Source organism: Chenopodium album, chromosome 7, assembly GCF_948465745.1.
Source record: "Chenopodium album chromosome 7, dcCheAlbu1.1, whole genome shotgun sequence".
Taxonomy (NCBI): Eukaryota; Viridiplantae; Streptophyta; class Magnoliopsida; order Caryophyllales; family Amaranthaceae; genus Chenopodium; species Chenopodium album.
The window spans coordinates 44,747,043-44,819,131 of NC_137840.1; the positions used below are offsets into that span (position 1 = coordinate 44,747,043).

Genomic DNA, 72,089 nt, shown 5'->3' on the forward strand with positions numbered 1-72,089 from the left:
TTGTGATCTGATTTGATACTACGACTAGCTGCTAGAAAGTGGAAAAAATTTCAGAAGTTCTATTGCATTTTGAAGTGAAGAGGGTGCTTAACATTCCCCTGAGTTCGAGGTTACCTTCTAACTCTTTGTGCTGGGATCAGGGGGGATTATTCTGTCAAACATGGTCTATTCTTAAAGTTAGAAGATATTTCTACAAGTCAAAAAATGAAAATCTCAAGGTTAGAAAAGATCTTGGACTTCAATACTTCATGCTTCTCAGCTTCAGATGTAGTCAAGGTAAGTCTTCATTGATTTCAAAAGGCGAGTGCTCTTTGCACCCTGTGTACAGAACAAAGTCAGGCCAAAAAAACCTAGGCCACTAGTAAATTATAATAAAAATTAAAAGTACTTGGTTCTTTCTTATGATACTCTCGCACATTTTTATGTTACCAACATACTCCAACAGAAACTGAGCTAGCCTACTAGTGCAAGCTAATGTATAATGTATAATAAACAGAGAGGAATGGGGTTATAACATAGTCCGTTAACTTGATAATGCTAGCAGAAAGAATTAACAGTTTATTGTCACTTTAAGTGGATAGAAAAGTGACAATAAACTCAATAAAATTGTTAAAGGATATATTTATCACACTTTACATAACTCACTTCTCAAATGAATCAAGTTATGAAATTGTTCACATCGCAATATAACAATCAACCAAAATAATTAATCAATACTCAACAGCAAATTAAAAACGAATCTCATAAAAATTCCCTATTAGTTTCAGATAAAAAAAAAACCAATTAAAAGTCAATGAAAAAGAAAAAGCTTTATGCATTCTTACACCTTCTAACAGGAAAACCAAGAAGCTTGTAACGGAGAGACTCACATTGAGCAATAGCGCAAAGTACCCTATTGTTAACCTTCTCAGCGTAAAATTCAATGGTGTTTTCTAGAAATTTGATTCTCTTCTGCAGAATCGAGGTCAGCTCCCCTTAATCCTTCTTCTCTTCTCACGTAATACAATCAATCAAAATAACAAAATCAGAAACAAAGAATTGAAAAGATCGAATCCAAAACACAAAAAAGGGGTAAATTACGAAGAACATTCTGGGTACAAGTAGCCCTAACTCCGTCACCAGTGTAGCTATCTTCAGTGAGTTCTCTACTGAAAACTTTATTCAGTTCAGCGTAAATGACACCATCAGCACCGAACTTCCAGTTCTTGCTCATCTGAGTAGCCATTGTAGCAGAGATCTCCAAGGAGAGAAGAAGTGTATGAGAAAGAGAGGCAAAAATCACAGAATACTTAAGTCCAAATTACTTTCAAGGTACGATATATCCACAACCAGATGACACACTTGGTTTAGCTCGATCTAGATGATCACCTAACCATCGGTTACAACTTACAAACCAATTACTCCATTCCTCAATTACAAGAGTATATAAAATTCTTCTCGTCAAACAAACTTTGATGTTGTCACAAGTTTATAGCCATGAAATTCACATAAAAGCAAAAATGCCATGTTTGACAACAGCAAAAACTAACAGCACAACAATGATTATATAGTTCTATAATTCTATTAACTCCGGAAAATAGAAACATTGTAAAAGATATCAATTTTTTATTTCTTTCAATTTAGTAGTTGACCACAAATTGTTATAAGAAATTGTTTTCTGGCATCCAATAGATGTTATTTATGAAAGTTGACATTCATTAAGACATAACTCGATGTGATTAAATTAAATTCTATTAATTTATAAGAATCAGACCATGCCGTAATCTCTAAATTGATCCAAAACCCCACAATCTGGAAAAATCGATGCTCTATTTCCCTAAAACCAAAATTTCAAAATTTTATTATACCTAAAATTCAAATCAAATTATTGTAATTCAAGAATACTGAATGAATTATATCTGCAAATTAATTAAATAATCCGAATGAATTAACAAATATATCAGAATTAGATTGACAATTTCACCTGAATCAAAGTATTGTAGAATAAGAAAAGATAGAAAGCCTACTTGGATGATGCAGTGGTAGGGCAACAGTGCGGTGGTGCGGAGGTGCAGTAGTGCGGCGGTAGGAGCGGTGGTCGAGTGGTGAAGCAGTATCGTTATTCCAGAGCAATATCACCAAGAAGCTTCTGTTAACCTTATTAAGTTCTCTGGAGCTTAGATGTGCCTTGGAGGGAGTTTATCAGCAGAATATTGCTCTTAGAAGGAGGAGTTTCCCACGAAATTTTAAGTAGGTTAATTAGAGGGAGGAGTTTCCCACGAAATTTTTACTTGTATGAGTATATTTGTAAAATATAATATTTGATAGATGATTATTATTATTATTATTATTATCATTATTATTATTATTATTATTTAATTCACTTATGTGTAAAATTGTAATTTTATATTCGATTTTTCACTAAATAAATATAAATTAATATCGTGTATAACAATTATTACATAATACTATTATGTAATAACATGAATAAATATAATTGAAGATCATGTATAACAATTTGCTATAGGTAATTCGAATAAAATTGAGCCAAACTGAATTAGTAATTCGGTTTGAAAATTTTTAAGAAATAATTTTGTTCGGATCGGGTCAAAAAAGTAAAAATGTTCAAACTTAGGGTTGAACCTAGTTCATTTAGCTTATAAGTGGAGTCAATTCGGTTGTGATTAGAAACAGGTTCGTTCGGATTCAATTTTGTTTTTGTACGATATGTATTCGTTTTAGGTTATAAACAATCCGCATTAGAAATGACTCGAGTTTAAATCAAGTTGGTTTGAAACACATTGATTTTGGAGCGGGTTTTCTTAGGTTAATGCAGGTTTAATTTGAGATCATATTGATTGAGCTTTATACTCTATGCGGTGGCTAAAGGGGTCTTGTTAATCAAGTAACGTGTTAAAATGACTCGATTCAAACATGTTTTAACAATAAAATAATATATTTCTAATCATTTTATTTAAGATCGTTAAGATAGTATTTTTAATAAAATTATATTGTTGTTACATGTTTTTAACAATAAAATGATAAAATTATGTAATAATAGTTATAATCAAACGATATTGTTCTTACATGTCTTTATAACCTTATTTCATAACGCATGTTTTCAACACTTAGCTTACTTTTCTGATCGATAAGTGATCATCAATTACATATTTATACATTATCGCCTATAATTTTACACAAAAAATAAAAATAAAAATTAGAGTAGTAGATAGTGTAAATAATTAAGGAAAATGATATAAATAACTCCATCTATTTCAAATTTGAAGGAAAGTATATGTATAATTCTTAAAATCTTAGGTAAACCACAATATATTCATTTGAGAAAACAATAAGATATTATAAGAATCGGTTGTTATTGTACTAATTTCTTCATAATAATAATTAAGTTACTATCAAGACAACATATAGTATTAATTAGGTTACATAAATATGCATGCAAGTTTCATTGATTATTAAATGTAATAAAACACAATTATGTTTCTACTTGTTCCAATACATATAGTTCTTGTTTCTATCAACTCAAGATTCAAATTATATTAACTTTGTTTCTAAAGTAACAAAATCTTACATTAGTTATATATAGAGTAGTCAAAAGTTAGTTGACCCGACCCGAATATTTTAACAGAACGAACTTAATCATCATGACTAAGTATATTTGAACTCAAGAAAATAATGACCAGAACCTGACCCAAATATGAGAATCACACAAACTCGTTCTAACACATTGAAACCCAAATTAATCCTGACTTGTTACTTATTCGACCCTAATTTTAACTCAACATCTTGTTGATGAATGAATCAAACCGAATCGGATCATAAGAATAACTCTAACTGATTTGACTTAATTGATTAAAAATGAATTGACCTGTTTTAGACTCGATTGGAATAAAACCCGTAATAAATATAAACAAACTGAACTGATGACCCGGTAACTTTAAAAAACGACCCGAACCAACGTATTAGCTCTTTGACCCCGCTATAACCAAACCCATTATTACATGAAACCGATAAAATGTAACCCAAAATTGAACTGTTGACCCGAATTGACCCCTAAAAATGATCAATTGATCATCATTCCTCTACAAAAAAAAAAAAAAAAAAAAAAAAAAAAAAAAAAAAAACAAACAAAATTTACTTCTCTAGTAGAGCTGGCTATTAGGCGGTTAATTAAAAAAACTCAAAATTTTTAGCACAAAAAATCATTAGCCGCCAATTTGATTATAAGAAAAAGAAAAAACAAAATAAGAAAAATCCACTAATTTTGCCTCAAAACAAAAACCCTCGTTGCAGAAGGATTTCCGTTCGAAAATCCGAGAATCCCTAATTCTAAGAGTCAATTATACTCGCAAGATCACATCTTCAACAAAATTTCAAGGTAAGATCTATTTACTTACTGACTCTTGCTGCTTGATTTCTTTTTTGCAATTTGGATTTTCATTATTCTGATTCAGTTTCTTATAATCTGATTTTTCTTATAATCAATTAATACTTTCTACTTTAATCTCAGTATTTTTTGCAAGTTCTTTTATTGTCTAATTATTTATCTTTCATTTCAGTTATTTTGTATAGCATCTTGCCTAATTTCATGTAATTAATTTAATTTCTGTAATCTCTCAAAAAAAAGAAGTTAATTTCTGTAAAAAGTAATTACTTTGATTTTATTTCTGTGTATAATATAATCTCTTTTTTTCTGATAACTGTTTGCATGCGTTTCATTTTCATTTTTTTTATTGTGTTCTCGTAAACAAATTAATTATTAGAAAATATAATCTCTCTAAAAAAAACTAATTATATTTTAATGATTAAAGTGTATTCAATTTAAAGCATTATAATAAGGTTGTGTGGTGGACTGGTGGGTGATGTATGTGGGGAGGGGTTGCATTTTATGGGGCGGTTGTATGGTGGGGGGGCAGAATGGCAGATGCAGGGAAGGGGAAGAAGTTGGGAGGGTGCAGGTGCAGTGAAGTGGCAGGTGCAGGGGAATGTTGTCCTTCCTATCTGAACTAGTGCCCAGAGTAGGCAAAGTGATTTAGGCCACCAGAATGAAGACACATTACTTCATGATTTTTTCTACTTCAAGAATTTAGGAGCAAGTTAGATGTTCTTGCTTAGACATGATTATTAACTTTGTGATGTCGGCCTTCTTGTCTGGCTTTAAAGCTAAGACTTCCATAGTTCGTTGCTACTTTCGTGCATTTTTTTGGTTGTTGATTGATCCAAAGAGCTGCCGATGCTATCTCTCTCTTAAGCTTGTAACATGGTTATTTGATGTTATGGCTTGTGGCTTATTGTTATCTAATAAGTGTATACTACTTTGCTGGTTATGATATGGATCTAAGTGATTCAAGTAGTAACTCACATGCAAAAACTAACTTTGAACAATGTCGTGAATTTTGTATGGCTCAGTTGATTTGGGTTAATTTTATTTTCTTAATTTCGAGATGGTTCCTTAGCTGATTTAGTTTAATTAATTTGGTATTTGTACGGTAATTAATTTTATTTTTTGGGTTAAATTTGTTCAATTTTCTGATACATTATTTGCTTTTTTGGGGTGTAATACTACAAGTGTATTCATAGTGGAGGAAGCGGCTAGCAGCTTTTGAAGACAATGCCAGGAGGCAGTTTGAGTGAAAGCAGAAAAACAACATTAATACTCCACTAAGGATAGGGGTATTGCTAGCCTGCAGTGTTTGAATTTCTGATTCTCTTTAATTATTATCTATTTGACAGTCTTGGTGGCCATTAGGCCATTTTAGTTTCATATGATGTTCCAATTTTTCACCTTTGTTGAGTTGTTCCTTCTTTCTCTTTGGTGGTCTTAGTGAGAGAAAAGTGTTTGAATTACTTGATAGTTAAATATTGGTAAATGACTTTGTACCTTAGAAAGCTAGACTAGTGATATGAAAATTGAAAATTGATGAGTACAATTAGTTGCAGCCTTTGATTGACATTTTAGTGATAGTCTCCATGCTAATTGCACATGATATCTAAGAGTAGCTGTGAATGTAGAAATCCATGTTTGATTTTCTGCTCGTGTACTATATAGTATTCACTACATGCATACATTGCCGGTGCAACCTGCTGCCAGCTGCTGCACTGTGATCCGCTGCTGTGAGCCTGCTTGTTATATATATATATATGTGTGTGTGTGTGTGTGTGTGTTATTCTTCTTGTGTGTGTGTGAGCCTGCTTACATCACGGTAATATGTTTTTATAATAAACTTGTTTATTAGGTTTTTTCTTTCACTTATTCATTAGTAAACATTGCCAATTTCCCTTTGAGCATTAATTTTCTAATTTTTATCTTTTGCTTGAGAACTGGTCATTTGATGATCATGAAAATAGGCAGGAGAGTATTGTAAAACAAACATGCACAAGCTCTATATAGAGTTGCAAGGAACAAATTGAATTCAAAGGATTTTATAAAGAGTTAAAGACAAAAGATGAATGTCTCAAAAATAAGCCTAGTCATTTGACTAAAATTGAATGGAAGTTCTTTGTTGACTATTGGAGTGATGAAACAGTTATGGTAATAATATACACCATTATTATATGTTTATTGTTATGTAGATAACACATCTAATTAATTAAATCCTTTTTACTATAGGAGAAGAACGAAAAAACAAGTAAAAGTAGGACTCATCAGGAGATGCCTCACTACAACGGCACTAAACACTTCGGCCGCACTAGACAAGAAATTTGTATGTAACTTTTTACATTTAATTTTTTATCCTTGCATTTTATATTTTAATGGCTACATTATGTGCACACTAGCCCTGCCCACTACTTGCACACATTCCACTGGCTCCCCCCTTCCCCCCCTTGCTTGGATACATCCCGCCCCTCTCTAGTGATTTAATACTCATTTTCTTATCTGTATTCATCATTTTATTCATTCCCACAACCAAGAATACTAATTCTTCATTCAGAATCATTTCTGCTGATGTAAATACTATTTGAGCTTAGCATACTTAGTTTTGGGTTCATTGGTTTTTGAGTATAAGATAAGAAAGGAAAATACTATTTTGTCCTTGCATGGATAGCTGGATACATATATGTGTGCATTGATTTTTCCCCATCCAAAATTTTCAGACTTATAAAATATATTTCATAATAGAATCTGAATACAGATCTTCACCATCCTTCCATAATTAAGATAATTTACATTCACACAACTAAAAAAAACTGCCAAAATCTTTTAGATGTCATAAGCCACCGTAATTTACACCAAGGCTAGCCTTCTGCACAAGGAACCACATCCTGTAAATCTTTGACAACTTCAGCTTGTGTGCTTTGCCTAGCCAGCAATGACATCCACTGATGATGCATTGTTTTCACAAATGAATCCCTGGAAAATATATTCTGCATACACATAGTAGACAATCAGAATTCTTTTTGCTTGCTTAAAAAAAATTATTTTCTTCATCTAAAAGGGGGTGGGGGTTGTGGGGGGGGAGGTAATTGTTTAGATGTAGAGTCAGGTGCTGTAGTAAGTGTCGGATTAGAAGTCTATAGGCACATGATTTGTGAAGATTACTCTAGAATAGTGATAGAAGCTATTGAAAGGAAAGCATGAAATCAGTGTTTCACATAATTTGCACATTTTGATTGAAATGGAAGGTGAACCTTCTCCAACTTGCCCAACCTGCAAGGTTCATTCTGTAACTAATTGTAGTTTTTGGCAAACTGAATTCTTTCTTACTTCATGTTTAGAATCTAGTCCATTATTGGTAGGGTTTTATCTGTTAGCTCAATGTGGGTTAACTTATTGAGACATTGTTGTGTGCTTGGAGTAATTTTGTTTTAGATTGTATCTTTTACCTCTAAGGGCTTTGACTAATAGTTCTAGTTAAGGAGGTGAGGTCTGTAGCCGTCCAGGCTTGGAAAAATCAACCCAGACCCAATTCATAATCTGGATCCAAAACAGTGACCCAAAACTTAACTTGAAAGCTGATGTAAATGAACCGAAACCCAACCTGACCCAAAGTAGAGTTGACTTGCTTTTGACATGATACTTGATTTTACCTGAACCTGAAGTTAGGTAATAGCATAAATGGTAACTTCTGAAAATGAACAACTGAAGAAGCAGCCTATAGAACTTTTTAATTTTGTAAGGTGTAGTTCCTGCTTCCCTGTATTGTCTGTGATGTTCTATTGCTTCCAGGAGCTGTTTTGTTACGCACCACACCAGCCTCCATGCACGCACACCAGCCTCCCTGCACACCAGCACCACACACTCCTGCCACCTTCTTGTATACACCTGCCTACCCTCCTGCACACACCCCCTCGGCGTCAGCTTGCACAAACTTGACCCCTTCCTTGGCACAAAATATGATTTTAAAAACTCTTGAATGTTTTTAGAGGAAAAAAAATGGTGGGAAGTGTTCTCGAGTTGGTGAATTTTTACATGGACATCAGTATGATTAATCAACTTGAACTTTTTATTATTGTTAAGTCGTTAATATTTATAGGTCATTGATGCTTCATTCTTGGAACTCTGTTATACAATAGTTACAATAAATTTTTCCTCTTGTGCTACTTTATATTTACAGTCAAGCTTCTTTTATATTCAATTTCAATAAGATTTGAATGTTGTCAATTTGACATTTTCGTTTTATTGACTTGATTATATAGTTATGTATTGTAGGTAAAAAGGCGCGAAGGAGCATTGTCGCATGCTATAAGAGTTTTTTTTTTTTTTTTTTTTTTGGGGGGGGGGGGGGGGGAACGAATATGTATTTATTGGTCTTTAACAAAAAGATTATTTCAATTATGTTTGTAACGATTGCCGAATTCTAATATTTTTGAATGTATGGGATGCTGTGATTATATCTATTTCAGCAATGAAAAATGTTATGTTTGAGAAAAATTCCCTTTTTAATATTTAGCTATGCTTGTACTGTTAATTCTACAAAAAAAGCTTAATCCTATTGAATTTAGTAGCTACGGATAGTAACGTGGCAATGAACTACAATAGTAATGTGGCAATAGATTTATTTGCCACAGTATTAATCGTGGCAAAGAAATTAATTAGTCACGGTAATATAATTAACTAGGCACGGTAATATGTGCGGTGACAAAGTTTATTAGCCACGGTATATTATGTGGAAAAAAAGCTTATTAGCCACGGTAATGTTTGTGGCAACAAAATTTATTAGCCACGATAAAATTCGTGGCAAAGTACTTTTCAGCCACGTTAGTATTCGTGGCGAAAATAATTAGTTTGCCACGGGCATACCCGTGGCATAAAATTCAAAACTTGCCACGACATCTATTTTACCGTGGCAAATATCCTAGCCACGGCCTCTTGTGTCACGGGAGTAAAATTCAAAATTCCCGTGGCTATATTTCATGGCCACGGGAATTTTAAACTTGTGCCACGATTTTACACGTGGCACAAAGGTCAATTTGTTGTAGTGAATACTCACTATTAATTTAAATTAATCATGAGATTTGACAAAATAAAGGGGAGTTGGAATTACGAATATAAAATTCAAATAAAGATTCCAACTTTAACTTGTGAATCCTTGAAAAATTATATCTTCCAATATGAAGATAAATGAAATTTCTATCACAAGATTCAAATATTATGATTCCAATCAACTTAATACATGATTAAATCAAAAGTTCAGCAACCAAAAATTCAGGGAATTTAGCAACTCAAATTTCCAACCACTTAAAACAATTAAAGATTGGATCTTTAGTACTTAGAAGCCTCAAAGAACAAAGTTTTCACGCTTAATGCAGTGGATTTGCAATTATGTGAAAATTTTAACCAATCTTTTAAGAACTAATTACTACCAAGTAACCATGCTTAAAGAGATACAAAATTGCAGAAACATTAAGGAAGGAACCATATACATAATCACCATAAATATGCCATTACGATTCAAGGTTAGAAAGACTTAAAAAATTTTGTCAAAACGAAAAATCCCTCGAAAACAGCATTTTTGGTTAGATTTTGGCCTAAAACACGGCCCTAATAGGCTGAAAACATTTCCAAACGCCTTTCCATCCAAAATTCACTATTTTTGGGCGAAAATCTGGGATCGGGGCCATACTCAGCTTTAAAACGGGTTTAAAATTAATATAATTGAGATTTTAATCTAATTAGCAACATAAAACAAGAAAAATAAAACCATAAAAACACCTTGAAAATTATGATTATAAAAATAAATGAGCAAGGCTCCGATACCACTGTTGGGTTTTGATGAGTCTGACTCATCGCGGAAAATAAAACCCGAGCCAAGATCACACTCACAATTAATATAATCAAAAGACATAATTAACAAGAATTGAGGAAAGACGAAAATACCTTTGAAGCGTGCTTCGCTCGAACTCCGAGATCTTACTTAAGAAAGCTCAAGTCTCGCAACGGGCGAAAACCTCCTACTGTATCCACCGTAACACGATCCCGACTAGGTCTATTGCTTGGAGTTAGCCAAGCCCGACCAAACTACTCGAGTTTATGAGTATAAAGGTTTTCTCAATGTATATGCCTTTTCTAAATCTTACTCAAGTGAACAATCCCAAGGTATGCCTTAGCTATTTATAAGGAGTGATTCCTTGTGAATTCCACTCATCTTTCAATGTGGGACTTTTTCACAAAAAGATCCCACATGGAAAGAATGTTGAATTCAATCCTTAGTTACATAAACCAAGGAATAACTAAGTAACAACTGTCACATGGTTAGATGAGAACCACTTCCTCACTTGCTCCCCAAGGCAACTCTCATGCGTTGTGAGATAACCATGTGGCACCCAACCTTGAGCCCCAAGTTGGGTTCGGTTGGGCCGCCACCTTTTGGCCTGCGTCCATGACCCGTCACCCGGGTCAGCGCCCCTTGCCACATGGCGCACTTATATTTTGTGCGCTGCCAATTTGTCGTGTCGGATCGTTAGTTGCTTGGGTGTAACCCAAAGGGTTCAGTCAAGATTAAGCTGTAATATTAATTACTCATTTATATTACTGGTCGGAAGCGACCTCCACCTAGGCATTCTGATCACTTGACCTCATTGAATAATTAGCTTTCTAATAATTCTGAACCCTCTATCGGCATAATACACTTGTTCGAAGGACACCATTCCTATCACAAAAAGGTGTGCCTTGACCCTCCCTAATCATGGATAGCGCAATGTCGTCATGCTAGTGATGTTAAAGAAGCGCTTCCGAGAGGCAACCCGAGTATATTTTGTAGTGGATTAAGTAAAAAAAAACACAAAATGTAGGTCTTTAAACAAAAACCGGCCAACAAGAACAAAGGTACCAAGGAGGTTCAAGCTTCAAAGAAGTCCTGATCCTTGAGTTAGTCTTCTTTCTCCCCCTTTTTATGTGCTTTTATTACTTAACATTGAGGACAATATTTATGATAGCTTAGGGGGGGGGGGGGTAGTCATTTGCATGCCTTCTTGACATGTTGGTTTGTTTTGGTTGCGTTTATTTTGGTTGTTTCATCATTTCTGTAATACCCAAGGCCCTTAATCCAAATTTGCTTCCTTGAAATCCAAATTTCTTACAATGTGAATATTAGTTTCTCCTTTCTAGTTAGTGATGTGAATATTTTCGCTTTCTCACACACACAAAAAACAAATGAAAACAAAAAAATGCCCAAGGATGAAACTCAAATGACGATTCGTATGTGTCTCCTTGTCTGACTTTTGATTGATGAGTACTTAGATTTTAAAAAAAGAAAATGTGTATGCAAGAGTTGTGGTCATTTAGAAATTTATTAACATTGATTGCTTAAGTGTATATGAAATAAAAGTTGGTGAATGCTACATTGCACATGTAGTCCAGGACATTGCATAATTTGCTCAAAGTAGGTTATGTTTGAGTATTTGCGGTTCCGTGTGCCCTTGATGTGCTTCCCACTCTCCCCGAAGCAAAGCTTTACTAGAGACTTGTCTCTGTGTGTAATGTATGAAATAAGTGGCATAATAAGCAACAAGTTATCAATAAAAACAAAGAGCCACTCACAGTTAAAAGAGCCTAGAGCATTGAATGAAAAAAAAGAGAGAGAGAGAGAGAAAAATGAAGAAAAAAAAAACTCCAAAAATTCCCAACAAAAAATTTCTCTCTCTTTAGAGGCTAATTTGTGGTTGTCTCCCGCAATTTCACTTTTTATTTATGTAATGTAAAAGTCTCGAAATAGAGTGTAGGTAGGGGGTGTCTACGGGCATCTTGGGAGGTGGACTTGTATTTTGCAATTTTATAACCGAAAGAGAGCTTGTTAAAACCTTGAATTAACTAGATGTACTCTAATGAACTAGTAAGAATTTTAAGTAAGTGTCCTAGTGCAGTATTGTTTAATTTCTTTCTATACCCCCAACTCATATGTACATTGATTAGTTCTTCATGAATGAAAGTTTCTCTTTAGACTTACTTGTGTTTCATGTCCCGATGAGTTGACTTGGGCAAATAAAATGAGGTTATACTTAGTTTGATGGTTTTGTTATGGCTTGTGTGAGTTGTGGGTTAATCTCAATGGAAACCCTCACGAGATAAAAACTCGTCCTTTAAGGTGACTTAGAGGTTTAAATTGCTTCTCACTTGCACTAAAAGTGATTATGGTTGTCACCATGCAGATTTGTGTATTTGTGCTTTCTCCTTGTTGCCTCTCCTTGGTTTGATGTTAGCAAGTTGTTTTCCTTCTTTGATTTGACATATTTGGTTTGCTCGAGGACGAGAAAAGCTTAGCTTGGGGGATTTGATAACTTGTTATTTAGTATGGTTTTAGGGTGTTTTTGAACCTTGTTTACTAGATAAATCGGTGTCTTGGTTCACTATTACTCTTTTTTTATGCAATTTTTGTGTTTCCTATCATCCCATGCTTCATGGGTTAATAGTGTTTTTGTTGATATTTTAGGTCTAAAGACAACCAATTGAAGCCTATGGATGATTAACCAAGATTAGAAGCAAGAAGATGATGGAAAGAAGCCAAGGAAAAGGAGCCAAGTCAAGAAGAAAGAGAAATGTGCAGTGAAAAGACCTCTCCATAGAGTGGCCCAGCCTCTCCTAGTCCTTGAAGAGGCCTCTCCAAGCTCCACCAAGTGAGGAAATAAGGAGGAGCGACCTCTCCTAATCTTGGCGCGGCCTCTCCTCCTGGAGAGATCTCTCCATGTCAGCGGAGAGGCTTCTCCACCTTGATGCAAAAGTTTCTCCCTCCCTTTGCAAATTCAAGAAATTTCGCAAGGAGAGGCCTCTCCACCATAGGGGAGTGGCCTCTCCATCTGAGGAGCGGCCTCTCCACCTTTTTTGAGAGCCCTCTCCACCCTACTACTAGAGTTCTTGCCCAATTTTCACCCAGTTTGGAGTGGCCTCTCCAAGACATGAAGCGACCTCTCTAGACCTTGGAGAGGTCACGCCCGATAGCTGCTACAATTTTTCTTTTGCGGAGTTTCCTTTGTAATGTTGGGGTTATAAATAGTTTTGGGGGGTTCTTTTGTAAGGGACATCCAAGTTTTTAGAGCTTTTCTCTTAGTTTGTAGTCCTAGAAACACAAAAACTCTCAAATAATTAGTTAGATCTTAATTATTAGCATGGGAAATTTCTATCTCAATCATTGTAGAAGACAAATTCCACCATTGTTGTTCAAAGTTGAATCTTCTAGTAACATTTCTTACTCTTCTCTTCCATTGTAATTGCTTTCATTGTTAATTATTTGCTTAATTCTTGTATGCTTAGATTGTTATTTAGCTTAATCTTTAGTTTGAATCTTGTTCATGATTTTCTTGAAATTCTTAATTGCTTTAATCTCCATGGATTGAGAGTAGTCTAATTTTCTAGGGTTTGGGTAAAACCCTCAATGTAGTCACCAATTACTTGTTGCATGTGCTAATTTGGTAATTGTTGGGTGTTAATTAGTTGAGCTTATTTGGTTTAATTGCTTAGCTCTTGTATATGGCCATTGCTAGAACTATTTACCCAAGCTTTCTCAATGAAGGATCGAGAGCTGAACTTGAGTTAGCTCCCTCATGCTTAATTGACTTGAAATGCCATGAGAAAAGGAATTTCAAGTCAAGGGAATGTTTTTATCATCGTGATTATGCTTTAATACTTGTTTTATGTTTTGTGACCTCGAGAGTAGGTTGTATTCATGATTCCGGCAATCCCTCTAGCTTGAGAGAGTAGTTGGGTGCTTTAGACTACTTCCCCTATATTATCCCCTTAATTTACCTTGATTGTTACATGCTAATTGTGATTTGTGATGAAGTTGAGTGGTATAACCTGGAGCCCTAGAATCCTCTAATTATTATTAATCTCCTCTTAGCGTTAGTTGATTGAACTAGTAGAATTTACTTAAAACAACCAAATTTCGACTTCATTTGACTTATTTAAACAATAATATCTCGGTGGTTGATTCAATGCCTCTCTTGGGTTCGACCCTTTCTTACCCTTGCTATTAGCTAGTGAGACCAAGATAGGACTTTATCTTTGGTAGGGTCGACGACGGCCTATCACGCCACGATAATCCTATCGCGCCGTGATGGTCCTTATCTTGCCACATGAAAAGGAATTTTAATCCAATTTGAATTCTAACTCTTTTCTAATCGTTTTCGGATGTTTTTCTCTATAATTAGGGTCGTATTCCCCGATTTTCAATCACCAACAATCATCAAAAATCATCTTTCTATTCTCTCTCTCAAAGCTAAAGGCTAATTTTTTTCCTCTTTTCTAAACCTTGCCTTTTCAAACACTATTCTCCATCACGAGACTTAGACACACCTAACCAAGGTCAAAGTTGGCTTCGCCCTAGACGTGAAAGGTTAATAATTTCTTAAGGTTTGGTCCCAAATTCCAATTTCAATTACTTAAATTAATCGTTTGATTTAATATTTTTCCTTGAAGTTACTAACGTGTGTATTCTTTTCATAGAAAGATGTACGAGGCAACAAAGTAATTTGTTTTATTGCTATATATCTTTAGGAAGCATGTTAAGATTATATTAATTCCTAGTATCATGTTAGGATGTTATTTATTGCTTTCTAGTATCATGTTTAAGTTTCTTCCTATTTCTTATATCATTTTAGTATCATGTTAGGGTTAAAGCTTTAATCTTTATTGTTTAGTGACATGCTAGGATTTGTTATTAATCATGTTAGTATCATTCCTAAGATCTTGCTAATATTATTATGCTTTGATGAAATTGAGATTGTTGTTATGATGATTGTTGTATCAATGATATTATGTTCCTTGATATTATTGTTATTGCTTGATCATGCCCTCTCTTGCAAGTTTAAAGGGAACTTATACTTGAAATCACGCTTAATAAGATAATTAATAATTTTATTTAAGCTAATATGATTTTAATTCAAGTGATTGCCAATAATAGATTTGTTTGTGAATTAATATTCAACCAACATAGACTAAACAGGTTTAGGATTAATATATTGATTGTATGTTAGTCAAAAAGAGCACATGAATATGAGAAGAACAAAGTAGAGGCCTATTTAGGGCAGGTTCAATCTCATTTAGATTGGATTTGTACCTTCATCCCTGAATATCCAGCCATTGTTCAGGACCACTATGGAGTTAGCGATCTCATGGATCGTGAAGGAGTGTAACATTCACCATGTTAACGGTTTACAATTTCCTAAAACTTGTTGGCGACTTTTTTGCTCTAGCTTCCTTCTCTTTTGAGGCCACCATACTTAAGTGTATATGATCACAGTGGGGCTCAAGTGTGGGATGCTCGAAATAATTCCCTATAGTTACCCTCATGGCAAGAAGGGTGGGAAGCTATATGATTTAGATTCGGATGAAAATTTTGAGTCAAGGGATGTCAAATTTCATGAGAATGAATTTCCGTTTGTCACTAGTTGTACCTCTAATAATGGTATAAGCATTGATGATACTGTCGTATCTAATGCTACCAATGGGGTTGATGTTGATTTCTTAGATGATCTTGAGCATATTTTGGAAGTTGGTGAGGCTGCCCTTGACACCGAGGCCTCGGACAGCATACACCGCAACCCTGTTGCGGCTCACAACCCCCACTACAACTCCCCTACGACTGCTACTGCTAATACTGCTTCTGCCTCTTCTTCTACTGCTGCCCTTGACCATGCTGCCTTTGCCAGCACGATTGCAGCTTCTGCCAGCATAGTAACCGCTGCCAACACTGCAGCTGGTTCTTCTAGCGCTGCTGGTGCTAGTGTTGCCTCAGACAGTAGCCCCGTGGCTAGTCCAAATAACTCTTCTTTTTCTTATATTGATTTGGTTCGTGGACAATAGGATCGGCATCCTCCGGGTTGGCATCGTGTCTATGTTGCACATATTACATCTCTTCCGAGTTCATCTATCTCCCCATGTTCACCGTCTCCTCCAAGCTCCTCAAGTACTCCATATCCTTTAGCACACTTTGTGAATTGTGATAAATTTTCTATGCGACACCGTGTATTTGTTGCAGCTATAGATACAGTGATTGAGCCTCGTAATTTTAAAGAGGTTATAAAACATGAGGGTTGGAAGGAGGCTATGCAAAAAGAAATCTCGGCCTTGGAAGATAGTGCAACTTGGGTAATGGAAGAATTACTTTCGGGGAAAAAAGCTCTCGGATGCAGATGGTTATATAAGGTAAAACATAATTCTCATGGCACAATTGAAAGATTAAAGGCTCGCCTTATTATATTTGGCAATCATCGGGTTGAGGGTATTGACTATAACGAAACATTTGCTCCCGTTGCTAAACATGGTCACCGTTCATGCTTTCTTAGCTGTTGCTGTGGCGAAAAACTAGGAACCGCATCAAATGGATGTTACAATGTTTTTCTTCGTGGTGACCTTGATGAGAAAGTCTACATGAAATCTCCTCCCGACTTCCATGGTTCTTAATTTGGATTGGTATGTCGACTCCGGAAGTCTCTATATGGCCTATGACAAGCCCCTCGATGTTGGTTCTCTAAATTGGCCAATTCTCTGAAAAGGTACGGATTTCTACAATCTTACTTTGATTACTCTCTCTTTACACTGAATCATGGAGCTGTTCATCTTAGTGTTATGGTGTATGATGACGATTTGATAATTTTTGGGAATGATTCTTCTGCAATTTCATCATTAAAATCATATTTGAGTGACTGTTTTCATATGAAAGATTCGAGTGTGTTGAAGTACTTTCTTGGTATTGAGGTTGCTCGGAGCCCGGAGGGTTTTTTATGTCAACGGAAGTATACTCTTGATATTATTGCAGAGTCTGGTTTGCTAGGGGCACGTCCAGTAGGTACTTCTATCGAACAAAATCATACTCTGGCTAGATCAAAAACTCCTCTTATTGCTTACCTCGAAATGTATCGACGTCTTGTAGGTCGTTTGATTTACTTATCTTTCACTAGACCTGATTTGGCTTATACAGTTCATATCTTGTCTCAATTTATGCAACAACCTCGTTAAGATCATTAGGAGACTGCGCTTTCGTACGCTTCGATATTTGAAAGGAAATTTGGGTCAAGGAATCCTTTTAAGTTTAGATTGTAATTTACATTTGACAGGTTGGTGCGACTCTGATTTGGCTAGTTGCCCTTTGACGAGACGTTCGATTTTTGGTTGGTTGGTGTTTCTTCTATTTCTTAGAAGACTAAGAAGCAAGATACTATTTCTAAATCATCTACAGAGGCGGAGTATCATTCGATGTCTAAAGTCACTAATGAGTTAAAATGGTTAAAGGCACTACTCAACAGCTTGGGAGTATCACATCCGCGTGCGATGAGCTTGTTTTGTGATAGTCAATCTACGTTATATATTTCGGTATTTCATGAATGCACTAAGCATATTGAGGTTGATTGTCATTATGTTCGGGATGCAATTCAGGAAGGGATTATTAGTCCATCGTATGTGAAGACAACGGATCAACTAGCGGATATTTTCACTAAGGCATTGGGAAGAAATCAATTCTTGTATTTACTTGGCAAGTTGGGCATTTGTGATTTGCATGCTCCAACTTGAGGGGGGGGGGGTGTTAAGTCTTGTATCATGTATAGCTAATGGGCCGGTGTTAAACCCTAATCTCTACTCTTAGGTTGTATAAATATATATTGTGCATACTATAATACAATACACAAAAAATCATTCTCTCTAATTATCTTCTCTAATTCGACAGGGTAGGGCATAATTAATCAATTGATGTTGCATTCTTGAGAAAACTCAAGGGTACATGGTGTCATTTTCTAAATTCCAGGGGGGTTTTGGTGAATAAATTACAAACTCGGGGTTCTTTTGTGAAAAACTGTAAAAATAAAATTGAAAATAGCACAACCAATTAAACTGTGACACGTGTAACTTAACATGCTAAAATCAGTTGCCAACTAGCTACGTCTTGTTTATTAATGCCCCCCTCAACTGACATTATTTTGGAATAATGTAAAAGATCATTATAATTTTTCAAAAACTAGCCAAAGGTGACAACTTTTCATTTAATTATGAAATAACATTTAGTTGTTACTTATGATCATTATTTAGTCATGATATCTCCGGTGAAATATGATTTAATTAATTTGGGCTTTAGTTTGAATAAATATTGCAATTCGCATTTCAAAAACGAACTCGGCTTAAATATCATGGGTTTAGTTCATATTTTACCTTCAATCATAATCATTAATCTAATTCATGGTGTCATTCGAGTTTACTTGCATTGAATCAATTTTCCAAATGACGCTATTTTCATTCAAAAATGAGTCATGAGTAAGTCAATTTAAACTAAATCTTTCTTAATCTTATTTTGTTTCCCGCTTATTTATAGTTATTAAAAAATTTAAATTCAACTCGAGATTAATACATTTCACGTTAAATTCACAATCGAGTTTATTAAAATCAACTACTATTCAAATTTAAGTCAAGTTACAATTTAGATCAAATCAGGTCAGGTATGTCAACTAGAGTCATTCATTATTATATCCATTATTATTTCATACAACACTTGCTCCCTCTTGTCCCTCTTGTCCCTCTCTCCGTATTATTAGGCTACAAATCAAAAGACCCACAAACCCAGAAAAGCCTAAATTTTGCAGGGGAAAAAATAGAGAGAGAAGTAGACCGAGGGTAGGATTACCAAACCAACTTCTCGGATTTCGCTTCTTCCTCTGAAATTCCTCAACATTTTCTCTTCATTATTTAATTAGATTTTCTTCTTAGCTCAAAAAATACACCCCACTTCAAATTTTTTTGGTTGAAACTTGAGAATATGCAAATGGGTGCTTACTTTCCAACTTTGTCTTTCTCCTACACACTGTAAGTTTCATTTCTCTTGAATTTCCTTAGTATTTGGTCTGTATTTCCAACTGGGTGCAATTTCAATTATTATTCTTTCAATTAACTTCATTTTTTGTACTATTTTAGTAACAGTGCAGTTTATCTTTTCTTTTTTTTTTTTTGACAACTCTGTATTTTTTTTTGAGGTGGGTAATTTTCAAATTTAGTTTATTCATGCAACTGAGATCTGAAACATCTGTTGCTGATATGAAGCTTGTAGCTCTGATTTCAGCGATTGTTTGACATTTCACTGTTCTTGCATTGTAAATTTGCCTTCAATTTGCGCCTCACGTTTTGATATTTTGTGTGGATGTCAATTAATCTTGATTGTTTAGTTAGTTAAAGTCTTGCCGGGGTGATAACCAAGACCTCGGATCGAATCCCGTCTACATCATTGCTCTATGTGGCTTCGTTGGCACGGAAAAAAATCGTGTCATTTTCATGAAACAGTGGCTTTTAGATTTCAGAACTTCTTATCCTTGGTTGCTTGAAACTGGGGTTTAAGTCAATTGATTAATTTAAGTTTGGAAAAAAAGGGTTTTTAATATTCTTTACCACAAGAGTAATTCTTATTTTTTGTGTTTTTTCATGTTCATTGATTTTGCTACAAAGTATTGCTTGTCCACCCACTTTGTAGGGTCTTTTGATGAACGTGCAGACCATTGTTAGTTGGTGCTGGGAGTTTTTTTATTATGAGAGCGGATTGTTCAATTGTTATTTTTTTTTATATGTTTCTTTGACCTGTCAGAGCCAGTTGGAAATTGCTGAATTTGGTTGAACCTTAGTATTTTGAGTTTGACTTAAAAAATTGTGTATATTGTACTATGGTTTTCGTTTTATAGCTAGCATTAGCCAACTATTAATAACTTATTAAATGAAATAAATATTATTTATCTTAATAAAGAAACCTCAACTAATTATGTATTTTATTGGTTATACTTTTCTTCTTTTAGAATTTGTCAACATATGGTAAGCCTTGTATGACATCGTTCTAGAGAAAAAGAAGGTGTAGTTCTTATTCTAATTGCTGTTTTTTTTGCTGTAATTATTGCATGAATGTCATCCACAATGTCATGTATCCATAGCTAAAGTAAGATACAGTGGCAGCCTCTAAATCGAACAGACAAGTTTGTTCTGTATGACTGCTTGAGGAAATTCAAAACATGTCATTATCAGCTTAGTGTGTCAGAGTTGCTTGTTCAAATAAAGACTTGGATATGGTCAGACTTATGCTATGTTTGGATAACAAATTAGAAGGGAAATGGAAGGGAGAGAAATAGGAGGAAGGGGAAGGAAGGGAAAGTGGAGGAAATGATGAGCTCCATTTTCCCTCCAAATCTCTCCAATTTTGAAGGGATGGTCTTTATTAAAGGAGGAGGGAAAATGGATCCCTCCCTCCCCCTCCCCTTCCCTCCCCCAACATATTATCCAAACAAGGAAGTTTGTCTCCTTCCCTTTCCCTTCCCTTCCTTTCCTTCCATTTTTTGTTATCCAAACATAGCCTTAGCCTGTCTTGTCCCAATCGGTATATTATCATTGAAACTAGGGTAGTAGGTATTTCTAATAATCTTGGATTGTTGAGAACTTGAGATTGGTCGTGCAACTACATAATAATCTTGGATTGTTGAGATTGGTTTTATATTACAGCTGATGCAACTACAATATTGTTTCATATCACACTCTGATAAAATTGTGGTTTCTTTGACCTAGATAGCTTAGACAACTTACTCATGTGAATATAAAGAACACAACAGCATAGGAGCTAGTAAGGGTGAAAATAACCATATGCATTTTGGGTATCCAAGTTAAGGGACTTTTTTTTGGTGAAATGTACTGTATTGTATGTTGATGATTAGTGGTGTGGGATAATTATTTTGTCACCTCTTCCCTAGTTTTGGTCAAAGTGTGCTTGTCATCAAACTTGTAAACTTTTGATTATATTTTGACTAAAAAAAATGTATTGATTTGCTTTTGCTTGTAATTTTTCCGTAAACTGCATCAAGTTTTCAAACTATGTAGGATGTTTATGTATTTTTAGTTGTTACGTACGATTGATTAGCACCTTAGTCACAACTCGTAATTTAAGTGGCTGAATCTCTTTCCTTGAACACCTTAATTCCTTTTCTTCTCTTAGGCATCATGGTTGAGATTTGTGACAAACCAATCAAGATTGAATCTGTAATCAACATATATGCTGCTTCCTTTCTCTTAGCAATATAACTTGACAACCATACTCATGTAATCTTGCATCATATCTCATCCCTTCATGAACAGTGTATTATGATTTTTCATAATGAAAATTCATTCCCTATCTTCTCCTCATTATCTGATTCAAGCTAGATTATCTTGGCAAATTCAATAAAAATCTATACGGATAGGAAAGTGATTGCTAATATTCCCCTCCGCTTCTCCTTCGATACCAATATAGAGGTTTGGGCTTTATTATCTTTTTTTCCTTTTCTTTTTTTTATTTTTTTTTATTTTTTATTTTTTTATTATTGGTTTTACATCCTCTTTATCTTCTTGAACGTGACTGATACTTAAATTTTTGAAATCCTTCGACTTTTTTTTTTTACTTGCAAATTATCCCTTTTGCACACTATATAAAGAATAGATTAGGACAAAGGAACAGTTTAATCGGGTGGAAAGTCAGACACTTAAAGAATGTAGTAAGTTATATACAACCTCCGTTACATATTATGTGCAACAAAAACATCGACACGGACTCTTAGATAAAATTTTTATGTGAGTGGTAGTGGAGAGAGAAATATTAAAAAGCATGTGATAAGGAGAGAGATAGAGAGAAATGACAACCAATAAAAGGAAAGAAAACATTTGTTGCAAATAAAGTGTAGCATCTATTTTTAGTAAACGTTGCACATAATATGAAACAGAGGTAGTATGTAAAGCCATCTTTCATATATTCTTGGTAAGAGACTTCCTTTGAAACTGGATAAGTAAGATATGCTGGTTTTGGGTGGATGTAGAACATAAATCTTAGCATAAGGCTTGCTTTTTAGTTAATTTATGTGATTAGGGGTGTGGTTTTAAAATGCAAGATGTGATGGTTTCTCTAGCTTCCTTGCTGATATGTGGAAATTCTTCGATAAACCTGTGGGATAGAATGTTACCCCCTCGATTATTTTTTTTGTTCTACCCACTTAAAAGAGACACTTGTTTCAAGGAAAGGTTTAAATTAGTGAGTGAGTTTTAGAAATGAGGATAATGTAAGAGGGGTGGAGTGAAACAGTGGGTGGGTGAAACACCAGAGTAAAGAGTGTACAAGTAAAAGTGAATAAGTGGAAAGGAGTAAATATTTTGAGGGTATGGGGTTGAAGTGAGAAGAATCAAATAAAATAAAATAAAAGGAGTGTGTGTGTGTGGTGGTGGTTGGGGGGGGGGGGGGGGGGGATGTATTAGTTTGGATACATCTCTTAAAATTGTGCTGGTATAATAATTGATAAACTCCGTTTCTCTATCAGCCTGATGAAACTGCTCTCATGCACTCATTATGGATTCTACCAATGCGTGTTAGTAATCTTATTATCGGGAGTGTCTGTTCTCTATCACCCTGATGGATCTGCTTTCATTCACACATTATGGATGCATTAGTATTTCTTTTATCAGAGTGCTACCTGTTACCACCCTGAGCCTTCCTTGTCATCTAAAGTGAAAATGTTGTACCATCTATTACACTAGCAATTCAGAATTAGCCATTTGATGGGAGCCACCAGTTGGGTTGCCTTTGTGTTACACTGGTTATTATTTATATGCTGGATCTATTAGTGTTAGATAATAAAACCTGTGGATCTTCATTTTGGTGTTGATAGGCAACTAGTTAGCTATACCATTGTATGGCATTCACAGTGTGGACTAACAACATGTACTCATGATTTAGGAGCTTCCCTTAATATTATTGAAAAGCTATTTCGGGTACAAAGTGGTAAAAAGAACAGGGAAAACCCCCATTAAAAGAAAGTTTCAATTGCCTTTGTTTCTACTGTTCATTGAGATACTGATTTTGATGAATTTATGTATGCAGATCTCAACTGTAGGTGGAGAAATTGAGATATCATTGGCATCGTAACCATGAAATTAGGAACAAAGAAAGGATGGAAGTCTATAATGCCTTTACGTTTAAGGGGCAAATCAGCAACAAGATTTTGTTTGTTTTCCAAAGCAAAGTCATCTAGCCCTGATCCTGGAAATACTCCTGTTTACCTCAATGTTTATGACCTAACTCCCATGAATGGATATCTCTATTGGGCTGGCCTTGGAATCTTTCATTCTGGTGTGGAAGGTATTTGCCTACTCTAGTTACATGCATGATTCATATGACTAAATGCACTCTTTTAGAGCATCAACACTTGTGGTATAATTTTATACCACGGTGTAAAAACTCATCAAAAACATGCAATTTTTTTTACTACATTGGTGGAATAAAACTATACCATTTGATGGTATATACCATCTCATAGTAAACAATTGTTTTGGTCCCCATTAAACATGAACCAACTAGTTCACGCCATGTGGCGTGGTTATCATGTATTTTTTTTTTCCAATTGCATTTTAAGAAAAAATTATAAAGTAAAAAATTATGAAAAAATTACCATTGTTCATAATTTTTTAAGACCTACACATACACACCCATATTGATATAGTTTTATATATTTTTTCGAATTCACTTTTTACTACATAAATTGCTTATTTTATTTAATTAACTTTCATTAATTAGTTATTTCCAATAATAAAATGAAATATAATTATAATTAAATTAAGTGTATTTTTAATACAAATAGGAGAGAGAAAGTGTGGTGGTAAAAATTTTTTATATCATGGGTGGGATATTTTTGGAGAAAGTATATTGTATTGTGGTATAGATGATGTAGAGGAGTGAGAAAATGGTAGAGAGAGAGGGATGTTATAAATTTTAATACCATGAGTGATAATGGTCTTATGCCAATGGTAGTTATCTATCCTCATGAACTTTCTAAGGTTCCTTTTTTTCTCAGTAATGACAAAACGAGTAAGCTATAAGAAATAATTTCCCATTACACAATTTCTACTGGGGTAATTTTTAGTCCTTTTAATTCTGTTTGCATGGTCTTTTATTCTGTCTTTCTCGTTTTATAGTCCATTAAATTTTGAAAAAAAAAAAAAAAAAAAAACTACAGGGCTAAATTTTCCATTCTAGAAGACTGTACATTGATTCTTTAATCCACGCTCTTTGTTGCAGTTTTCATTTTGAAACAGTGGTACTCAAAAAAATAGGAACCAGCATTACCTTAACTATTTGTTAGAAAAACGTTGATATGGTGATTTCTAAGTAAGGTTCCCAAAAAAAAAAAGAAAAAAAAGTTTTATTTTCTGGATTAATACTTATATATAAGAAAATTTCATGTTTGAACTTGGATTAATTTCATATTTTGCTAACTTGGAAATTGGAATAATGTTAAACTTCAGTGTGAAATTCTCTTTCTAATTTCAAGTGATGTTTCACTCTTTTGAATAGTCATTGAAAATATCCAAAATTTAAAATCTCAATCAAACTTGGGATTACATAAGATGGCCAAAAGTTATGTTTTCCCTGTAATTTGTTAATGCTATTAATTGCGGATTTTATTCTCAGTTAATCACACAGCCTAAATAAATTGATTTTTTGTTGTGAGTCTTGTGACTTTTTGTGATTTTCGTGTATCATCTGTTATGCTGTGTCTTGTACACAACTGCTTGTTAAACCTTCTCATTTTCCTTTTTAATCTGACAATTTTATTTTAAGTAATATTTGTGCAACTAAAAAAAAGGTTCTCTAGCTGATGAATGGGAAAAGTGTATGATGATGCCACATTCTTGTGGAACTGTAGAGGAACTGTTAATGTGCCAACTTACAATGGATACTTGTAGTTAGGATACTGCTATAATCATTTATTCTATTCTAGCATGGAAACCCTTGAAATTTGTGGTGTGGTGATATTATCTGTATACATTATGATAGCAGAGCTGCAGAAAAGCCATATTATCTATATACAGAATGATAGCAGAAGTGCAGAAAAGCCTAATATGCAGAAAATATCAGTTGTTATCTCTTCTTTGCATGAATCATATGGGCATATGTGCTACTTGTGTCTCTTTTTTGGATTGATTCTCTAGTTTACTTTAGTTCCTGGAGTTTGAGCAGTTGCTTATATTTATAATAAAAACGTAGCTATTATGACTTAATTTGATTGTCTATTTCTGATGCATTGCTGGTAGTACTAACTAATTGTTTGTTTTATACTAATTTTGTGTTTTCTTCTCTCCATAACACATTTATAAATGAAAGAGAATAATTTTACCTTTTCTCATGACAGTTCATGGTGTAGAATATGCTTTTGGAGCTCATGATTACCCAACTAGTGGTGTTTTCGAAGTTGAACCACGGCAATGCCCAGGGTTTAAGTTTAGAAAATCAATATTAATTGGTACAACGTGCTTAGATGCAAAGGAAGTCAGAGAGTTCATGGAAAGGCATGCCGCAAGCTACAATGGAGACACATACCACTTGATTGTCAAAAACTGCAACCACTTCTGCAAGGATGTGTGCTACAAGTTAACTGAGAAAAAGATCCCCAAATGGGTTAATCGATTAGCCAAGATAGGTATGAATTCCTGGCACACAATGCATACAATGCATGTATTGTAGTGTATATACCCTGCATCTTTCTCACATTTTTCCTCGTGGGACTTTTTCAACAGGTTCAGCATGTAATTGTGTACTCCCTGAAACACTAAAGATTAATGCTGTCCAAGAAGATGCCAGTTTGGTGACATATGATAGTGATAAGAAAAGACTAAAGAACGCCTTCAGTTGTCTATCATCAATCTCTATGCGTCAAAGGCAACTGTCAGCTTCATCATTGTTCCTACGTTCACCATTGAAAAGCTGTTTGCCTTCATGTGAACTTAAAAGCTCCAAGAAACGTTCACTAACTGAAAGGTAAAAAGAGCAAGCAAAAAAAAATCCTGTATGGTTTTCTATAGAGTTATTTGAATCATTTAGTCGCATATTTTATGCTAATCTTAGCTCTGTATCTCTGTAAGATTCTAGGAGAAGATCGCGGGGAAATTCAATGTAAGTTGTTTCTGTAATTATGTGATTTTTAAGGTTTCCCCATCTTGTAGTAGTAGTCTTTATTTACTGGTTTGTGTTGCATTCCACTACTGTAATCTATTTGCCTGTAACATTACCTACTGCTGGAGTTTTTTATATTGTCTATTCTGGCGACAACTGTTAGCACCACAAAAAAATTAGTGCTAGCTGCCAGAAGTTTATGGTCTTTTTAATGTCAATCCCCTTGTAGTTAGCTCAATTCTTTTATATTATAATCTAGATTTCAGTAATCAAGGTGGGTTTTTTAAAAGTTGTTAATTAATTAGCAACGTTGGTTAGTTTTTGTCATGTTCGATCATATGCATTAGATAGAGGTTGATGAGAGAATACACTAGTACTTGATATACAAACATTTTGAAAAGGTTCCAAGGTACTCGGTTTAGATGTGTTAATTGTTTGCATGTCAACTTGATCTTGTTCGTTTTGCAATTCTAGTTTGTGTTTGCCTTTATTGTTAAAGAGAATGAGATGGTCTGGTTCTCCTACCTCATTAATGATTTTTTTTCATAAATATTGGCTGTTCAATAGTTTTATACATTATTTGTATCAGCAACCCCAACCCCCCACCCCCAAAGAGCGTACTGATACTACATTAAAAAACGTGAGGTTACCAATAGCTCGTGACTCGAGTAGAACAAAAGGCGTTGATGTATAGACTTGGAATGGAAGGGATGTCGTGATGTACATGTACCATGCCAAGAACCATTCCAACTCTGTCAGCAACTTGAGAAGCTTAATTAATACTGCAAACTATACGTAGAAGCAATCAAAGCCTATACTGGGAAAAGATGAAAACAATTTAACACCCTATACTGGGTACTTGTCTAGAAATTTGCTAGACATTTTGCAGTCGTGTCGCCTAGAGACTTTAAACTACTGCGAGAAATGGTATTAACCGTCCATTACCAATACAATACCCTATATTTAGTGAACTTACCACGTCCTTGGTGCTTAAAACAAGAACCACAAACTTCTCAGCAATGGGCAAGGGCTGCCAATATCCTTTGTGCTCATGATGGAATGAGGCTGTAAAGGATGCATGCAGTTATGAGCAATGTGTAAGCGCACTAACGTAACTCAACCGTGATCACTTCTTCCACACACCTATAATCCAATCAATTACACTCGTGTGTTAAAGATAGGTTATGGATGAAAAGAAATTACCAGCCTCCTACCAAAATGCAGAAAGATTGCTGACAAAGAAGGAAAATAATTGAGTTACTGTGAACTTAATTTTACATACAATATAATATTAGGAGTGAATATGGAAACTCCAAATGAATCAAATCTTTCTTTCTTACCATATGGAATAAAAGACATAAGAGCCAATCGATGGAATATGCATGAGCAAAACTGCAATAAATAAATGAGGATGGAGGTCTCTTTTGCAATTAATTATGACGCCTATTATCTATACATTAAGATTGGTCTGTACGGGTATCAGTATCAGCAACAATGCGAAGTCACTGTAATGTTAGTACAACATATAAGCATGGAAATGCACATGTAGCATATCCCATAACCCCATAATTCCTTGCCAAACAGTTTAATTCTCTCAACAGCCTATAACACGAGTCCATGATGAGGTTACATCACTACCATAGTAGCATCAAATCTTTTGCTACTATGTTAAAACTAGCATAACTTCCTGGGTGCTCAGAAAAACCAAAAGCAAAACAACCCTGACAAAAATACAGAGGCTTTTCACTTCATATAGAAGATATGCATCCTGGAATTCCAAACCCTCAGGTGATGGGAGAACTGTGGTTACGAGCGCTGGCTTGCCATCTTTGTTACCAAAGTTGGCAGAGTATAAGCAGAAACCCATATTTCAGCACTCTTTACTCTTTAGAGGACAAAGATGAATGCAATAAGAAGTTAATGTGTATAATTTCCTCTTTTCCCCCCTATAACTTCTTTAAACAAACACAAGACAATGAACATACAGAGGCGAACCCAAATTATCTTTGACATAAAAAACCTGCAGGAACATGAGAAAGTCACTTCAGATTTACTGTATTCACAATTCTTAAGAGGAAAATAAAAATTAAAAACAAAAGCGTCTTTAATAATTTCAATCAAGTTCAGTACATAAATATACACAGCATACACCAGACAGTTTATTAAAAATTTTCAAGTATATATCAAACAGCTGCAATGGCTGTACACTCATAAACATCAATAAGTCAGACTAGCAGAAGCTAGGAATCAATTGAGGAGGCCATGAGATAGATTCAATCGGTTTTCGGACGGGAAACACTACGCAGGCTATTATTACCATTGAGGGCTGCATGATATATCCGTTTCTCAGGCAATCCAATATCTGATAGTGTCATATTACCCTGCACATGAACATAACAATATCATAAGAAACCAAAATGCTTCGAAAATAAAATACAGAAAGTAAACCGGTAAAAGATGCCACAATGCTTACAGATGGTGCTTCAGTTATAGAAATAATAATATACCATGGTACAAGATTCGGCTTAAGAATTTTGTTGAATCATATTCACTGATGACATTGTATGTTTGATTTGACAAAAATAAAAAACACCATCCAACACGATGTATCAGAGTTAGATAGCTAGGAATACAAGTTTAGCGCAAATGAGTTAACCAGAATAACAAATCACTTTGGCAATGTATAAGGGACTAGATTAGTTAAGAATTAACTCATCCCACTTGTTGGCAATGAACGAGCTGAAAAGAAGATCTCTATGAAAATTACAGATCTGAAAAAAGAAATTTTAGCTACTAGATGGTAAACTAAACAAGTGAAAAAGCTGCCCTTTCCTTTATTAATCTTGCTCGGGTGCATAGCATCCCCCAAGACACTACTTCAATTCTGTAATACTCATTAAAGACACTGAGTACTTGCCAGGATATTTTATAGTACTTTACAAAAAAGACAAAAATAGCTTTTATAAGAAAAATATTACAAGCTGCCTTATACATTCTATATTGGAAAAATTGTCCGAAAGGTCCTCTTATGTGGTCGACTTTGTGGAAAAGGTCTTTATATAAATATGGTGGCAGAAAAAGGTCCTTATATCCTATTTTCCGGCCATTGACCATCACGTGACTTTAAAACCCCCTTTAATTTTGTCTTTTTCTCCCTTAAACTTCCAATTCCAATTGACCCTAATTCATTCCCCCTTATTTCTTCTCCCTCTCTCTTCTCTAATCTGATGTGACTTGCAGCATTCCATTAATGGCGGTGCAATAACTCAATTGGGCAATTTCTGAGCTCAGAGCTAAACAAATCAATAAACAGGATATCAAAGAGGTTAAAGCTACAGATATAACAGGCCATTTGGAGCAGATGGCTAAAGTAAGTTGCATTATGCCTCAAGCAGTAATATACTAGTACAATATGTTGTGAGAGCACGAAACTCTCTAAATTAGGCTGACAAAAACATAGGATATTAGAGGAATAGAGGGTTATGAGAACCTAAACTCAAGAAAATAAAAGGCAACCTAAATTCATAACAAATACTCGAACACAAATTTCTTACTTTAAATATATTATAATTCTAAGCTTTACATAGTTTAAAAATACCAAAATAGTATACATATTCGTTTAAGATATGTCAAATGAAAAGAGTTCCTCAAAAAGTCAAAATGAGAAGGATGAGAATGATTTCATGTGTATAATTTTTGTACTGCATATGCATATTTTTGGACAAAATGTGCAAAAAAAGAAAAAAAAAAAAAAAAAAGAGAGAGACTTAAGTTAGATATGCAAAAATTTTGAATATTATTTGCAAAATTTTTGTTTTAATTGAAATTTTGTCAGCTCAAAAATCAAATTTGCACATTTATTAGAAAAAAATATGCATATTTAGTGTAAAACTTTTGCACATATATCCTTCTCATTTTAAGAACCTTCTCATTGGATTGACATGCAATGTTTATACAAAGACTTTTTTTAAAAATATCCCCTTTCCCCTTTTACATCCACATCATTTTCTCCACCCTTTTAGAAATCGAAATTCTGAAAGAAATGACGAGGCATTGCTAACATGCCTAGATCGTAGTGGAAAGATGACAATTGTGGATACAAGACTAATGGAAGGTGCTTTGTTCTACATCTTGATAACAGGAAGTCGTGGTGGCAACACATGAGAGTGAGTGAGAATGTGGTGGAGCAAAAGTGAGAGATTGAAGATAGGTTGAACAGTCCAAAAAACCCTTTACACTAAAGGGAAATGCTTTACATTATCTTCATTTGAAATCCATGCATAGCATTATAACTTCAAACTCTTTCCTTGTAGCAATAATTACACTGATGTCTGTAGGCCAGTAGCACCATTGACCTTTGTATGGGTTACGGTGGCAGGAGCTTTGCACGATATTCAAATGGGGAATCCTAAGAAATTGAGATGATTTGTAATCTCTTCATTAAATTTAGGAAATGGTTTTTGAAAAAAAACCAGAAAGCAATCTTAAGGAGAAAATTTCTTTTCTTTTTACATCTCTAATATCTTAACTTCCATCACCACAGGTATTCCAAAGGATCGTGTTTAAGCAACCAAAATTATAAGTAGTTGTGTCAATTACACGAGCATTTTATTGTCAATTGAATCTAATTTGACAAATGCAACCACAACCTAGTTTGGACATTACAACAATATGCTTATTAGCATAACTAAAATTTTTTTTTTTTTTTAAAAAAAAAAAAAAAAAAAAAAAAAAAAAAAAAAAAAAAACTCACATAGACACTAGTGAAGTCTGGAAAGGTTCAAATCAAGCAGAAACTTAGAATAAATTCCAATTGAGTCATGCCAAATGAACAAAAGTACTAAGCTGCATTAGTAGTCAAAGGGAAACCATACCTCATCAGCCATTAACTTCTGTACATTATTGGCATATAATTTGGGATCATCTTTCTCTTCTTTCGAAGGGTAATAGATAGGCAACTCCATCACCTCCATATAGTTCACAAATTGACACAGGAGAAAAACTACATGCCGTACCTGCAGATAAGAGATCCTATTATGAGTTTTATTATATATTAAAAATTAAACAATAAAAAAAAATGAAAAACATAAAACTCACTCCAGATATCGAATCCCAAGCAGGACTAAATCTTTGATATGGATATTTTAGGATCACAGGAAGAACAGGAGCTCCCGCTCTGAAAGCACCAGTTTTGAATGGAAGAAGGAAATTCCCATTTGTAGTTGTCCCCTCTACAAAGAGGTAAACCATCAATCAAAAGTGTAAGGTACAAAATACATATAAAAGCAAATGCATCACAAGATAAACAGAATGGTGAAGCAGTGCAAATTGATCATGACAAAGGTACTCGTAACATCATAAGTTCATGCTGGCCACCACTGAGGATCAGATATGCTTAAGTACAGACAGTACCATATTCAACCTACCCTGGCCTTGGCCTATCTCATTGGGGTGAGTGCAAGAAAAATGGTGTTAAGACTTCACTCAGGTCCTGAGAGAGGACATCCCAATAATGTTTCACTTACTAATCTCCCCCTTCCCCGAAAATGGAACCAAAAAAATAAATAAATAAATAAATAAAATTACAAGGCACTAGCCAAAAGTTAACAAGCATTGCAATCTGCAAGTCTTGAAGATTATTGATAACACAGAATAATAGAATTAGCTGGGTTTTGGATAAATTTTTGTTATGAAAAATTGAAAACTAATACAGTCCAAATTCAATAAGCAGCAAGATTAATGGTGAAACCAACCTTTAAGAGAAAGAAGAGTTTTTATAATAACAAGTGGAACCTCCACCTTCAGCCTATGACTGGAGGATATAGAGGCACTTCTTATGTGCTCTGCCTATTTAGATAAAGATGATAGCCCAGTATCCAGCTAGTACCTAGAGTCAATTTTACAGAAAGATGGCCCTTAGGAACCTAAGAAAAAGCATGAATAAAATCTAAGATCAATCAACAATTTGGACCAGATAAATGGACATCTTAAGATTAAAACCTTCTCTAGAGAAACTTGGAGTGGACAACCCATAAGAAAATCTTTTCATAAGAAAGCTGTCTGATTCCTATTTAGTCTGACTAATACAAATATATGGATAATATATCAGAACCTGCAATAGAGCTATTGAAAGCCTGGGCGGACATGGAATAACTTTAACCACCGATTTCATCATTATCATGGACACTGAAGAAACATGGGGAGGCAATGGCCTAATAATCTCATAAGGCAAGATAATTTGGCTTGAGATGGCAGAGGCTTCAGAAGTTAATATTACTGGTCAAAAAAAAAAAACAAAAGTATACATGGTACTCAATACCCAGCATCTCTATGAGTTTTTTGTCCTTAAGTGATATCATTAAGTTCTTTTAGCATGGGAATAGACAAGGTTTGCTATCCGAATAGCATGGGAAACCATAAAAGCGCACAGCTATAAATGGTCATATGGAATAAATTCATACAAATATCTACAACTATAAGACTAATCCACCAGGAGGCACTATGCTCTCCCCCCCCCCCCCCCCCACCCCCCTCTCCTCCATCACACCACATCTATCTCGTCACAATAGTTTCCGTCTCCTCCCATCTATACTTCTTTTAACTTGCTTTGTGTCTAGCTGTTCCTTAATTTTTTTTCCTTCTTTCCCAAAGCGTCCTTGATCATGGTTGATTTTATGGTTCATGGTTGCACAGTCTAGCATGCTGATGTTGACGTTCAACAATAGTGACATAAAAGCTTTCCCTATGATGTTTGGACCAATGATATTGGGAATAATAGTATGATTGTATTGAAGGGAAACCTTAGAGAGTTATGGCCTAAAGCCATTGTCAGAGAGTGATAGCCTCAAGCTATTGTGAGAGAAATAACCTAAAGCTATTAACCTATAATTGTAACCCCTTTTGCCATTTTCAATCAATATTCAAAGCTTCCATCTTTATTATTCTTCTTATTCAAACAATTTAAAAAAAAAAAATAAAAAAAAATCAGAGTATCTAGTTTAACCAAAGAATCAATCTTTTTTCTCTCTATTTTTCCTGTTATTTGCGGAAGTAAGTTAGCAGTAATACCAGTCTATTACAATAGGTACATGGATGACGTAACTGACGCCAATGATGAAGGTGTGTGATAAAGTAGTACTGCTGTGAGAGATATGGTAACTGTAGGTGATCGGTGGACTTTTTTCTGTTTGCACCGAGCCACCGTGCAATATAAATAATGGTGCCAAAAAAGAGAGGATGGTAACAAATTAAGGTAAACATATACCGTCAAGTAATGATAACAGGAAAACCAAATTACTACCAAACATAAGAAAACAAAAATTATGTCCAAATGGCATCCAAGCACATGCAATGATTAATAACATAAATAAGATAAGGAATTTGTCAATGCTCTATAAAATTTTGAAGTTATATCTATATTATCCTACAAAGTAATCAAAAGGAAGATGAATGAAATATCAAAATTAGTTTACTTCGTATATTTTAATAAGCATGTAGTCAAATAATATTGTGAGATTTGTGACTGACAATGAATACTAACAAGTAATGCTTCAAAAAGCATAATAAGCCTCCATTAAACAGTAACTAACACAACTACTGCTATAGGGGAACATTTTATAACCTGGAAATATCAACATCAATGGAGCATCACAATTTTCATGTGCTTCTTTGATTCTTTCTGTCACAACACCTGAATCAATAAAAAGCCTTAGGCTATTAAAGATAATTATGAAAAAAAAAATTACAAAGGAACATCTTTAAGGTTTCGATAACGCGCTTACCAGAAACACCTTTGAAGTCTGATGATCTATCTTCCCGTTGCACATAAACACAACCAAGACACTTGCTGTGGAGGAAGGAAAAACTCTAATTAATGTTATGGTGTAGGGCTAGTAATAAATAGATAAATAAAAGCAGCTAGAAGAGCTATAAGATAATAGAGGACAATCAGCTTAATTTTAGAGCCAGAATATGCCCTGTAGACAGTGATCAATGCAAAAATATAAAACTAGTCCAAAAATGGCTTAGAGCCTTGGAAAATCAGAGTAAGAGAAAGACAGAACACCAAATACCCAGAATAATTAATCACATAGGTTGAGTTCAAGTTTTTGTAAAACCATAACATAGTACAAGCTCAAGCTATCCAAAATCCATTATGACTAAATGACTAATCAGCCTTGACTACAGTTAAATGTTTGATGACTCTATGCAACTGACGTACATGTAATCATGCCCAAAAGTTGATATCTACAAGACACATAATTAATCACACTTGCAAGTATTTAGAAATATACAACCAATCATCTTACTATCTGAGTGCTCCCCTAAAGTGGCCTTTAGATTAGACAGCGGACAGCAAGAAATACGAAGACATTCAAAGACCATTTTGGCCTAGTTAATAAAATTTAAATGGTAATGGCAGAAAATTGAGACATCTAGAAAATAGAGCAATGATTCAATGAAATCCTAAATTGATCTCAAGCAGCGACCAAAGCACATAAGCAACAGAGAAAAACAAAAGATGCTCATTTCAGGGTTTTTTGGATCAAATTCACAGCATCTTAGACGCTCAATAATTAAGTCCATACTCTACAGCCTTTAAGTAGCACTCAACAATTTTTATGTAAATTAAACTCCACTTATTGTACAAGATTAGGAAAGACAGAAGCGGGATTTGACAGTTGAAACAACACATGCAGAAGACAATTTGCTCAAAAGCTTTCAAATACAGTAATGGAAAAGATGTTTAGCTAACCTGATGAGGCCAACAAGAGGAAGTTTGCCAACTGATCTCTTCAGAAGAGAAGTTTTATAAGTCATATCAGCAACAGTCATATGTCAGTGAAATGTTTTAAGGTAATGAAAACTTAAAGGTTAAACATCCAGAATCAATCAAGAAAGTAAATCAACCAACCTTGGCAACAAAACTTGGAAATGAAGATGACATGTGGTACAAGATATCCAGATATGAGACATGGTTTGATATGACTACTCCCGGCCTTTCGGAGCTTTCTAATTGATCTTTGCTATCATTCTGGTAAATGAAAAAGAACAGACGTTAGAGATCAACTCTTTTCTGGGTTAACAAACTAGAATCTATATAACTATAAAAAATACAGGTATAAGCATAACTCACTTAGAGCAGCAAAATTTTAAATCCACAAGCACTTGATTTCATTGATAATGTATGCCTCCTATACATATTTTCTCATTCAGAAAAAACTATCCAAACTAGGTATAAGGCAGGAAGCAGATATCACAGCATATTAAAACAATAATTCCATCCATTCAAACGTACAGGGTCTTTTGAGGTTATGTGCAGATAAATTTATAAGCTGTAGCATAATAGCGGTGATATTAATAACATACAAGATTGCTTGTTATTATACACTGACAAGTACTCCAAGTTTGCATTGATATTTTAAAGATAGCTAATACAAAATGATAGATATAGCTGCCTGAAAGCAGGGGCATGGTGGAGTAAAGGGAGAGCTAGAATCAACATTTCTCAGCATAATCTAGTTGTAACAAGGTGCTACACTAAAGCCTTTACCCCATTATTGTGGCATTCCTTACCACAAGTCCACAACCCCCTCCCCTTCCCGAGGAACTGATAAATCCTTATATAGAACCTCATAAAAATGATATACGACACAAGGCTCCATAATAATAATTTAATGATAAAAGATATAGAAAAAAGTTTAAATCAATCTTTCCAAGTATGAGACCATCTCCATTGGTGAGACTCAACTTTAAGTATTGAAATACAAAATGAGTTGTTTTTTACCTTTAATGGTGAGACTCATGTGAAGTCTAATTTCCCAATGGTGAGACTCTTTAAAGTATACTAATGTTACCTTCAATTTATGGCCTACCAAATCCATATTGTAAGTTTTTTTAAAAAAGTAAAATAAAATTAAACTTAAATAAATTACAAAATATATTATAATATTGATAAAAGGCCCACACTTTTTGTCAAATGAGACTCAAAATTGAGTATCTAAACTCAGCAACTTTCTTTTGGAGTTGCTAAGTTTAGATACCAACTTATTGGTATACTTTGCGAAAAATACTCTCTCTCTCTCCTAAAAAAAACTCCCTCAAGTCTCACCATTAGAGATGGTTTGAATCCAATGTTGTAACTATTATATACCACAATTAAAGTAACACACCCGAGTAACCATTACCGCCCATGTATTACCCTTTATAATAATGATCTAATGATAAAAATATAGAAAAAGTTAAAATCAATCTTCCCAAGTATGAATCCAATGCTGTAACTATTATATACCCCAATTAAAGTAACACACCTGAGTAACCATTACCGCCCATTTATTACCTTTTTGAACCCCATGATAACAAAACATGTTATCCACCTCCATTGCTAAGTTAGATACAAGAGATTCTTTCCTTAATTTAGATTAATGATCTAATGATTTTTTCTTAAAAAAAATAAAGATAAAAGTCAAAATCAATCTTCCCAAGTACGAATCCAATGATTAAACAAAACATGTTACAATTGTTACCCCTCCATCCTTGATTTGGTACAAGAGATTCTTTCCTTAATTATACAAACCAACTAATCGTGGTAAAATTAAACATTATTAGTTGCTTTAACTAAATAACTCTACTAGTGGATTTCCCGCTGCCAATCTTGATTGAGAGTAGTACTATGAGGGGTGATCTCTTGGGAAGTCCTCATGTTGGTTCATGTAACCGACCCCACTTATATGAAATTTATAAATTAGCATACTCTACAAATATTCTAAGCTGCACTTTGGTAATTCATTGAAGAAAAAGACGATGAACAAGCATAACTTGATGCACTGTTTAGGTGAATTTCCAGCAGAAATTTAAATAGAATATGATATAGTTAAATTTAGAATAATGTTAATCTCTGAGATTAACCGGGGCTCCCTCTCATATACAATCAAATAAAAACTTCTTCAAAAATGCAACTGAAACAATTTCACAAGCCTCAAAAATCTTACTCAAAATCCCACAACATTACAAACAAATTGCATTAAAATAAAGAAATTTAAAAAAAAAAAAAAAATCAATACTTACCCCATCACTCAATTTCTCTTGATCATAAATCCTGGAAGAATTAGAAATCCAATAAAACCCTAATGTAAACAACATAGCCCTAGACAAAAACCTTCCACATCGAACAATAACTTCTCTCCTCCACCCACCAAGATGACCATAATCCTCCATCTGCTGCAGCTGATCCTCCCCTTCCTCGGGCCGATGCGGCGTCGAAAAAAGAGTACAAATTCTACAAACCAAGTAGTAAATCACAAGCACTGTCATCCCAACAACCACCCGCAGAGGCAGCAGCGTAACCATCGCGATACCCAACAAAACCTTCTCCTTCACCCGAAGCTCGCCACAACCCATTGGCCCATACACGTCGCGCCGAACATACGCGGCGAACTTCTTCTCCATTGCTTCTAACTCTGTTGCCGTCACCTGCTTTTCTGGGGTTTTGTTGGTGCTTTCATTAGATGATTTTGAATCGGATTTGAGAAGGGGTTGTTCGCCATTGTCGATTTGTTGTTGTTCTTCATGAGCATGATTTTGGTTGAGGTTTTTGAGTTCAGTATCCATTGTTTGGGGATTTTTTGGGAAAAAAATTTAATTATATATGTTGGGACTTGGGAAAAAGGATCTTTGAGTGTTGAGGTGGTTGTTGTCTTTATAAATTAGATTAAGTTCATTAGTATTCGAGATTTTGGGCCTTTGGGATGTCCCTACGCAACACGGCAAGAGAGTCGGGGATTGCCGGATTGGAAAAGAATTTGATTCGGATAGAAGTTTGTAGGCTATTTTATTGTCAAAGGGAGGGATTTTAAAGAGATGAATGTTAGGCATGTAAAAATATATAATAAGGGTATTCATGTAATTATAAATATGTATAAATGAATGCATATTCTGGTATCATTGGATGATCAAATGGTACAACTAAGTATACAGTGATATATTTGCATATAATGATATTATATATGCATTCAGATGTACAAAATTTATGCATAAATAGTACCACCGAGGATTCAATGGTACCATATAGACTTTCATTGGAACAATCAACACGTGATCACGTGATACAATCTGACCAAAAACTAGGTGGTACAGACCTCTCTCTTCCTATCTCTCTCCTCTTTTCTCTCTCTACTATATGTTTTTAAAATATTTTAATCAATATTATGTATTTACAAATGCATAACATTCCTCCATTTCCACTTCCTCTATTAAATGTATCACCTATTAATCACGTGTCGTCCTTAGAAGAAACTAGATGAAGCCCGTTTGTTTGAATTTTTTTTTTTAAATTATATATATATATTTATGTGCTAAAATTTGTTAATATTTAGATAAAATTCCTGATATCAAAAGATAATATTTAATATTTAATCAATTTAAACTTGGAAATCTCATTGTCCAATTTTGCATATGTGTCATTTAAATTAATTAATTCTAAAAGAAATTAATAATTTCGTATTTGATGGCTACCTCTAAAATTTATTATTCTACATGGCCCACTGAAAAAATTAAATCCTACGTGGCTCTCTAAAAACAAAACAAAAAAAAAAAAAAAAAAAAAAAAAAAAAAAAAAAACTCTCCTTTTGCAATATCTGGGTTGTTTATTGAATTTAAAGATAGATTTTTAATCTATATGTCAAATTTAAAATATACCATTGATACGTTTATTGATGTGCTTTTTGTGACGATTTGCTATCTAGTAGACATGTAATGATTAATACTAATGTTGGTGGAAATGTTCAATTTAATACATTAAAAATAAACAAATAATAAATTAAATAAGATAAATGTTCAAAGCCCATTGGGTTGACCCGAACCCAAAACTTTGGGCAAGGGTTGAACATTTCTTGACTTATAACATAAAGTGACCCAATCCAAGATGACTCATGACCCGACCCTAATTGACAGGTCTATGTAGTAATAAAATTCTATTAGTTATGAAGTATATTAATTTAACCGATTAGTATATATTATAAATAGATGTTTTACGCTTTAAACTAGTTCCTTCGCTCCAAAAAAAATATTATGACATAAAAAATAAATTTATATGATAATTTTTTAGAATTATAATCTAATAATTTTTTTGAATAAAATTATAATTCAATTTGTATCTCTTAAATATTGGTATTTTATCGAAAATAAAATTCTAAATTTAAAATTTTATCTTAAAATTCTATCCAAAGAGTATTCTAAATTAACCTTTTTTTTTTATCTTATAAAGTCTATTTAATTCTATCCAATGTGACGCGACACTTGGCAAAAAGTTGGAACGCCTTTGCCAAGTGTCGCAACATCGTGACCTGGCTAAAATATTAGCTTTATATATTAGTTATATATGATGTGATAATTGTAGACACCCATTTGTGTCTCCCCAAAACCAAACCCGGTGATGAGTACCTTTCACGTCGAACCATAATCGAATGAAGTGAAAGTGTGGAAAGTCTAGTGTTGCTTAGTTTTTATTTCTTTTCTCTCTCTGTTTTTGAAAACCTATTTTAAGAAAATAGTCAATCCAGTTTAGTTTGGTCCATGACAAGGGTCCAATAATGGTGTAGTTGGGTCAGGTTCGAAAAGAGTTTTCCAACGATATATTATAAGCCCAATTCCGATGAATAATAATGAGGAAGTTACGGCCAAATTACTAAACTGGGCCCGGTTTGATATTTATATGCGACCCAATGATCTAGAGAAGGGCCTAATATTGATTTATCATTCCTAATGCGATTAGGATTAATTATAGTTTTCTAGAATCTTCTAGAAGGTTCTTGTGAATCCTAATTAAATTACATTGATAAATTGTTAGTTGACTTTTAAGAGTTTTAATCAGAATAAAAGAAGTGTTTTTAAGGAAAATACAATTTTGCCCTCTCGTACGGTTAAATTTTATCAAAATAAGAAAACGCGTGGAAAATTATTTCCAGCGCCATAGGACAGCTCTGTCGCTTGGCGATAGACCTGGCGTCTGGCGACAGGTCTGGCGTTTGGTGACAGGCGCGTGTTTGGCGCTACGGTCGTGTTTTATTCTTTTCGAAACTCTGATTCGTTTTTTATCATATCCGGCTGATTTTCTGTATAAATAGCCTCCTAAAACCTCCATTTTTAATAATCAATTCTGAGAAATTCTCTCTCTCACCAATTCTCATCAAGAATCTCTTTATTACTCTCTCTCTCTCTAATCTAAACTAGCCTTTTGCATACAAAATTCCACATTCACAAGATTTAGAAACATCTAGTCAAGTTCGAAGTTGCCTTCGCCCTAGACGTGAAAGGTTTTAATTTATGAGGGTTTGATCCCAAATCTCTCTTTCAATTATTTAATTTGATTGTTTGTTTATTATTTTCCTTGAAGTTACTAACGCGTGTATTTTGTTATTAGAAAGAGATACGAGGCATCCAAATAAGTGCTTTAATTGATTTGTTGATATTATGATATAAAAATCATGTTTAGATTGTTATTTTGATTCCTAGTATCACGTTTAGGGTAACAACTATAATTTCTAATATCAAATATGACAATTGTGATTCCTGCGATGCTTCCTTTTCTTCCTAATATTCATGTTAGTATCATGTTAGGGTTAAAGCTTTGATTTTTATTGTTTAGTGACATGCTAGGGTTTGTTATTAATCTTGTTAGTATCATGCCTAGGATCTTGCTATTATGCTTTAACATGATGATGATGATGATTATTGATTATAATTATTATTATGATTATTTTTATAATTGTTATGATTATAATTTTGATTATTATTTATGATTATTATTATGTTGCTTGATATTATTGTTATTGCTTGATCACGTCTTTTATACATGTTTAAAGGGAATTTGTACTTGTAACCACGCTTAATAAGATAATTAATAATCTTGTTTAGGGTTAATAGGATTATAATTCAAGTGATCGCCAAAAATAGTTTTATTTGTGCATTTGATAAGTGACTTTTATGTCACTTTTAGGGTGTTTATTGAGTCGTATTCCGGCTTATTTTCCAATAATTTCACCTTTTATATCCTTTATTTCTATTATTTTATTATTCTCGTCTTTTATCTTTATTTTGAGTATTTTTGTAATTTTGTATAGTTTTTAGTTTATTTTTGTGTTTTATTTTATTTTTCTTTCTTTTAATGTTTGTAGTTTAAGTCGTTAGTTTTTATTTTTAATAATTTCTCTTTTTATCTCGTTTTCTTATTTATTTTAGTTTTGTATTTTAGTTTATTTTATTTTATTTCATTTAATTTTATTATTTTTTTAGTTTTAGCATTTTATTTTATTTTATTTTATTTTACTTTATTTATCTTATTTTATTTTACTTTATTTTTCTTTATTTTATTTTATTTTCCAATTCACCCTCGTGTTTTTGGTTGTAGGTGTTTCGGGCTTTAAAGTCATGTTCGAGTTCAAAGTCCGAGATCTGAGGCACATGATTTGAGCCAACCCCTGCTGCCAGCTTAACCATCACCACACCATCCCTTAACCTCCACCACACAACTTGCCTGCTCCACAACTCTCCTTCTCCCCTGCTCTCAGCTCCTCAACACCACCAGCCCTCACAGCAAAGATGTCCACTCACACCATCTCCATCACCAACAGCAACAAACACAACACCATCAAACCACCAATTTCCACACACCACCACACTCACAGCGTGGCAGCCACCAATTAGATCCTTGCATCAGAAGCACCGACCGCCGCGCACACACCCTGTTCTCACCTCGCAATAATCGCCCATCAATCGGAATTTGCAGCCTCGCAATTGGCATTTAATTACCCAAATTTAGCCCCAATTCGATAGGAGATACTCGCGGCCGCGCAACACTGTTTGAAGGCACACAAATGGAGTCCAAAATCAGAGTTGAGGCAGTAGCATTTGCACGACCTATGTGCGATGTCTTCGCGAGCGCACATTTCTGGGTTCTTATTGAACCACCTCACGAGCTTCGCACATGGCATTTAGTGAGATCAAACGGCTGAGAGCGAAGATGAAAGATGATGTTCGATGATTACCCTTGATGATTGCTGTGGATGGTTGATAAACGGTGGTGATGAAGATTCAAGAGCAGCCAAATTCGAATAGAAGAGTAGGAAGGGTCTGATGATTTTTAGTGGGATTTTGGAGGTTTATTTTCCTTTTTCTTTTAATTTTATTTTTAATTTTATTTTTATTTTTATTTCTTTTTCTTTTAATTTTCCTTTTCTTATCTCTTATCTCTTTTATTTTCTTTTTATTTCCTTTTCTTTCTTTATTTATTTCCTTCTTTTATTTTTCTATTTTTTTCCTAGCTTAGTATAAATACCCATTTTTAGGGTAATTAGAAGAAGGATCCATTATGTTATTTTCTTAGTTAGTTTAGGAGAGCCTCTCTCTCTTAGGGTTAGATTAGATAATTTTTAGAGAGATAAAGTAAATTATTGCTCAATTTTCTTCCAAGTAATCAATTTTGGTCAAGTTTAATTTTCAATCAAGCAATTCCTTCAAGTTTTCATCTTTCATTAATCCTCTCTCTAGTAATCTCTAATCCTTTCCTTTAGCTTTATTTATTTGCTTTATTGTTGCTTATTTTTGTTAGTCTTTTTAGTTCATCTAGTTATTATTGTTTTCATTGTTTTTAATCATGTTTTGTTTTGAGTTTCTTGAGTTTGTTTCTAGTATTGTTTCTATGTTTAATCTCCTTTCTCTAGGCTAATCTTTTAGCTAGGGGAAGGGGGTGGAAAATATGTGTTGAATGTTGGATGAATGATGATAGTGGATTGATTACATGCCTTAAATTGATGAAAGATATGATTTTTATTGACTTGAGATTATTGTAGCACTTTATTTGATTGCCTTCTAGTTTAAATGCATGAAAATGATTTGAACTAGATTTAGATCACCTCTATTTTAATGATTGCATGAGAATGAGTTGTTAAAAATGGAGTTCCATGTATTGTGCCCCTTTATTCTTTGGTTAGCTTGTGCCTAATGGGATGCATGAGAATGATCCTAATTAGCATAAACCTCTTTCATTGATTTGCCTAGACTATTGCATGAGAATGAATTGTTTAGGTAGGATCTTGTGTTCTTTGGCATGTTCTTCATGATAACTATGATTATTCATCTTTTTCTAATCATGTTTGATACCCCCGTATCCCTAGTGTTGTTCTCTCTTGATTCTATTCATCTTTATCTTTGCTTAATCGTAGTTTTAGTGCTTTTTATCCAAAAAAAAAAACCCAACAAAATATTCCCCTTTTGACTTTTGCATTAGTGATATTGATGTTGGACGAGTGAGCTTCCTTTTGGGTTCGACCCTTTACTTACCCCTATACTTGTATTAGGGTAGTTTAGGATTATAAATAGTTAATTTGATAAGGGTTAGTAGACCAACGACACTACCTAATCCCTCGATCAGCATTAATATTCAACCAACATGGATTAAATAGGTTTAGGGTAAACTTATTGATTGCATGTTAGTCAGAAAGCGCACATAAATACGATCCGAATAAAGTAGTGGCCTATTATCAGGGCAGGTTCAATCTCTTTTAGGTTGGATTTTTACCTTCATCCCCGAACTACCAGTCATGGTTCCATCCAGACCTATTGGAGTTGACGATCTCCTGGATCGTTAAGGGGAGTAATCTTCACCTCGTGAACGATTTACAAGTTCCTAAAACTTGTTGGCGATTATTTTGCTCTAGCTTCTTTCCCTTTGGACGCCTCCATGCTTAAGTGTATGATCACAGTGGGGTTCAAGTTTGGGGTAATGCTTGAAATATTCCCTACAGTTTTTGGCGACTCCACTGGGGAGGATTTCCTTTTTACTTCCTAAAATTTATTTCGGCAATGATTTAGAATGAGTGGATGAGACTCGAAAAGTTCTAAGTATCTCATGTGAGTAATTTTGATTAATATTATTGTCATATGCATAAAAAAGGTTCTCATTGGAAAGACCATCCGTAATGAGTTAAAACATAGGATTTTTACACGTAGGAAATTTGAGGAATATCTTTCACAACTAGGATCGAAATAATGCTGCGTGTAACTGGAAAATTTTATCAAGCACAGAAAGCTGCTGAGGCATGTAGTGCTGCGTGAAACTGGAAAATTTTATCGAGCACAGAAAGCTGCTGAGGCATGTAGGAACTGGCGTCCAGAAAACAGAGTCTGTCGTCGAGGATTTGACTCTGTCGCCAGGCGACAAAACCAAATTGCGGCGACGACCTCTGTTCGCTGGCGCCAAGTTCTTCCAATACCGAGCCAGAAATATGCGTTCTAATTTTGACCAGTTTTTAGCACTGTTTGCTCGATCCTACTTCCTGATTGAGTTTTTCTCACTTTTCTGAAACCCATATGTGTTCTACATATGGACATAATCCTCTGGGAATTCATGCTCCATCTACCTGATTGAACGCTCTGTGCAACAAAGGGTACATCCGAGAATGTTGAATTCGCCAAACCATGGAAGCGAGTTTTTAACTCGCGGTGCCCCATCCACTCGCGCCAACCCTTCAAAAGGTAAGGCTTCCGCACGGTGCATCCGGACAATTAACCATGGACTCTCTTTGACTAACTCATATCCCAAACTTTAGAGAACTAGAGTCATGGTTAGGTTGCAAACTCATTGCATCATATTGTGCCTACTTGACTAATTGTGCATTATTTGCTTGTGCATACTTACATGTGATTAAACTAATCGTTTGGTTTGACTTGTAATTATGAATATGCTCAAATAAACTAACCAAGGACTAAAGGACTTTGCTTAATTAATTGATTGATTAATTTGAGCTAATAAGTATGTCTAAAATCGAGTCATAGTTCCTTTAAGTCAACTCGGATTTTTATTCCCGTATACTGTACAAGAGTCAACTTGTTTTGGTCATATATGGAGTTCTAGGAAGAGTTGCGAGTCGTACAACCTATGGATCTGTAGCCCCGAGTTTTATCTTTAATTTGAAGTTGGTTAAGTCCCAATCAGAGTCACAGATTGAAAGTTATGACTAAAATACCACAGCATGTCCAGTTTAATGCATATACATGAAGTCTTAACTTAGACTTTGCTTGAGTCTAGTCACATGGTCTAGCCACATGGTCATGACACGAGTCTTAACATGTCACATACACTCACTAGTCTTAGCACACACTTTGTGTATATGTCACCATGACCGTGTCTTAGGTTCATGCATGAGTCGGGTTTTTTTTTTTCCGTCATTTGAGTTGAGGGTACATTCTATTCCTAATTTTGTCATATCTCTCTATCTACATCATCTTTCCATTCTCTGCATGCTTTCCCCATATCACAATATTTATTCTTCCAACCTCCTTCCATCTATTTTATGTTGAATAGAGTTTGAGTCAAATAATTAACAGTGAATATCCCTAATTTCCCTTTCCACAGTACTTGGTCAAGGAGAGAAGGGCGATTAATCAAGGATAACACCTTTATTTAAGTTCAACTTTTTGATAAACCAGCCGGTAAAAAAAAAAAAGCTAAGAAGATAATGGCAAGTCAAGAAGAAGTCAATGAACTTAGGAATCAATTGAGTAACATAACTGAAGTGTTGAAGGCTTTAACCTTCCAAATTAATGACCCTGTGAAGCAACAACAAATGGATCTTATGCAAGAAAGCTTGAGCAAGCTATCTAATGATTACAAGTTTCAGGGCATTAGTTCACAAAGGGGTCTTAGTGGACAAGGAGCTTCTTCCGCAGAAGTTCAATGCCACTGACATCCCTAAATTCAAGGCAACAGATAATCCTTATCTTCACTTAAGAGCCTTTGAAACTATAATGAACATTAAGGGGATTGATAGGAAAGTCTTTCATTCCTTATTTTCCTTATCTCTTGAAACTGTTTGCCAACAATGGTTCTTCTCCCTTGGCAAAGAGAAAACCTCTACTTGGGATTCGATAGTAAACGCTTTCATTGATAGGTATTGTTAGTTGAGACGAACACTACAAGAGGGGGGGGGGTGAATTGTAGTTGAGTTCCTAGTGACCACTTTTTCAAATATAAAACAGAATAAAATAGGAACTTGCAATGCACACAGGATTTTACGAGGAAACCTTCTAGTGCCCAACTAGATGTAAAATCTCGACCCTACCTTAGGGATTTCGAACACAAACAATTTCACTATAATAGGGAAAACACCAAGTTACAACCTATTATAATCAAACCTCTACTCACAAGTTCCTGAACGAACTTGCTACAGAATAGGATTCTATTCTACCCAGTCTAAGTCCCACACTCAGACTTTCTCTTGTACTCCCTAAGCACAGATCTTCTCAACTTCTCAACAGAAGCCCTCTCTTTGTATGCAATGATAACAAAAACACTCTCACCCAAATAACCCGAACCAATTACAAGTAAAGACACCTAGTATATGATCAGCAAGCTATGCATGAAACCCGAAACTAATATGACAAGATGATAAGCTTGGCAAACTTACACAATTAAAGCTTTGTAAATTCTTCACGCATAAACTCACAAAAACCTAAACTCCTTTTATTCTCTACTATTTATACAAGCATTACTTGTATAGCAAGTAGGTTTTTTTAAAGATAAATAAGTTAAACTTAACTTATCTTTATACACGGTTTTTTATGTAAATCATTTAGAAGAAAATCTTTTCCGAAAAATAAGATAGAAAGATTTAGTTAAAAAGCATAATATCTTTTTAACAAACTGATTTTAAGAAATAAACATTTAAAGAAAATCTTTTTCGAATTCTATCTTTTATCTTTTCCGATTTTAATTTATTTGCCAAGCTAACTTGTCACGCTTCTAATAGACTTCATGCATATCCTGCTTAACATATTTAACAATGAATCTAGAAGATAAAATCTTAACTAAGTCATTGCTGCGCTGTGCTCTTGTACTGGTAGGTTTACTTGAGCTCCACGCTTACTAAGTTCCTCCAAAGATCTTAGCCAGCCATCTTCAAGTTCCTGTAAAGGAACGTTCCTGTTAGGGAACACTTCTTCTGTTTTGAATAACCTTCTTGAATAAAGAACTTCTTCAAGTCTTCTTAGTTTCAGTTACTTCTTTCATCTCTAAGTTCAATTTCACCTAAACTAAACAAACACTTGAAAAACCTTTATTAAATGAGTTTGCTGTAGTTTAAGTTCCTCATCATGAAAACCTTTAAACATCAACAATTTCCCCCTTTTTGATGATGACAAACTTAAGCAAACTCTAGAGAAAGTTAAAACAAAATAGAAGGACGTATTTTTGTATTTTTGATTTATAAACAAAAAGTAAACACACAACTGAATTAAAAACAGAAAATCAAAAATAGACAGAAATAACTAAGACAGAAAGTAAACTAATCTATCAGCATCATATCAGAAGAACGTTCTGATACTTTATCAACTGGAACCCAGAACAACTTCAGCCTCCATGTTTGCTTCTTCTTTTCCCCCTTTTGGCATTATCAAAAAGTCCTGCTTTTTCAAGGTTATTAAGCAACTACCCACAGCCCCACAAGAAATTCATCGAGTGTGGGAAACTAAAGGCAGCGTTGCTAACGTCCCTTAGGAAAGTTCCACTCTCCTGTTTAAGCATTCATAACATACTAAAGCACATATGTATAGACGATTCCAAAAGCATTCATTGAAATCAAAAGATTTATCATCCTGCTAGATAAAAATTATTACAAACCAAAGAAAAAGTTCATGCATTTTAAAAAAAAAAACAAACATAAACTGAAATTGTTCATGACTGCTAAAGGACGTTAAGGTAGGCTAGTTTTAGGAAGATTAAGAGGGAAATGGCTAAGTCTGCAAGAGGTCCAGAATCTGTTTGTTGTCTTCTTTTTGTTGTACAATAAGAGCTGCCATCCTTTGCTCAAGACTCTGTAGCTTCTGTTGGAACTCCTCCTTCTGTTCCTTCAGAGCCTTGTCCTATGCCTGCACAAGTGTCTTCTAATCTTTTAGTGCCTTGCCCTGCTCCTGCACCATTATCTCCAGCTTCTGAAGCTGAACCTTTCCAGCTGATTCCTTGGCTTAAATTTCAACCCTCTCCATTCTATCCGTTAGTTCAGCCACTTGCCCCTCAAGTACTTTCTCATCAGTTTCCAGCTCCAAAGGTTTCTCCATGCTGGTCTGAAGCAAAGCATTTTCAGATAGCCTCCTGCTTTTTCTTACAGGTTTGCCACTCTTTTCCTTCTGTTTTCTCTTCCCTGTAGACCTTTCTGCCTTCTCTTATTCCTTCTCTAACTTCTAAATCTTTCCATGAACCACCTCTAAGCTCAGACCAGCTAGAGTATCAGCGTTAATCACATTCTCTTGCTTCTCATCTAAGCCCCCATACTTTCCTTTCAACTGCACTCCAAGACTTTCAAACACAGTGGACAAAATAGCACCATATCCTACTTTTGTTCCAGTTGGAACACAGTGTGCCAAGTGCTGATACATAATAGAGGGAAAATTAACTTTAATTCTCCTTGACAGACAGAAAATCACAGCCATGTCCATCAAACATGCTTCACCCTTTTTTGCAGTCCTTGGCAAGATGGATTTCTTAACAAGGTTAAACAATAGCTTATTTAAAGGACTCAGATCATTATGACTCATAGTGTTCTTCCCCCTTTTTCCTCCAAGGGCTCAACTATGTCACCACTTAAGTAATTCCCAACCTTAACACTTGTCTTACCCTTATTGTAAGTCTCATACCCTTCCATAGGGGTTTTCAGAATTTTACTAAGTGTTTCCACATCTAATTCAATATTTATACCACCCACCTTACTGGTAATTATACCCAATTTTGCTTGAAAATTTTGACAGAACTCAGTCATAGCAATCGGATACATGAAATTATCAGAAACTTTAACCAACAGATACTCTCATCCTTGGAACTTAATCAAATCAACAAATTCTAGAAACCTAGCACTTCTACACCAATCTAAATCAATACGATGACCAACAACATACCTTCCTGCTTGTGATTCAAGCTCAGCTTGATCAATTTCTTCTTCGTCCTCTGATTTCTCCTTTTCAAAACCCTCCTCCTCCAAGTTGCGATCAAACTCCTCAACTTCCTCAATGTGATCCTCCAGAGTCTTTTCCTGACCTTTCTTTTCCTTCCATTCTTTCAATTTGTCAAGTACCATCTTGGTGATGTTCTCCAGCTGTTCAGGGTTAGGGTTTTGCATGGTGGATGAAGGCGGGTTTATGATTTGAGTTTCAGTGCAAGAAACAATCGGAAGTGATGAAACTTCTTCTTGTTCAGAGGGATGGTTGTTGTGTGAATTTTCAGATGAACTGAGGGATGTGATTATGGCCATGGTTTTCTTCTTTAAGAGGTTTTAGAAGAGTGTACAAATTTTTCACAGTGGAGTAAATTTGATTTGACAGTGTGATGATGTAAGGTGGTTGTGAGTGCCTTTTATATTTAATGAAGTGGTGTAAGGAATTTTAAGGGGTTTACTGAGCAGTCGTTAATTGAACAAATTCAATTAATTTTCCAAAAATAAAATGCGCAGGATGAATTTACAAAAAAATCCTTTTCTTTCTAAGTTCATTTAAAACGAAGTTTTTATTTATAAATACGCAATTGGAACACGTTTTCTACACATATACAATGTACATTACTATTAGCAAAATTAATTGAGCGTTTAATGGACTTACCTTCAGTGATTAACAACGGTGACACTTTAGCTATGTTTATCACACCACGGTTGTGGCAGAAGCTCTTTTTGCTTTATTTACATTATTTTTGACTTTGCCATATCTTTGAACTTCAGAGGCTAGTACTTCAGCTTGATCATCCCAAGTTCCAGTCTCAATTTCTCAAATCTTTCTCTGTTCAAGGGCTTGGTTAGAATATCTGCAATTTGATTTTCAGTTTGACAAAATTCTAAATTTATATTCCCTTGCTCCACATTATCTTTTAGAAAGTGATGCCTAATGTGGATGTGTTTTACCTTTGAGTGTTGAACTGGATCCTTAGAAATACAAATAGCACTAGTATTATCATAGTAAATAGGTACACATTCAAAAACAATTCCAAAATCTCTGACCTGTTGTTTTATCCATAGAACTTGTGAGCAACATGCTGTTGCTGCCACATATTCAGCTTCTGTAGTAGATAAAGCAACTGTGTTTTGCTTCTTGGAACCCCAAGAAACTAAACAGGGACCTAAAAATTGTACCATACCTGAAGTGCTTTTTCTATTAACCAGATCACCTGCATAGTCAGCATCAGTAAAACTATTCAAATCAAAAGAATCACTTCTGGGATAGAAGAGACTCAAATCATCAGTTCCTTTCAAGTATCTTAGAATTCTTTTTACTGCTGTCAGGTGAGACTCCTTTGGATTTGCTTGGAACCTGGCACACAGACCTACACTAAAAGATATGTCAGGTCTACTAGCTGTTAAGTAGAGTAGAGAGCCTATCATACCTCAATACATAGATTGATCTATGCAAGTTCCAGATGGATCTTCATCTAATCTAGTAGCAATTCCCATAGGAGTATTATTGGTTTTGGCATTTTCCAACTTGTATTTCTTGATCAGTTCCTTAATATATTTTTGCTGATGAATCATGATTCCATCTTCAGTTTGCTTGATTTGCAAGCCAAGGAAGAAATTTAATTCTCTAGTCATGCTCATTTCAAATTCTCCACTCATAAGGTCAGCAAATACTTGCATAAAGATTCGTTAGTTGCACCAAATAAAATATCATCAACATAAATTTGTACAACTAAGATATCAGTTCCATTTGACTTTAAAAACAAAGTTTTATCAATTTTGCCACGTTTAAAACCATTAGCCAAAAGGAACTTAGATAATCTTTCATACCATGCTCTAGGAGCTTGCTTTAGCCCATAAAGAGCTTTGTCAAGCTTATAGACATGGTTTGGGAACTCTGGATTTTCAAACCCAGGAGGCTGTTCCACATAGACTTCCTCATTTAAATATCCATTTAAGAAAGCACATTTAACATCCATCTGGTACAGCCTAAATCCCAAATAAGTAGCAAAGGCAATAAGTAAATGAATAGCCTCTAACCTGGCTACTGGAGCAAATGTCTCTTCATAGTCTATTCCTTCCTGCTGGTTGAAACCTTGTACAACTAGTCTTGCTTTGTTCCTGACAATAATACCATGTTCATCTAGTTTGTTTCTGAATACCCATTTTAGTCCAATGGACTTCTTATCTTTTGGTCTAGGTTCCAGATGCCAAACTTTATTTCTTTCAAATTCATTTAATTCAGCCTGCATAACATTAATCCAGTCAGCGTCAGTTAAAGCTTCAACATAATTCTTAGGTTCCATGGAGGAAAGGAATGCACTGAATGCACAGAAGTTCCTAAGCTGAGATCTGGTTTGAGTTCCTTTTGTGATATCACTCATGATTACATCAACTGGATGTGATTTCTGATATTTCCAGGGCCTTGGAGTGAAATCCTTGATTGGATACAATTTTTCTTCATCATTGTTGACTGGTTCTTCTGTAGGAACTTGTTCATGGAACTCAGTTTGAACTTCTTCAGGTGTTTCCACATTCTGGTCTTCATTATGAACATCAGTCTGTTCTTGAAGTGGAGTTCCTGGTGCATTCTCCATCTCAGGTTCAGCGTTTGCTTCAGGATTCGTTAGTTAAGCAATTTCAACTTGCTGCTTCTGCTGTGATGCTAGTTCCTCATCTGGATTCTGCTTACGCACAAGTCCAATTTCGAAATCATCATCACAATCCTAACCAAATGTTCAGTTTCATCAAATATAATATGTACAGACTCCTCAACACACATAGTTCTTTTATTATAGACTCTATAAGCTTTACTATTAGAAGCATATCCTAGGAATACTGCCTCATCACTACGTTCATCAAATTTACCCAAGTTCCTTTTACCATTATTGTGAACAAAGCATTTACATCCAAAAGATCTAAAGTAGGAAATATTAGGCTTTTTCCCTTTCATAAGTTCATAGGGAGTTTTATTGGTGATGGCCCTAACAGATACTCTGTTAAGTATATAACATGCTGTGTTAACTGCTTCAGCCTAGAAGTTCCTAGGCAGCCTGCTTGATATCAGCATTGTCCTGGCCATGTCTTCAAGGCTTCTATTCTTGCGTTCCACCACTCCATTTTGTTGTGGAGTTCTTGGGGCAGAGAAGTTGTGATCCATACCATACTCAGTACATAATTCATCAAATTTTGAATTCTCGAATTCTGTTCCATGATCTGATCTAAGATGTGTCAATTGATTGCCTGTTCTTGTCTGTTCTTTCTTTACAAAAGCAACAAACTCATCAAACGTTTCATCCTTACTTACAAGAAAGAAAACCCAAGTGAACCTTGAAAAATCATCAACAATAACCATTACATATTTCTTACCACTTCTACTTTGGATTCTCATTGGACCACAGAGATCCATATGAATGAGTTCCAAAGGTCTTTTGGTACTTACCATCTTTTTGGACTTGAAGGAAATTCGAGTCTGTTTTCCTCTAGCACAAGCTTCACACACTTTGTCAAGGAAGTCCTTCCACTAAGTTCTTAGATTTTATTTTATCAAGTAAAGAAAAGCTTCCATGGCTAAACCTTCTGTGCCATAAAAGAGGATCATCCTTAATAACACTTAGACATGTTAAACTGCTGTTAGGAACCTCATTTAGATCCACAATATATGTGTTCCCTTTACGAGTTCCTTCCAAAATAATGTTCCCAGTGTCATTGTGGATGATTCTACACTTATTAGAAGTAAAGCTAACAAAATTACCTTTGTCACAAAACTGTGAAATACTTAACAAATTGTGTTTGAGGCCCTCGACTAAAAATACATTATCAATGGCATGGGAACGTGACCTTCCTATCTTTCCAATAACAATTATATCACCTTTCATATTATCACCAAAGGTCACTGTTCCACCATAGTAGGCATCCAGTGAGAGAAATATAGATTTATCTCCAGTCATATGCTTAGAACAACCAATGTCGAGGTACCAAGTGTTGTTCCCCCTCACTGGAACCTGCAGTTCCTGTGTAACAGGAGTTGATTCATTTTTCTTGATCCAAATTTGTTCTACATGTTTGACATTCTTCTGTGTGCTTTGTTCTTTCTTAGGACACTTAACCTGCTTATGTCCTGTATTGCCACAGAAATAAGAAACAATGCTACTAGGCAAGTTGACATACTTCTTTTCTTTCTGGAACTTCTTTTTAAAACCTAAACCTTCAGTTTTCTTGGTTTGAGCCTTAGTAATCCAATCAGGAACTCTATACTCTATTGGTTGCTTACCTTTCCTAGCTCTCTCAAGTTCCCCCTCAAGACGTGCCTTATCCGTTTTTAAATCTTCCAAAATCATGTTTTAATTTTTCAAAATTCGGATAATCAGTAGGTGGAGGAACTTCAGAGTTAGGAGTATCGACACTAAGTTTTAACAAAGACAATTCCACATTCAGGAGTATGTTATCTTGTTTCAGATTCTCTATAGTCTCTTTTAAATTTTTATTATCATCAAATAGACTAAAGATCTTGTATTGAATGTCAAACTTCATGTTATCAACCCATTCACTGTTCTCTTTGTAAGTAACTAAAGCTTTATCACTTTGCTGTTTGGATCTATGTAATTCCTTTAAATCTTCTTGAATTTCCAAAACAATATTTATTAGATTTTCTTTAGACAGATGTTTTAATTGGTTGTAAGAGAACCATACCTCAGACTCAAGCTCCTTTAGTTTGGCAGTTTCATCAGGTTTTTCCATTAAACATAAATGAGCAGTTTCTTCTAATGGTTGGTCCTCCTCTTCTTCTGAATCTGTATCTCCCCAAGCAGCTAGCATGGCTTTCTTCACATTGTCCTTGGTGAAGTAAGGCTTATAGAATTTTGACTCTTTGGATTGTTCTTTGCCTTTTGTCTTTCCTTTCTCTCCATCCTGTACAAGGAAATCCTTAATGAAGTGATCTTTTGACCCACACCTGAAGCACGTTGTGTTTCTGGAACTTGTGAACTTCTTGTTCCTGTCGAACTTCTTATTATTCATCATCTTTTTAAATTTCCTCACTAGCATAGCCATCTCTTCCTCATCAACTTCCGAATCTTCTGAATCTTGAGCCTTAAGTGCAAGGCTTTTACTTCTGGAACTTTCAGTATTGGAACTCAGATGAAGTTCATGTGTCATCAATGATCTAGCTAGTTGTTCCATATTAAACTTGGTGAAATCCTTAGCTTTCTGCATAGCAGTAACCTTGGATCTCTAATGTTCATCTTGTGGTAGACTTCTTAGGATTTTTCTTGCCTGTTCATCAATAGGAATATGCCTACCAAGGGAGTTCAGTTCATTAATAATATCATTGAATCTGGTAAACATCTCTTCTATGGTTTCTTTAGATTGCATTTCAAACCTTTCATATCTAGACATCAATAAATCTATTTTAGAACGTTTTACCTCGTTAGTACCTTCATGAGTTACCTGTAGCAAATCCCAAATCTGTTTGGCAGACTTGCATCCCATGATACGATTATATTCATGGGGTCCAAGTCCACAGTGCAGATACTTTATATTTAAAGCATTCATTTCAAGTTTATGATAATCTTCTTTATCATAATCAGAAATGGATTAAGAAACTACCTCATGTTTGTCATTGGTTGAAGTTATTTCAAAATCACCAGTTTTAATAACACGCCAAACCTGGTAATTTTCAGCCTTGATGAAGATCTCCATCCTGTTCTTCCAGTAGGCATAGAACTTATCATTGAACATAGGTGGACGTTGGGTAGAGTATCCTTCTTCAAGTTTCTCCTTGTAATTCATCTTTCTAGGAACTTACTCAGCAAAGTTATATGCTTGCACGTGAGAATCGTGCTCTGATACCAATTGTTAGTTGAGACGAACACTACAAGAGGGGGGGGTGAATTGTAGTTGAGTTCCTAGTGACTACTTTTTCAAATATAAAACAGAATAAAATAGGAACTTGCAATGCACACAGAATTTTACGAGGAAACCTTCTAGTGCCCAACTAGAAGTAAAACCTTGACCCTACCTTAGGGATTTCGAACACAAACAATTTCACTATAATAGGGCAAACACCAAGTTACAACCTATTATAATCAAACCTCTACTCACAAGTTCCTGAACGAACTTGCTACAGAATAGGATTCTATTCTACCCAGTCTAAGTCCCACACTCAGACTTTCTCTCGTACTCCCTAAGCACAAATCTTCTCAACTTCTCAACAGAAGCTCTCTCTCTGTATGCAATGATAACAAAAACACTCTCGCCCAAATAACCCGAACCAATTACAAGTAAAGACACCTAGTATATGATCGGAAAGCTATGCATGAAACCCGAAACTAATATGACAAGATGATAAGCTTGGCAAACTTACACAATTAAAGCTCTGTAAATTCTTCACGCATAAACTCACAAAAACCTAAACTCCTTTTATTCTCTACTATTTATACAAGCATTACTTGTATAGCAAGTAGATTTTCTTAAAGATAAATAAGTTAAACTTAACTTATCTTTATACACGGTTTTTATGTAAATCATTTAGAAGAAAATCTTTTCCGAAAAATAAGATAGAAAGATTTAGTTAAAAAGCATAATATCTTTTTAACAAACTGATTTTAAGAAATAAACATTTAAAGAAAATCTTTTTCGAATTCTATCTTTTATCTTTTTCTGATTTTAATTTATTTGCCAAGCTAACATGTCACGCTTCTAATAGACTTCATGCATATCCTGCTTAACATATTTAACAATGAATCTAGAAGATAAAATCTTAACTAAGTCATTGCTGCGCTGTGCTCTTGTACTGGTAGGTTTACTTGAGCTCCACGCTTACTAAGTTCCTCCAAAGATCTTAGCCAGCCATCTTCAAGTTCCTGTAAAGGAACGTTTCTGTTAGGGAACTCGGTTCCTGTGAGGGAACACTTCTTCTGTTTTGAATAACCTTCTTGAATAAAGAACTTCTTTAAGTCTTCTTAGTTTCAGTTACTTCTTTCATCTCCAAGTTCAATTTCACCTAAACTAAACAAACACTTGAAAAACCTTTATTAAATGAGTTTGCTGTAGTTTAAGTTCCTCATCATCAAAACCTTTAAACATCAACAGGTATAAATGTAATATTCAAGTCGAAACCGATTATAAACAACTTGAGATGCTAAGACAAAAAGAGAATGAAGGCTTTACTTTTTTCTTTAATTAGTGGAGGAAACTTCCGCTAAGATGATTGAGGTGCCCACTGAAAATGAATCCGTGAGGATGTTCATAAAAAACTTACAAGAGAAGTATTCGAAGCATTTTTAATACCAAGACAACTTGAATACTTTCAAAGCCGTCTATGACATAGGCATCGAGATTGAAGATGACCTCGCAAAGCAAAAAGCTACTAACAATAATAACCACAGTGGCTGGAAAGGAAAGAAGAACGACAATCCTTCTTCTTCCGAAAACACCCACTCTAGTAACAATGTTAGTACCTTTGATCTCAGTGAAGTTTTAGCCATGGATAATCAAGGATCTAAGAAGCAACTAAGGACACCCCCATTGGGATGAGCTAAGACACTGCCTTCGATCGACTCCATGCTAAGGGACTCATTACTCCCATTGGACCTATACAAGATCCTGCACCTGAAAAGAGATTGCCTAGTTGGAATCCAGATGCACATTGCAAATATCATCGAGGTAATAAGCAGTAAAAGGTATATTATTTGTCTCCTCTATTCGTAGTGGTACAAAATTCGTCTACAACACATCCCTTTGTGGATTGGAAACGGTAAAACATTAACCTTGTAAAACACAAATGATCCCAAATGAAAGTTGGGCGCCAAAATACAAAAACTTTCCCGCTCCATGAGTGTGGATTTTACCATGAGGTGGCTCACCTTTCCTTCCCTATAAATACTTATACAACCCCATTGTTAAAGTTTAAAGTTAAAACCCTTTGTGTAGTCATTGTTCATCCTCTTAAAAATATCTACTCATGTAAGTTAGTTTATAAGCTCTACTTGAGGAACTATTTCCACCATGTCCTCCGTCTCATCGGGGAGTCGTGTAATTTGGAGACCGAGTGCAACCGCCGACATCTCTTGGATATCTGCCAAAATTTGCAATTGCTTAAGAGCCGATGCAACCCTCATCGAATTCTGGGTATCGATGTCTGAGATGAATCCAAAAAGGCCGTACTATAAATGTCGCCATTGCGGTTACTGGGAATGGGTCGTTGATTCGACCTCGTCAAGGATGGACCACCAAATAACATTGGCGGCGTTGTGCGTAGAGTGGAGGTGTTGGAGCACCAAAACATAACAATCATGAAGATTGGACTGACTATTTTATTAATGTTCTTGTTCTTGTACTTCAACTCGTTATTAGTGTAATGTAAGCAACTATGTGTTGAAATTAATACTGTAAAAGAAATATTTGCAATGGTACATTGACATAAAGTTGAAAATTTTGTCAGGTAACACCTTTTAAGTGTGATTTGTTGTGAAAAAACACCTTATAATTTTTTTTTTTTTTTTTTTTGTGAAAACACACCTAATACCAAAAATTATTTGTAAAATAGAACCTAAGGGTGGTTTCAGGCGTGTTGACTTGGTTTTACGACGTAGACCACCATGTGTGAGTCACGTGCGCCAATTTACCCCCCTCCCTTCTAATTTTTTACCCTTTCTTTCCCTCCAACTCTATCTTCTTTCTCCTCTCAATTTTTTTCTCTCTCCTCTCAATTACTTCTCTCTGTGTTACTGCTCACATCACCATTACAAGCTTCTGGAAGTTGCTTGGCCATGGAAGTGACGAATTGAATGCTTCAATTCGTGGTTTAAATTTGGGCAAGGAATTAGGTAAGTGTAAAAATTTCTCTCCCCTCTCATTTGTTACTCAATTTCTGTTTGAGTACTTGCCTAAATTTCTCTTTCCTTTTCTTTGTGTCTGCCATGGGTAAGAAAGAGAAGCCTCAGCATTACTTCTACCTCCATCCCCAAATAAAAACCCTAATTCCAATTTTAAACCCTAACTTATGATAATTCGCAAAATCAACAAAATTAATGGAATAAGTCTTTAATTAATGCTACTTACCTTTCTCGTAATCATGCCAATTGAGTATATTTGTAGAAATTGGAGCTCAAATTTGGAGTTCACCTTCTTCAAAAGGGAGCAATGGAGTTTGGGTGGAAGAACAGAGGGTTTAATTGGGAAAGAAATTGAGAGGAGAGAGAAAATAAAGTTGGAGGGAAAGAAAGGGTAAAAAATTAAAAGGAGGGGGGGTAAGTCGGTGCACGTGACTCCCACATGGTAGTCAACACCGTAAAACCAAGTCAACACGTCGAAAACCGCCTTAAGGTGTTGTTTGACAAATAATTTCTGGTATTAGGTGTGTTTTCTCAAAAAAATATTTATAAGGTGTTTTCTCACAACAAAACACACTTAAAAGGTGTTATCTGACTAAATTTCCCATAAAGTTTATTATACCACTGATATTGAAAATGTACTTAACATTACTAAAACAGGTGGTGTAATGTACCACTTACAGCGTGATGATATTTACCTAAGACAAACTTAGCTGATTTAAACACAACTATATTTAAAGGACATACAAAATAAAGATCCAACCAAAGTGATTAGTAATAAAAACCTGTCACATAAACTTCAACAAACTAGCAAGATGAAACACAATACTAACAACTTTCAGCTACTAGTCGTCATCTAACCCGAAATCATGGTAGTCAATCCAAGGATCAACATAAGGGTCACCATAATCAGGCTCATGTCCGTCCAATTAGTCTTTGGAATCTGGATTGACCTTGTTATCGAACCTTTCCTTGGCCGCGGTCAACCTATTGACATACCACTATGGGTAATCGTCGTACTCAAATGGCTCCCTAGTAATGAGATCCAAGAGTTGCATCTCATCGTACCCATTTTCAGCCAACATCTTGCTTCTAAAATACATGCTTTCCTCCTCACTCAAATGGATCATATCACAAGGATCCTCATGAGAGAAATTCATCCACTCTACAGTGACATGAATCAGGTCTTTGTCATAGTCGGACATGAAATCATGGCCAAGTAGAAAGAGATCAAATGTCTCACCTTCTTTACAGTGGTTATTCAGCACGTACTCCACATTTGCACACCAATCATAGTAGGACATAAACAGCTCCCAAAACCTAATCCAATGCCTACAGTAGTACGAAGGTCGCACACAATCTATCATTCTGTCATAGAATTCTCGAAGGTTAACACTAATCGCAATCTTGTGAGCATCCACAAGGTAGTGCATGAAACAATATGCCTCTTTGCGAAAATGACCGAGACCTCCTATTTTAAACGGCATCAGGAAAGGGTACTCGGGATGGAAATCAATCCCGGTTATGGGATTTTGAAGGCCACCATGAGCAATCGTCGCCGATTGGTGCGAGAACATCATCTGTTTACCTCTTTAAGGGAGGTAAAAGTCTCGGACAACGCCGTTTGGATCGTGATATCCATTGTTTTTCATAAAATCCAACCACTTCATAAGTCCCCTAGGGGTCTTATGATGCACTACTCTTTTTTCACCCCTCACTTTGTTTTCATCGACCACCCTCTCGCTCCTATTTCCCCCCATATTTTTTTTTAAACTACAAGTGTTTACACTCAGTGACAAAGTAATGGATGAATTAGTCCTCTCTGTACTCTTTATATAATCTAAAGCAGCAATAAATTATCCCCCAACTACTTAGCCAATCTAAACATTCATTTTATTTCCCAGTGGAATAACAATTGTACCACTAGTCGTTTAAAAAAAAGTAAATGGTACAATGTACGTCATGTTATAATACAGTAGTGTACCACTGAAATCTACCACTGACCACGCATTAAATCGTCTATTTTTACAGAGGGGTAAGTAAGCAGTAAGTGTAACTGAGTGACAATTGGTTAGGATAATAACTCCAAGAAATAACTCCTTGTTAAAGTAGGAGTTCCAGTTCAAGTGCAATTGCGTAGGATGGTACATATATAATTCCCCGTTGATGTTTATATGTGTAGGATGGTACATATATAAACCGTCCAAGTGCAATTGTGTTTCTTATGAAAAGACATCTCTGAATCCTAGTGCTTGTTGTTGATCCTTGCTACATAGGGATGGGTAAATAGTTGACTGTAAATCGAGGTTATTTAGGAGCTTGGCCACGGTAAATCCACAGTCTAGTGGTGATAATATATACCACTCAGTTCTATTTTTATTCCAGTGGTATGTTTATATTCCATAGTTTTCCCATTCAGTTAGTTATGACATCTCAGCTGGGTAAAAGTTGAGGAGGGTAAAAATCTGTAAATGAAATACTCAAGGTATTAAAAATTTAAGTTTTCCCTCCAATCCATACTTGAAATCTGAAGGATGGAATATTAGATGAGTAAATCCCAAATACCATACAACAACAACATACACAAGCTACCCCCTACCTCCACCACTCCAAAATCGCCTTCAAACCAATGGCCACATTACGAGTTCATCCACACAAACCTATTATGTACTTTCAGAAAGTACACAGGGATTTCAATGAAATTAAGCTGAATTTGGTTAAATACTTTAAGAACACTGAACATTTCTTCAATGATGTATACCATCCTATGGAAAACCTTAGATCTAGGCCGCTGCAAATTATGTGTGCCCCCACCGATTTCATGGTGTCAGAAGATGGCAACCCTGTTGTAGCTCATCTTCCTCTGCTAGAGGATTTCATTGGTTGCTATAATGAGGGGGCAGTGGTGGCCATATTTTGGATGCTACAGGAGTTCTACTCATCTTCTTCCGGGGATACGATACCAATTGAATTGGTTGAGGTCATTGACATGAAGCCCACACTGAATTACAACAATGCCCCAATCTATAGCTTCCCCATGGCTTGGCGGCACATCTTTGTTGGTTCGTACACAGACACCCTCCACCTTATGAGGGTATGTGATCCTCATACACACATTAGTCTGCAAGTGTCGGGCCACACCATAACCCCCAATATGGATAAAATACTCCCTATTCGTAAACGGTACCATATTGTCAGTTAACGAGGTCAGTATCTCGTTGGTAGGCGTAAATACAAAGAGATCAAGCAAGGCACCAGCTTCGTCTGTTGGAATGCTAGGGGATGCACAAGGGAGTCATTTGTTGGGCACTTCACTACGCTGTCTCAGATTTATAGGCTAATGTTGGTAATCATATTGGAAGCCCGTATTCGAAGCCACATTGCAAAATATTTTGTTCTCAGTGATCTTCTAGGTTTGTATGATATGGAATGTTGTGTTCCTGATGGGAACTCAGGAGGTGTGCTATTATCTTGGAAGGCTAATACTATCACGCCTAATTTCATGCACAGGGCTACATCCTGGAGTGGAAAGGTTTTGGATGTTATATTCGAGGTGAGTTGGTGTCTTATGTACTTCAGTCCATTTTTTAATGATATTATTAACAACTTAGTTTTATGATTTTTAAGGGAACAGATCCGAATGGATCTGCCATAATCCCGCTACCCAACCCGCATGAGTACAACAATGACCTGGACTCATCAGACGAGGAGGCCGAGCCTGATAGCTTCTACTTCAACTCAGGATTAGGTTTTGATGGATCGAACCACCACACGGGAATGGGAAAGACCTGTGATGATGATGAATAAGGACCAAAACATGGAGGAAGGAATTGAGGATGACCGTCGGTAGGTTGTGTTGGAAAGACATATATTTTGTTATGCTATTTATTATGTCATTTTGATGAACTTTTTATTTTGATGTTTAATCTAATTCTAGATTGTAATTTTTAATATGTGTCTTGTGATGACTATCCTACATTGCATTTATGTGTTGAACAGGTATATTCATGTCCCTCGACTCCTTTCACTGTCAAAACCAATCAAACGCCAATGCATTGTACCATTTTAACCAATTGTTACCAAATAACTTATTAGCACTTGTAATGTACCATTTAATATAAATTTTTAACATTAAACATATTGGCACTTGTAGTGTACCACTGAGCATAAATTTATACCAATGGCATTCATATTCTACCTTTGGTATTTGCACATTACTGAAAGCATTTGGAATCTACCTTTACATAGTTCCACTATACAAAAAACTACCAGTGGCATTTCTGGTGAAGTGTAGCAACGTGAATAGTAACACTTTATATGTAAATGTTAGAATGCTTTAAATTGTTCCACTGTAATATAATTGGTACTCAATTCGTACCAAATCGTAGACAATTTGGACACTATATGTCCCAAAAGCACCATTAGCTTATCATGACCATGTAAAAGAAGCAAAATTCACATGTAGCTTCATTTGCATGAGTTGCAAAAAACTTAACATCTATATATACATGGAAGATATGTGCAGCAATTAAGTTATACTTATCCCTAATTAAACATTAGACCACTACTTGCATCAGTTAATAGCATTAGGCCACGACACCATTGTTTCACAGTTTAACCCCTCAAAAAATTCTAAGATCATAAGTTTAACCCCTCAAAAAATAAGATCTTCCTCCACTTCACAGTCTAGGATGAATACGACTCGAATGCAGCATCACCGATTTCGTGTTGCCATCCTAGAACCTGCAGATAATCCCCCAGGCCCTCTTTCAACTCGTTAACCTCACACAGTACGTCATCCAAAAACAAATTCTCCTGGGCGTTAGAGATCTTCCCCTGTAATGTAGCATGACACCCAATAAACAACTTTTCACTGAAACTTTGCATAAAAAACATCAGTACACGACTTACCACACTAAACCTAGTGGTGAATCTTCTACTAAATAACTTGATACAGGCCAGCATCAAGAACACCACAGTTAGTGCTGCATCTATCATAGGGTAAATAAAATCAACACACAAAAATAAAACCCCTTCATTCACAGTATCGAGCAAATAAATACATAGTTACTTACTTATCTCGAGGCTCCAAGATCTCAACAGCGCATTTTGTCCACGATTTGAGCTCACATGTCTTCCATTGTGGATCACATATTTGAAAAACTACGTCCATAGCACTAACCTGCACATTTGAAAAACAACAACCAGTTCACCAATAAAATACCATCAAATAGCATTTAAAAAGAGATCATAACACACACATCAGTATTAGTACCAGAAGATCAACCACTTTGGCATGTGTGCTGAATGGGTCAGGGTACATAGAATCTATCATCCATAGCTTTTTACCCTTCATGTCTAAGGCCAAGCACCACCAATGAGACTCCTCTAGGGAATCCTCGGGAACTTCTAGAACACGAATGAATACCTAAGACAATGTTAATGCCATAAGTTCATGAAAAAATGTTGAAGCTACAGAATTAGTTCATAAGAGTAAATAACTTACCGATCGAATCTTGGATAGCTTACAACTCAGAAGAAATTTGCAGTACTTGTCAGCAATATACTCTTCTTTACCCTCATCCAACATTATTCAATTCTACCAAATTTGAAATTAAACCATTAACAACAGATTCATGCCTGCTATGATTGATTAACAAAAGCGCAAACAAAAAAAATACATACCGCAAAGTTTGGATCAAGCAAGATACGCTTGCTTCCGTTCACAAAGTCTCCGGTGCCCCGTTGCTTGGTGTACAACACACTGGCTATTCTTACGAAATCGGTGGACACCCGAGATTTATAGTGCACCTTCTCATAGCAATCCCTCTGACTGGCTTCTTGGTGGTCACATTTTATCAACACAATACTAGGGCTACAAACCAGCAAAATAACATACAAACAAACATATAAAAATTTAAAACTAAACCTCCTACTAAGATTAGGAACATGAACAACATATTTTTTTTATCATTAAGGGGTACTTAATTACTTAAGTGGATCCTTCAGTTCCTTCAACCGCTTAAAAAATAAGATCAATCGTGCCTCCTGCGATGTATGCCTTCTGGTCTTTGACGCATTGCTGAACATGGCTGCCTGTGTAGGTTTCACCACCCTTTTATCCCCAGTTCCTCCCCCAATCCCATCAGACTCATCCTCCTCATTAGATGAAGAATAGGTTGCCAAATTGCAGTTAACATCAACCAAAACAGCTGTATGTAATCATTTTTCTCATCTTCCAATTCAGTCTCAGAACAACTTTGGAATTCTTGATGAGGACCATGATCACCCTTTGCGTCAGCAACTACCCCCTTGGCTTCTGCCCTAACATCCCCCTTGGCTGCTGCCCCAACAACCCCCTTAGCTGTACCCAACACCACCCCCATCGGCTACTGCCCCATCCTCCATCGCCGGAAGCCCCCCCGCTAAAAAATTTGGATTGATCGTAATCGAACCAATAACGATATCCAAGTCATACTCATCATGAACCGATTCATGATTATTTGCTTGCAAGCCTTTGTCTTTCAAGAATTATGTACCGCCTGTGCTCCAACTTCAACATTTTTGTTCAAAGGATTTACCGACCCCTCCTCTAAAGCCGGATTCTAAAAACCAACACCTTTTACTTGTCTGACATCTTTATTGGACATGTTTTGCATTCCTTGCACTCTTGGCATTGTCAATACACATAGTCATAAACCCATCAAACTTTTTGAATAACTCATCAACCTTGGTATCTATAACAGACAACAACTTTGGAGTAACTGTATTGACCACCTACCAAGTAAAAAAAAAAAAAAAGCATAACTCAACCTTTCCATTATGACTTACCTACAACTCATATCTAACTAATTTACAAATAACATGCATTAGTAAATGTACCTGCTGAGTATGCTGGTTCAAATAGTTACCATATGATGGGACATCACTACTACAAAAAGCGTACTTTTTGGACGCTTTTGGTTCGACACTTTTGATGTGGCGTCAGCTTATGATTTTTGGTACCGTCTTTTCTCGACGCCTTTTAAGGTCGAAGATTATCCCGATACATAAAAGCGTCGAGAAAATCACGTGCTATACACGTGAGTTATTGTTTTCGCAATTTTGAAATTTTTAATGAAAATAATAGCGGGTTGTATTTTCCCCAATTTCCTAATTAAACCGCCCACATTCTGCTCAATTGCTCATCTCCTCTAAACCCACGACTCCTTCATCGATCAGCGATAAAAGAATTTTCACAATTTTGCTTGCTAAACTTCAAGGAATTTGTGGGTTTTTTGCTCGTCAATTTCAATAATTTCAAGTATCAACTTACAATTTTCTATACAATATTGTTGGTAGGTATATATCTGTCGTTTTTGGTACCCTAATAACTCACAATTCTCTAAATTTCGTTTATATTGGGCATTATTCTTTGCATGTCTTCAATTTTGAGTTGGTGTAGAACAAGAATCGATCTCTTATTGCGAGGTAATTATTTGCCCTTAATTAGATAATTTAATTTCTTTTTATGTTGTTTTTTTTCGTGAATTCTGTTTTCAAATCCATGGTTTCCATTTATTTTTATTTTTTAATTTTTGTAAGTAGTTTTTTGGTTTTTGTTATGATTTTTATGGTGAATTTTAGGGTATTAGTTTGGAATTTTATGGGTTTTTGATATAAATTTTATAGGCTTTGAATTTTATTGTTTTTGATATGAATTTTATAGGCTTTGATTTCTGGTTTTTGAATTTTATGGGTTTTTGATATGAATTTTCTAGGGTTTTACTAGTTATCTACATTCATGTTATACTTTAGGCTTGGTGTGTTGCTACGATTGTTGTGCTAGCTATTGCTTTTGCCTTTAGTTTAGGAAGTTCTAATTACAGCTGGTTGCTACTAAGAAACTATGCAGCAATGTCGTTTACTATAACTGATGACATCCCTTTTCACAGTAGACCTCAGATATTCAGATAAGGTTCTGTTTTTGCGCCACCAACTCAGTACACGTAGTTTAGTTATATTCTCATTCAAGTATTATACATCACAATGTCAGTAAGTATGGCCAAATTATGTCACGGACCACCATCTATATATTAGTTAATATAGTAATTATGAACTTTAATTTGTCTTTATCTATTTGATTAAAGACAAAATGATATAATTAATTGTTGCTTTTTCATGAATGAAAGCATTATTGTAATATACTAGTACAAAAAAAAGAGGGAAAAAAAGGTGATGTTGATTTGTTGACATGTGTTTTTGATAGTATTCTTAAGCTTAGTTTGACTTGTCGAGTTTTTTTTACTCTTGTTAACAAAATTATGGAGTACTTCTCTCGTGTAAAATTAACTTTTACTGATTTTTAACTTTTTTTGGGAGTTTATATCCGTAGTCTAAGTAAATTTTTTGGCATGCATATTCCCCACCAAACCACTCGCCGTTTTATGTACCATGGAAAATATTGAAGAATACAATTGTTTCTTCAGTTGGTTAGGCATACCAACAATGAACACTAGAGGCTGGGGCAGTCTGTCTTGCAGCAATACTGTATATTAATGCCATGCCTCAACTTTTATATTTTCGCTCCTCACTCAAATCAGGTTCTTAATAACACATTCAAAGATCAAACTCGGAGTTGACCAAATACCTCCTTTCATTTAATAAATTTAGGTTGACTTGAAACATAACTATTCTGATGGTTTCCTTTGAAATGAAAGCATAAATATATGATCAGTGTGACCTGTTAGTTAATGGATGGATAGACCTTACAAAAAAGAATTGTTTAATTATTATGGATTTTATTTTGCTCATAGAAGTTTCTTCTCATCCTGTTTTCTTGCATCTCAACCTGGTTTTATTAGTTTCATCTCAGGCTTTGCATCCTTTAAAATGTTAAAGCTTACTAACATTACCTATTCTGATTTCAGCCTTGTTCAGTAGCTTGAAACGCACATATTGTATGATCTTACTTTACTTTAGCAGCAAAAGAAGGTACACTCTACCTTAGATATTAGCTCAAACTAGAATACATTTTTAAAGATTGTGGCTTGATTAGTGTATGTCATATACTTATTTCAATTGTGTAGGCTTGATTAGATTTCCCTAATTGGATGATTCATGTGACACTATCTTCTAATTGCTTGAATAATGTGTGCCTACTGCCTTGGAGTCATGTCATGTTTTGTAGATTTTTAGTGTGGTTTGTTGAATGAGAAATTCATCGAACTTGCATAATTTTTTTGTTGTTGTTGCATGTTTCTTTCTAATTTTCTTCTTTCACCCCCAACAAGTTTGTAGGCTTGAATTACTTACATTATTTTTTAGTGGATAAACTTCTTGATATTATAAGTTTGATCAATGTCTATTTACGTAGTGAAAGTGATGTCCCTATTATATATTGGTTTAAGGATCCTTGTAACATGTTTTATTTATTTATTTATTTATAATGTCATTGTTTTTAATTAGCAATTAACTATATACTTCTTTGTAGACATGGATGCTAGTTAGATTGATTTACCAAGAGGTGATCCTGGTTATTTTAAAGGTTGCATGAAATTCTTGAAACTTGCTAAAGAGACTCTTTTACCAAATACATGGGAAACTAAATGCCCATGTAATAAGTGCAAGTTAAATAAAACGAATTCTATAGAAGAAGTTGAAGGGCATATTTTAATTTATGGTTTTTATAAAAACTATAGAAATTAGATATTTCATTGTAAAGATGAAGGGAGTAAGACCTATGATCTAAGTGACGATCAAGTAAATGCAGTAGGTCGAGATGATATGGATGGGTTACTAAGAGCAGCTTTTAGAGTTAATACACAACAAACCGACAAAACTCAATATCCATCATTTAATGAACAAAGTATTGAAGATGACAATTCATATGACATGGATGAGGGGTTTGCCATTTATCGCGAGGTAGATGATGAGCATCAATCAACTTTCTCAAATGAAGAACAGGCAAAGTATAAAAAAACTCATGGAAGCTTATGAAAAAGGCCTGTACGAGGGGTGTACTACTTTTTTGAAACTTTCATTTCTATTGCATTTGTTTCACCTAAAGTGTATGTTCCATTGGTCTGCAGAGTCATTTAATAAATTACTTGAACTTCTAATTGACACATTTCCCATTATTAAGGAGTTTCCATCGTTCTATTATGAAGGCATGAAGATAATAAAATGATTTAGGGTTAGGATATGAGAAAATCCATGCATGTCCAAATGACTGCATGTTATATTGGGGCGAATTCGCAAATAAAAGTGAGTGTCATATATGCCATACATCAAGGTGGAAAAGTGTGAAAGGAAAGGAGGGTGATGTAAATGAAAAAGGAAAAGAAGCATGTAAGAAAGGCGAGGTAGCTAAAGTAATGTGGTACTTTCCCCTTATCCCTAGATTAAAGAGGCTTTACATGTCATCTAAAACTGCAGAGGACATGAGATGACACTTTAATCGTAAGGATGATAATATTCTACAACACCCTACTAATGGCTAGGCCTGGAAAAAATTTGATGAAAAATATACAGAGTTTGCCGCTGATCTTCGCAGTGTTAGATTAGGCCTAGCGAGTGATGGTTTTAATCCATATCGTCTTATGAACACAAATTATAGTACATGGCCTATGGTCCTTATTCCTTATAATTTACCACCATGGCTTTGCATGAAACCATCATCCTTTATTCTTTCTATAATTATTCCTGGTAAATTTGGTCCCTCTATGGATATTGATGTGTCCTTGCAACCACTAATCCATGAATTGAAATTATTGTGGGAAGGTGTTGATGCTTTTGATTCTTATAATGGAAGCAACTTCAAACTGCGAGTAGCCCTACACTCTACTATTAATGACTTTTCGGCTTATGTTATGCTGTTAGGTTGGAGTACGAAAGGCTACAAAGCTTGTCCTTCTTGCACTCATTCTACTTATTCAGATAGATTTGGTGGCAAAATTATCTACCCTGGGTATCGAAAATGGTTGCCTATTGATCACCCATATCGTTCACAAGCTAATTTGTTTGATGGGAAAGAGGAATATGGTATTGCTCCGATTCGTACCAGCGGGACCGAAGTTTTGAAGCAACAAGCACTAGTAGAATAAATGTGATGGGAAGCTATAATTGGCAAGCGGTTTTAATAATCCGCTTCCCAATATTGAATAAAAAAAACATGCAATTGGCAAGCGGTTTTGGCGCAAAGCGCTTGCTATTTAACTAATGGTAAGTGGTTTAGGGTTGAACTGCTTACCATTAGTTAAATTGGCAAGCGGTTCAACCCCAAACCGCTTCCCAATTTTTTTTTTTAAAAAAGTGGGTTTCTTCCTTTCTCTCCTCTTTAGAGCTGATGCCTTCACTCTCCCAATCTATTCGCAAAATTTTCACTCTCCCGCCTTCACTCCTCCTCTCTCTCGTCTCTCCTTACCCTCTAGCTTTTCTGGCCACCACCACCACCACTCTATTCACTTGCTTTTGAGGGTGTTTGTGGGTGCTGCTTGCGCTAGGGGGTTGTTTTGAGGGTGTTTGGGGTGCTGCTCGAGTGTGGGTTCTTGGGTTGTGGGTCTTGCTCGAGGCTGCTTGTGGATGGGTTAGTTGTATGTGGTGGTTGCTGCTCCTAGTTGCTGGTGGTGTTCTTGGATTGGTTGCATTGGGTGGTGGTGTTCGTGGGTGGTAGTGAACCGAGCCCAACACACACCACTACTCTTCCTCATCCCACAATCTTTCTCTTTCTCACTCTCAAATTAGGGTGAGTTTTGCTAAATTTAAGTTTCATATGTATTAATTTGTATTAATTGTTTGTTTATTCCAAAATTTCAAGTTAGGGTTTCAAGTAGTTAACTCAATTTTATTTTAATTGTTTTATCATTTGTTTTTATATTAGATAATGTTTATTGTTACTTTAATCGTTTAAATATTATATATATGTATATATATATTGTTTGAATTTGAGTAGTTTTAAAGTGAAAATTTTTAATAGAATATATATTAGTTAACATTTTAGTTTGTTAAATTAAATGTGGGAAGACAAAAAAAGTTCCTAAAAAAAGAAGGAAAACAGCTGCCAATGAACTTGATGATGATTGTGATCCCGATGGTGATGATGTTCTTTGGAAAAAAAAACAGTACATTTTTTGAATAAGAGTATTGGGAGCATAATCCTCTTAGACATAATTTAGAAGTTATGCACATTGAAAATAATGTGTCTGACAGGGTAAAGTCGTATCCCTTAATCAAAAGTAAATACCTAAGTCCTCTAACTAAAGTAGATAGGGAAGTAGGGTCGAACTCCACAGGGAAACAAGTCTTTTTTTTCCTAATTAACTAATATAATCTAGATTATGAAGTAACCAATATTTATATTTGAATAATGAACTAAACTACGAAGATTGAGAATAGGGAGAAAACAATATATAAAAGGATCTAGAGCATAGGTTCACCAATAAATAATACTCCAGGGTAAAACATAATAATCAATCATTGACATTGCATAAATAACATGATTAACAGGCTCTCGCAATTTATTAATTAACATAGATCTAACAAGCTCTCGCGATTTATTAGATCTAAGTTCCTATTGAAAATAGCCTTTAAAATCAAATTAACATCTGCTCGATTCATCAATCCAATATTACTATACTTTTACAAGCCATAATTGTAAAGCGTTAAAACAATTCAATAAGAAATTATCATGCAATACCAATAATCAATAATAGTCAATCATCAATGCATCAATTAACCTGATTGTAAAGGGCTTTCGCTACGTATTACAATCACAAAATTAATCTACCGGTATTAAATCTCATCTCTCGAATCTCGACTTAACAATTTATAAATTAATCTGCCTATTGAAACTAGACCTAAACATTAATTCTCATCTGTCGAATCTCGAATCAATATTGTCAAACTCATGCATAAAATATCAGGCCTAATCTAGTCACAGAGCATGAAATCAATCAATAGGAAATTAATCTAGCATTGATAATTAACAACAATAAATTACCCCCTCATATTATTTATGGATCCCCATAAACCCTAGAAATAGAACTACTCACACATAGTAAAAACTAAACTAATTAAAGCAATAAAACAAGTCATGATGAAAGGAATAAAATAAACAACTAAGATTAAGAGAAGAGAAATCGTTACCAAACAAATCTGGAATTAAGAGTAGATTAAGAACAAAGGTATAAGAGAGAGAGAATCTAAGAAAACAATTAAGAGACTAAAGAAAGTGTGTAAAAGAAGAGAGAGAGAGTAGAGAGCAAAAATCGTATTACGGAGGAGTATTTATACTCCGTACAAATCCTAAACTAAAACAAACTAAAACGACGCTAATCGTCCCCTAATAAATACACGCGCCCGATCGGGCGCGCCTTTTTGCTTCCTAATACTAATCTCGCGCCCGGCCGGGCGCGTCACCGGGTGCCAACCTTAGCTTCTCCCGCCCGGCCGAGCGCGCCTTCGGGCGCGCCTCCGGGCGCTAGCCTCTTTGGCCGGGCGGCTCACTTGGGCCACTATTTGGACTACGATTGCACTCCGTTTCTTCGGGCCAATCTGAGTTTCCTCTTCCGGTCTTGAATACTCGGTCCAAATGCCCCGGTATCACCTATACCAAGCCCTTAATCACCGGTTCGATGGCTCTAACCGACCCTGGGCTATAAAATCTGGTCGTGTTTCTCCAATGCTCGTGATTGCTCCAAAATATCTTGGGAAAATACTTCAAAAGCATAAATCCCTGCACAAGTCAACCAAATCTACGAAAACACTAGAAAACACCAATTAGTAATAAAAGTGGCTCTAAAGAGACAAAAACACTACTAATTACGACCGAGGGACGGGGGTAAAATACTATATAAAATAGACACATCAAACTCCCCCAAGCCAAACCTTTGCTTGTCCCTAAGCAAAGATCTCATCAATGAATCAATAAATATGC

At 35.1% G+C, this 72,089-nt stretch overlaps 3 protein-coding genes and 1 long non-coding RNA gene across 5 annotated transcripts in view; 2 read left to right on the forward strand and 2 right to left on the reverse strand.

Annotated features, from left to right (window-relative positions):
• Positions 1-2,209, reverse strand: part of LOC145637842 (uncharacterized) — a 3,281-nt gene extending 1,072 nt beyond the window's left edge. Inside the window, exons 1-2 of the long non-coding RNA XR_014114508.1 lie at positions 2,007-2,209; positions 870-1,237 (exon numbers count right to left, since the gene is read on the reverse strand). This is a non-coding gene — a long non-coding RNA (uncharacterized LOC145637842). The remainder of the gene's footprint in view (positions 1-869; positions 1,238-2,006) is intronic.
• A 14,175-nt stretch (positions 2,210-16,384) lies between these two features.
• On the forward strand, positions 16,385-16,834 carry LOC145640223 (putative mitochondrial protein AtMg00820). Its single transcript, XM_081691524.1, has one exon. The coding sequence runs from the start codon at positions 16,385-16,387 to the stop codon at positions 16,832-16,834; it is 450 nt and encodes a 149-aa protein (XP_081547650.1).
• Positions 16,835-18,969: 2,135 nt separating this feature from the next.
• On the forward strand, positions 18,970-26,572 carry LOC145637843 (deSI-like protein At4g17486). Its single transcript, XM_081688863.1, has 4 exons — positions 18,970-19,222; positions 23,286-23,543; positions 25,594-25,881; positions 25,979-26,572. Exons 2-4 carry the CDS (start codon positions 23,333-23,335, stop codon positions 26,221-26,223), a joined length of 744 nt encoding a protein of 247 aa, XP_081544989.1. The 5' UTR covers positions 18,970-19,222; positions 23,286-23,332; the 3' UTR covers positions 26,224-26,572.
• Positions 26,573-27,744: 1,172 nt separating this feature from the next.
• Positions 27,745-38,158, reverse strand: LOC145639015 (lysophospholipid acyltransferase LPEAT1-like). 2 transcript variants are annotated; one of them, XM_081690114.1, is made up of 9 exons: positions 37,422-38,158; positions 35,269-35,388; positions 35,110-35,147; positions 34,136-34,200; positions 33,976-34,044; positions 31,452-31,585; positions 31,229-31,369; positions 28,672-28,735; positions 27,745-28,374 (listed from the first exon to the last, which is right to left on the reverse strand). In XM_081690114.1, the coding sequence occupies exons 1-9, from the start codon at positions 37,962-37,964 to the stop codon at positions 28,355-28,357; spliced, it is 1,194 nt and encodes a 397-aa protein (XP_081546240.1). In that variant the 5' UTR covers positions 37,965-38,158; the 3' UTR covers positions 27,745-28,354. The 2 variants fall into 2 exon arrangements, with proteins under 2 accessions (XP_081546240.1, XP_081546239.1); XM_081690113.1 differs by lacking the exon at positions 27,745-28,374 and having other exon boundaries at positions 28,435-28,735; positions 37,422-38,157.
• Between the last annotated feature and the right edge of the window lie 33,931 nt (positions 38,159-72,089).

Bases quoted from the DNA above. Each gene is read 5' to 3' on its own strand.
- LOC145640223 (XM_081691524.1), top strand. From the start codon at position 16,385: ATGCGACACCGTGTATTTGTTGCAGCTATAGATACAGTGATTGAGCCT.
- LOC145637843 (XM_081688863.1), top strand. From the start codon at position 23,333: ATGAAATTAGGAACAAAGAAAGGATGGAAGTCTATAATGCCTTTACGT. The intron at 23,544-25,593 runs GTATTTGCCTAC...TTCTCATGACAG, and splicing joins CTTTCATTCTGGTGTGGAAG to TTCATGGTGTAGAATATGCT. The intron at 25,882-25,978 runs GTATGAATTCCT...CTTTTTCAACAG, and splicing joins TAATCGATTAGCCAAGATAG to GTTCAGCATGTAATTGTGTA.
- LOC145639015 (XM_081690113.1), bottom strand. From the start codon at position 37,964: ATGGATACTGAACTCAAAAACCTCAACCAAAATCATGCTCATGAAGAA. The intron at 34,201-35,109 runs GTTAGCTAAACA...CTTCCTCCACAG, and splicing joins CCTCTTGTTGGCCTCATCAG to CAAGTGTCTTGGTTGTGTTT. The intron at 31,370-31,451 runs GTGAGTTTTATG...TCTTATCTGCAG, and splicing joins CTTGGGATTCGATATCTGGA to GTACGGCATGTAGTTTTTCT.